Source organism: Nicotiana sylvestris, chromosome 1 (genome assembly GCF_000393655.2).
Source record: "Nicotiana sylvestris chromosome 1, ASM39365v2, whole genome shotgun sequence".
In the NCBI taxonomy this organism is placed as follows: Eukaryota; Viridiplantae; Streptophyta; class Magnoliopsida; order Solanales; family Solanaceae; genus Nicotiana; species Nicotiana sylvestris.
The window spans coordinates 32165529-32226476 of record NC_091057.1 but is presented as its reverse complement, the minus strand read 5'-3'; the positions used below and the strand labels follow the sequence as shown (position 1 = coordinate 32226476).

At 38.4% G+C, this 60948-nt stretch overlaps 1 long non-coding RNA gene and 1 pseudogene across 9 annotated transcripts; one reads left to right on the top strand and one right to left on the bottom strand.

Moving 5' to 3' along the window:
- The first annotated feature begins 3574 nt into the window (after positions 1-3574).
- Positions 3575-13395, top strand: LOC104232842 (3-isopropylmalate dehydratase large subunit, chloroplastic-like; annotated as a pseudogene).
- Positions 13396-25021: 11626 nt separating this feature from the next.
- On the bottom strand, positions 25022-37181 carry LOC104232843 (uncharacterized). Of its 9 annotated transcripts, XR_011407060.1 has the most exons (12): positions 36705-37176; positions 36090-36153; positions 35255-35315; positions 34540-34654; positions 34413-34467; positions 28851-29885; positions 26970-28126; positions 26711-26884; positions 26195-26629; positions 25545-26121; positions 25373-25462; positions 25022-25294 (listed from the first exon to the last, which is right to left on the bottom strand). It is a non-coding gene; the product is annotated as an uncharacterized lncRNA (long non-coding RNA). The 9 variants fall into 9 exon arrangements; XR_011407023.1 differs by having other exon boundaries at positions 28851-34467; positions 36705-37181; XR_011407024.1 differs by having other exon boundaries at positions 34413-34654.
- Between the last annotated feature and the right edge of the window lie 23767 nt (positions 37182-60948).

The window sequence follows — 60948 nt, the reverse complement described above, 5'->3', positions numbered from 1 at the left end:
TAAAACGACCATGAAAATAGCGACCAAGCGTATTTGGACGCGTTTTGGTCGGTAATTGGCCATAACCGACCAACGTTGGTCGGTCTTTCTGGTCGGTATTTACTGAATTTCTGATAGTATGAGGAGCTGGTTCTTCACATCAGTTAAGCAGTTACATTGAGGACCTGGTTCTTTGAGCAGTTAGTCACACTTTGTTAATCATCAAAACTTCAATACTCAACAAGGTCTCTACAAAAAGCTCGCGCCAAAAGCTTTAAACAGATGGGAGATGTGTGGACAGGTGAAGGTGGTGGTGGTGAAGATTGAAAGGGAAGAAGATATGTTGCTTTTGCAAGAAAGGGCAAAATCACTTATAGCCCGTTTGGCCAAGCTGCAAAAATCAGCTTATTTTGAGAAATGCTTTTTTTCAAAAGTCTTTTTCTCGAAAATAATTTTGGTGAGAAACAACTAATTTAGTTGACGACATAACTGGTGGATTGAAGCTTTTGTAGCGGCAGTCACTTAGCTTTTCTTTTTAACTGAAGAGTGTAAAATCTTTAAGGTCCTTTGCGTTATGGAACTAGAATGAGTAATCATCACCATTATTGGGGGAAGTTGGAAATTCAGCTACTGTGCGCCCTGGTGTTGCAAACCTTTTTTGACGAAAATATTTATTGCTCCTTTAAGCTGCATAACATTTCTAACGTGCAATGCAATTTTAATGAAGTAGAAAAAAAGAAAGTAAAGATCACTAAACTATTCAAATGTGACATCAAAGTAAAAACGGGGAAGAAGTAAGCAACATACAGTATGTGCTTCTAATTGCAAATTATATATCAAATCATTGCTTGTGATATATTTTTTGACCTTTTAGCTAAAATCAAGTATGAAATTGTTGCTTGTTCAATTCTTTGTTAGTTGTCACTAGGTTATTCCCCCTCCTTGCGGTATGTAATTTTGGGAGTTAAAACTAAAATACAAGGTTTATAATTAAATTATTTAATATATAAAAAAATATTTTTTAAAATAAGCTAAAAGAAAAGAGTGTCATAAAATTTGGGGTATAGGAGTAACCAAAAGTAATTCTTTATGGGGCAAAATACAAAATTGACTGTACGGTTGACACTAATTTCATTGACTATCCAACTATTTCATATGGACGAAGGAAAAAGTTTTGGCAAATATTTAGGGTATCCCATCTTTATAAAAAATCAATCAAAAAGGGATTATTAGTTCCTACTAGACAATTTCAAAAGCAAATTAGCAGGCTGGAAAATAAATTTTTTAATTAGGGTTGGTAGGGCGACTCTAATATGATCTACTTTAAATCAACTTTCTAATCATCTGATGTATTATATAAAATACCTGCTTATATAATTACCTACCTTAATCGATACCAACGAAATTTCCTCTGGGGTACAACACCACAAAAGAAAAAAATTCATTTGGTAAAATGATCCAAGGTTACACAACCTATCCAACAAGGGGGATTAGGTATACAAAACCCAACTATCAAAAATAAAGCACTACATGCAAGTCTTGCATGGAGACTGTTTAATAATCCACATCAACGATGGGCACAAGTGTTATTACATAGTAATTTGCGACCATCTCCTCTCTCCAAAGGCATAGGATCCAATACTTGGCGTAATATTATAAAAGGTTGGTCCTACTGTCGTCTAGGGTACAAGTGGAATCTTAACACTGAACAACATGTTAGGTTTTGGTATGATCCATGGATCCTCTCAAATACCACTCTTCGTAACTACATGGAAGGGCCACTACCACAATATGAGGAGAGGAAATTGGTCTCACATTATTACTACAATAATACCTGGTATTGGGAGAAGTTACCTATGGCTTTACCAGCAAGTTTAAAATCTTTAATTGCCAAAATTTACATGCCTACCATACATGTATCACCTGATCAAATTTATTGGGCTCTAACAGACAACGATAATTTTTCCACAAAATCTATCTACAACACCTTAATACAGAATACTCTTTCAACAAGCATACACACATCTCAATCCTATAAGTGAATTTGGAAACTTCATATTCCACCAAAAATAAGTTTCTTCTTATGGTTAATGTGTCATGACAGACTCCGAACAGCAGCATATCTTGCACGACTAGGTATCATTGATTTAGACACATGCCAACAATGTAACACATGCCCGGAAACAATCCTCCATATATTTTGGGAATGTCCTCAGGCTAGACAGCTCTGGACATCTCTAGGCATTCCAATTAATACCCTTACTACTCCTATGACACAATATACCATTCTCAACTGATTGCATCAATTTGTCTACACAGTGTCATCATCAACCCCTAAGAATATTCCATACACAACACTTATTCCATTTGCCATGTGGCAACTTTGGACAGTAAGAAATAAACGATTACTAGAAAAACAAAAATGCACTCTTACAGCTTCTCATATTGTTAAACCAGCTGCTGAATATTACTTTCTTACAAATTCTCCAAAAAAAAACCTCACCCCCTAACACCTGTGTATATAAAATGGCATCCACCAAATCAGGACGCTTATAAATTAAATATTGATGGATCCTGCTCATCGAGCAAGGGCAAATATGGCATTGGTGGTGTTTTTAGGAATGTACAAAGACATTGGATTATAGGGTTTGCAGGAAGTGCACCAGAAGGCACAACTGTACAAACAAAACTTCTTGCACTTCTCATGGGACTCCAACTTGCTGCACAAATGAAGCTAAAACCCCTTGTCATTGAAACAGATGCACAAGTACTTATAGGTATGTTTCAATCACCTACAATCCAATATACTAATATTATTAATGACTGCAGGTCGTTACTTCGACAGCTGGATAGTCCACCTCTACAACATATCTACAGAGAGCAAAATGGTGTTGCTGATACCTTAGATACATATAGAGCACTGCATACAAAGGAGCACTGCTTACTTTTTGGAAAACCACCACTTTTTGCTACGCCCTCCTACACACACGATCAACATGGCACGTAACAAAGAAGGCTAATTAGGAGTAGCACTACTGCTTCAGTTAAATCACCTTTTGCCTCAAATGTTTTGTGTAATACTAATAGTATATCTAGGAGTGTGCCATCTACTACTACTACTATGTTGCTAGTTTAACTACTACTTCTACTACTAGTCTGTCTAGTTTAACTACTAGTTCTACTACTAGTCTCCCTAGTTTAACTACTAGTTCTACTACTAGTCATGCTACTTTTGTACAAAGGATGCCTTTAATGCATCTACTCAACAAGTGTGTTATATCTTTTATATCTTTTTAAGGTTTATATAATATAACTTATCTTTCCGACCAAAAAAAAAACTATCCAAAAAACAAATATTTTTTTTATATGTATATATTTACCGGTTATTTTTTTTAAAATAAGCTAAAACTATATATTTCTCTACTTTATTTTTCTTTCCTGTGTAGGATTTTTTGTTTTATTATAAAAAGCATTAAATTAGAATCAAGAACGAGAAAGAGAAGAAATTCCCCCTTGAATTTTGTCACCTAATGAGTGGGACCCAATCCGGGAGCTGTGTAGACAACGGCCATAGCCGCCATTTCACAGCCTAAAAACTGCGCCCATTTTCTTTAATAAAGAGCTTTATCACTGCCCTCAAAAAGAAACTGAAGCTAATTCATACTATCAACAATGGCGTCTTCAGCTGTAGCTTCAAGCTCCACACTTCATGTCATCAACAAGGTTTGTGTATCCACAAGAAATATAGACTTATCAGCCCATAGTCTTAAAAATTTAAATTTCTTGAATTTTGAGTGACCCAATATTTTTATGATTTTTCTGTTATTTGTTGTGCAGAGATGTGGGTCTATCAGCTTTCTCATCACAACCTTCATTTTGCATTCAAACTACCAAGAAGAAAGTGGTTTCCAAGAAAATATTTTCTGTAATGTCATCACAGCAGACTGAGCGCAAACCAGCTACCACTGGCTCAGTTGGGTATTTTGATTTGTTTGAAATTTCATTTATTTTGGGAATTTTTTTAATTGTTGCATAATATTGGCATGAGATGAGTTTAAACGGATTAATGGAGTACATGATTAGTGATGATTCATATAACCGTCTCCAATTTGTTCGGAATTGGTGTGTAGTATTTGTTGTTGGAAAAAAGATTTGATTTTGTTACTATTGGAATGAGATGAGTTTAAATGGATTAATGAAGTACATGATTAGTGATGATTCATACATCCGACCCCAACTTGTTTGGGATTGGCGTGTAGTAGGTGTTGTTGGAAAAAGATTTGATTTTGCTAATACTGGAATAAGATGATTTTAAATGGATTAATGGAGTACATGATTAGTGATGATTCATATAGACGACCCCAACTTGTTTGGGATTGGCGTGTAGTAGTTGTTGGAAAAAGATTTGATTTTACATAATATTGGCATAAGATGAGTTTAGACAGATTAATGGAGAACATGATTAGTGATGATTCATATAGCCAACCCCAACTTGTTTGGGATTGGCGTGTAGTAGTTGTTGTTGGAAAAAGTTTTGGTTTTGCATAATATTGGCATGAGATGAGTTTAAACGGATTAATGGAGTAATATGGTCAGTGAAGATCTATATAGTCGACCCTGACTTATTTGTGATTGAAGTGTAGTAGTAGTAGTTGTTGTTGTTGGAAAAAAATTTCATTTTCCCGAGAAAAAAAGATCCAAGCTTGGGGCTTTTACACTGTATTGTTGGAATTCAATTGGGAAGGGCTTAATTTCTTCAAAAAGGACTCTTTTTGTGTTTATGAATTTCTGTTTTCGGTTTCTCAATCTCTAAGTAAGGGATCAAGAATAATCAGGAATAGTAAAGAAATGATGGAGTTATTTTTTTCTGTTTGAAGAACAGGACAGGTGATTTATACATGATTTATTCCATAGTCGAACTAAATATGCACCATTAGATTTTGTTGGGTTGGATTAAATCTGCACTATAGGCGGATCCAGGAATTGAGCTTTATGGGTTCGGGATGTAACTGAATCCACTGACCATTTTGAGTTACCGGGTTCGAAATTTAACGTTTATGTACAGATTTTTTATTGGGTTCAGCTGAACCCTTAGCTTTTATTGTACATTCACCCCTGATTTCCACCACTTCTAATCTTGCTTGACTATTAGTGCTCCACCTTAGTGACCATTTTGAGTCAAATCCCGAAATTAGGTAATTTTTGGGCTTTCTGTTGATTTTTCCCACATGTTTTTTTGATTTTAGTGAATCTTGATTGTGGATTTGTGATAACATTTGTTAGGTTAAGACTGGGATGACTGACTGAGAAGATATTAGCTAGGGCTTCTGACAAGCCTGAAGTTACTCCTGGTGATAATGTGTGGGTCAATGTTGATGTTCTGATGACACATGATATTGGTGGCCCGGCCTCTTTTGGAGTTTTCAAAGAACAGTTTGGACAGAAAGCTAAGGTATTTATTGCTTCTATTAGAGTAACTTATGCATGCTAATATGATCGAGTGTTGCGATTTATCTATTAGTACTTGGTAATTGATAAAACTACATTTCTTTGTATACTTAGAAATGTAAATCAATTATATGCACCAAAATGTCTCTACACATATGATTCCTGATTGTCTGACAATCATTCTTCATGCAATATAAAAATACGTGTATAGAGAGAAGTTTTTGAGCATTATAAACCATCTTTTGCAATGAAATCTTTTTTATAACTACCAACTTATTCGTGCTCGAATCAGTTTAGACTTTGGCTTCTCTCATTAGTTTGAAGCCTGATTAAAGAGTTGAATTGGAATTAGCTGTGAGGTTATAATGGCCTTCAATCGTGTACATGGTCAATTAATATATTTGGTGTTGGTTGATAATTTGATTCCTCTGCCTTATGTCATATTGCAATATGATTTTCTGGTATGGATACCTCACACTTTAGGCTTTGCTTTGAGTAGCTTAACTTTTTCGTTATTGCAAAAGTAGGTCTCTCCGCTCTTGGTTGAAGCAAATAATCACAGTTCATCTGGAAACTTCTCCTTTTCTTTTCCTTTTTGTTCATTGCTTTTAGCCTTTTAGGTATTGGAAGTAGAATTCTTTCCCAAATTTCATATACATGTTCTGGATGATAAAATCAAAGCAACGAGTAACTAGTGTCCGTTTATGTCATTCCTTGTGAAGTTCTCCAATGAACTGAAAACTGTTAAGGCCAGAGTTAACTATATTGAGTAGAGACATGTTTCTCCAAATAAACATGATGTGGCTGTTGCCAATACCATAGGTCTGGAATCCTGAGAAGATTGTAATCATACCTGATCACTACATATTCACGGCTGATGAGCGAGCAAACCGCAATGTGGATGTGTTGAGGTACTACTGCAATGAGCAAAATATTAAGTACTTCTATGACATTAAAGATCGTGGGAACTTCCGGGTACGGTTACGTTCTATATAAAGGTTTGAACTTATTATATGCTTTGCTGCTTCTGTTGTCTGGTGTTAGACCAATGGAAAACTAATATGTGATGTATTCTGTAGGCTAATCCAGATTACAAAGGCGTCTGCCATGTTGCTCTTGCCCAAGAAGGTCACTGCAGACCTGGAGAGGTGAAAATTGTTTGCCAATAATCGTAATATGAAAGTGTCTTACTATGTGCTGGCATATGCTTTTAACTCTGTAAAACTCTTATATTATCAGGTTTTGTTGGGAACAGACACTCATACATGTACCGCCGGAGCATTTGGGCAATTTGCTACAGGAATTGGCACTACAGATGCGGGCTTTGTGTTGGGTACTGGAAAGCTTTTGCTCAAGGTCTGTTGACGCACCCTACGCAGAAACTGTGGTTTAGAATCATTGCAGTGCTGTTTAATTTTTTCTGTAGAGTACTGAAACTTCTTAATTACTTTTAATTTAGAGGAGCACTATCCATGACTATCAATTCTGTTGCCAAAAGTTAAAAGTTCTGTTCTTTAATATGCATTTTTTTTCCTGATTCAAAATTTAAAGCTGTGACATGCAAAGTACGGTCGTTGACATTTTCCTCTATAAAATTTGGACCTTCATTATTTGTGATTAACAAATGGTGCTGAAACAGTCTTTATTCTCTTCAGAGTCTGTGCTTACTGCATTAATTTTGGATACTGAACTGAGCTCTTTCTCCTTCGCATGATGTTGGGAACCTTATTTGCTTTAAAGCTCAAACTTTCTATCTGTACTTGTTCCATACCTGTAGTTGACACTTTCATATGATATATACCCATTATTTCTCTTTATTTGTACTAAATAAAGGTTCTTCGTGCTAATGGAAATAATATATGAAATTTATATCTGTATGATGTAGGTGCCTCCAACTTTGAGATTTGTCATGGATGGCGAAATGCCAAGTTACTTGCTAGCCAAGGATTTGATTTTGCAAGTAAGTGCTGTTATATATACTCTGTGGCTCATTTCTGTTAGTTGGATGTCTTATATGTGCGCTGCTATCTGTCTGCATTTCTTCTTTCGCTGACTTTGCTAGACCGATAATATTCCAAAATTCACTTGTTGTGTGTTGGTACTTTTCATGTTGCAGATTATTGGTGAAATTTCTGTGTCTGGTGCTACATACAAAACAATGGAGTTCGTTGGCACCACAGTTGAAAGTTTGAGCGTAAGCTTTCTTGATATTTTTGATGAAAATAAGCAGGTATTGTTTTTAAATAGTAACAGCACTCATTGCTCTAATAGATGGAAGAAAGAATGACATTATACAACATGGTTGTTGAAGCTGGTGGAAAGAATGGTGTCATCCCAACCGATAAAACAACTTATGACTATCTCAAGGTAAATGGACCCAAGCCGCGGGTACAAGTTACTTCTTTAGATCCTTCCCGTCCCTCACAGGCTTAATATTATTCAGCACATGCTGTTCTCAATCAAAATATCTTAATTGCTTGGTCTAGAGCAGGAAAAAGTTTGCTACTCGAAAGCTAATATGTATTTATTTAATGCTGTCACAGGACAAGACTTCTGTGCCCTATGAACCTGTTTATAGCGATGAAGGAGCCAGGTAATTAAACGCTGTTTATCCTCTTTTCCCGAAGCCATAGTGGTTTCACATCATTCTAATGTGTATTTCCTGTATCTTAGTCTTAATAATATCTTAACTGTCAACTTATTCACGTGCGTGACTTTTGGTGCTTGAAATACCTGTACTTCCAAACTGTATTGCAAAAACAGAAGAAATGTTTATTCACCATGCTTCCTCACAATACATTAAGGTCAAGCTGTGGTACATTCTAGTGGTTCCCATTTGTCAAAATTGTATGTTCAGTGTTATCTTTCCTCATTTGGAATTTCAAATTGATTGTGTTTTTCTTTCTGATATCCTCCGTAATATGCATTCATGTCTCCATTTCTTTCTCTGGAATGTAGGACAACAAAGGTTGGCTCGCTTTCTATATATTACCTTAATGTTATGATCTTGGAAAAATTATGTGGAGCTACTTTACTGGTTTTTATGAATACATCCTTTCTAGTGAATTTTAATCCTCAAGCTTAATAGAAGCTTTTTGGTTGTTATTCTCCAATGTCGTCTATTGAGTCCCACATCGGTTTTGTTGGTCTCCCTATATGATCTTTGGCAATCCTCACCTCATGAGATAGCTTTTGAGGTTGAGTTAGGCACAAGACCCATTTCTTTATTATGGTATCAGAGCCAGACGCATCGCAATTCAGTGTTTACTCGATGTTGGGCCCCCATCTTATATTATCCACGCTCCAGATGTCCAGTCCTGGGCATGCCGGGTAGTATTGAGTCCCACATCAATGGAATATGAGTTGGTCTTCTTATATGGTCTTGGCAAATCTTCACCTCCAATTAACTTTTGAGGTTGAGTTAGGCCCAAAGTCCATTTCTTTATCATCGCCATTTTGGCATCTACAATGAATAGGTTTAGTAGGATCAAGTGTACTGATCTTTTTTTTTTTTTTGAGATGAAGTAAGGGAATTTCATTAAATGGCATCAAGAAGATGCATAGCAATAATTACAACATAAAGGTATTGTCTGCTCATATACAAAAACTTGGACAACTAAGGAGCTGACAAAATCCAGAAATAGTCCAACACTAGTTACAGGGGCCTGATTGAACCAAGTAAATAAATTAATTAAACAAGTGGCTTTAAGAGTGTGGTTGGGAGTTGAAATCCCATCAAAACATCTACGGTTCCTTTCATTCCAAATACTCCAAAAAATAGCACCAGGTACCATTGACCAAGTCTTTTTGATGGATTTCCCATCTCTCCAAGAACACCAACTCTCATAAGCTTCCTTGATACTGTTTGGCATAACCCAGGCAAGTCCAAAAACTGATAAAAACATACTCCAAATATCAGCTGCTACTGAACAGTGCAAAAAAAGATGCCTCACACTCTCAAATTCCATCTGGCACATATAACATCTATTCACAGTCGGTATACTCCTTCTGCTAAGATTGTCTTGAGTAAGACAAACTTCATACAATGTTGTCCACATAAAGCCAACTACTTTTGTAGGTAGTTTGGTTTTCCATATAAGCTTCCAAGGCCATTTGTCGATCACTTCCTTATTGGAGCATAGATTGTCATATCCTCTTTTGACAGTATAGGTTCTCTCTTTTGATTCACCCCATTCCAACCTATCCTGCACCTGGGAATTGATATTAGCACCTGATAATTTATTGAGAAAACCCAACAGATCATTCAACAGTTTACAGATCTTTTTTTTGCTAAACATAATCGATTACATTCTCTAGATGGACCTCCTGCACATTCTTTTGCTCTTATACAGCTTCTTAGTAGCAACACATGCAAGTATGGGGGTTCTACTGAACATTTAAGTTTATTTTACCAGTGTTGTATTGAAGAAAAGGTGTCCGATTTCCTCTAAATCATTTCCATGGAAATTAATGAAACTTGAGAACTGAATGAGAAGCAATAGGTATTAATTTCACATGCTTTAATCAAACTAGCAATGGGAAGAAAAAGGGTGAGTCTTAAAGTATCCTTGGTCACTTTTCAGATCCAACATAAATTCAAGAATCAGACTGTAAGCAAAGTAGAATAAGAATACATGAGGGCGTGTGCCAATGTGTTTGCTCAGGGGGATGCAACTTCTTTTTGTTTTTTCCCCTTCTTCTTCATTTTCTAGAATTTGGTTGAATGGTGTTTGATTCTCTTAGTGCGTTTATTTTTTGTAACTTGTTACATAGAATGTTGTATAGCACGGCTACCTTTCGAGATCAGACTATGGCACACAAATAATGGAATCAGGAAAAGAATTACACATCTAGTGTCCAATTTCAAGGACACGGGAATTGTATACACTTCTGTTTATGTTGCTTCATTGTTATAACAACTTCTCGTCTTATCCAAAATCAATATTTTTTAATCATTTATAGGTTCATCAGCATGACTTTTTATGATATATTCTCTTTTTTCATCTCAGATTTCTTAAGGAGTACAGAATTGACATCTCCAAGTTGGAACCTTTAGTGGCTAAGGTTGGTTTTATGGTCTATTCTTTTCCTACTTGTTGAATGCATAACTAGTACTTAAAAGTGTTACGTCATTAATATAATTTGGTATGTTTCTTCTAAGAGATAAGTTGGCAAAAGCTTGAATATGGTCAGTAACATTTTAACCTTTTTCTGTTGCGAAAAATCAACTATGTAGTGTTGCGTGTGGATCTTTAGGATTCTTTCTTCTTGTTTAGTGTTGATTTGTTTGCTCTGAAGCTGTGTTTTGTCTTATACTCTCATTCCAAGTATCATTTGCTTTAAATGTTCAAAATGTTTTCTGCATTTTGCAGCCTCATTCACCTGATAATCATGCTTTGGCAAGAGAATGCAAAGATGTGAAAATCGACAGAGTATATATTGGATCTTGTACTGGTGGGAAAACAGAGGACTTCATGGCTGCAGCAAAAGTTTTTCTAGCTTCGGTAAGATGTTTACTCCTCTTTTCTAAGTCTAACAATGTAATCTTTTATTTGGCCCTGTCTCAGCAGTCATCTATCTTCGAGAGTTAGTGGCTGTTTATTTTTCCGGTTCCATGACAAGTATTTGAAACAACCCCGTCAGTTACCTAGTAGGTTTGACATGAGAAAATGGTTTACCCTATTGCTGGCACCCGTTTAGTGAAAATGTTTCTGAAGTACTCAAATATTACGGGTTTCTACTGCTGACAGATGACTATAATGCTGTTGCCAACCACCAGTGTTGCCTGCCTGCAGCCATATAACAATCTTTTTCTTTTATTCAGAATGTGGAAAAGAATAATTTTGATCCAGAAGCAACTGGAAAGTATTCTTTGGTGTGTAGTAATTGGTCAAATGATGTTACCACTCACATTTAGATCCAACAATCTATTACTTGAATGGGGAGCCTTGGAGCAACGGTTAAGTTGTCTCCGTGTGACCTATAGGTCACGGGTTCGAGCAGTGGAATCAACCACTAATGTTTGTATCAGGTTGCCTACATTACAACCCCTTGGGTGCGGCCCTTCCCCAGAACCTGCCCTTTAATCTATTACTTGAACGCTAGATGTTTCAGCCGTACCTGTTTATGCTTGTGCAATTAATAGCCAAAACCCACGTTGGTATCTCCTTTAGTGTTGTACTCCTCTGGTAGAGAATTTGATGTGCATGCTGCAATGTTGCACTCCGTCTTAGTGCACATATCTTATGTGAAAGTCAAAGCTTCTTCTTTCTTTAGATTTGTGGTAAACTATACAAGCAGGTGAAAAAAACAAAATGATGTTTCACATTCTTGTGCAAAGATTCTACATGTTCCCGCTAATCTTTTCTATGCGGCATGTTTGCTTTTTTTTTTTTTTTTAGCAGATCATTGATTCTGCTAGGAGACTACTGTAGTTCTCACATTGCGCGATTAAGTTCTTGTCATGTTTTATGATGGAATAAGACTCAGAATCCATGGAATGAATCGTCCATTACTTTTTTTATGGTTTCCTTCTTCTTTTAAATGTGAACTGCAATAAAAATGAGCTTAATCAGGGCATCCAGTCAAGCAGTTTAAATTAGATCTTTTCCGGCTAAGCAAATGACTGTGGCTTGTGTAGGGAAAGAAAATAAAAGTGCCGACATTCTTGGTTCCTGCTACTCAAAAGGTTTGTAATATTTATCGATTAATACTAGCCTGCTACGACGATGTCAATGTAGACCGAACTGTATGATGCAAATATTTGAAAATGTTTTAGGTGTGGATGGACATATATACTCTTCCCGTTCCAGGATCTGCTGGTAAAACATGTTCCCAGATTTATCAGGAAGCAGGTTGTGAAACACCTGCTAGTCCTAGTTGTGCGGCTTGTCTGGGCGGCCCTCAAGACACTTACGCACGCTTGAATGAACCTAAGGTAAGCTTTTAATAATCTCATGTGAATTGTACTTTTCATTAACATGCTCCCACCGTACGCCAAGTTTGTTAATTGTTATATATGAATAGTTAATTAGTGATTAATATGCCAACCACCGTAAAGCTTTTTTGACTCTGATATTACAAGTAAACGTTGTTGGCTCGTCTTGAAGAAATGCGGATACTCATAGTGTATTCTTTATAGAGCAGGAATATATTAGTGAGCTGAAGCCGAACCTTACAAGCTGATTGCTGTATCTGGGATAACGTTTGTTTTTAAGCTAATTATAATGGTGTCATAGGAGGGGAGCCTTGGCGTAACTGGTAAAGTTGCTGCCATGTGACCGGGACACGGGTTCGAGCCGTGCAAACAGCCTCTTGCAGAAATGCAGAGTAAAGCTGCGTACAATAGACTCTTGTGGTCCGGCCCTTCGCTGGACCCCCCGACATAGCGGAAGCTTAATACAGCGGGCTGCCCTTTTTTATAATGGTGACATAACGTGGACTCTTTTTGCCACTTTATGCTAAATATTTTTTCAGTAACCTGATTAAAGTGAGAGCAATCATAGAATCGTAGGAATAAAAGATCAATTTTGCTACAATGTAGGTATTTACACTGACTATATGAGTTATTATTTTTCAGGTCTGTGTCTCGACCACAAACAGGAACTTCTCAGGTAGAATGGGGCACGTTGAAGGCCAGATATATCTTGCATCCCCATATACAGCTGCAGCATCAGCATTAACTGGCAAAGTCACTGATCCTAGAGAGTTTTTGATGTGAAGTTCTTGCGAGTAATTCGTTCTCAAATTTGGACAATATACTACTGTATGCTATTAGGAGAGAGCTTAAGCTCTTGCTTTTGATGTTATGGTATTCCATTAAAGGGGGGCTGTTTTTCTGTTTTTCAATTTTTTGGTTTTTACATTTCGGAACTTGAATAAGGATTCCCTTCTAATTTTTGTCGTCTTTTGTTGTACTACAGAATCTTGATAGTTAATGCAATGAGAATAATATAATTACTTGAGGTATATTCTGGTTCAAGCTCTTCTGTAAGCTCAAATGAACAATGTTTGGTGTGGTTTTTTGCTAGTTATGCAGAAACTAAGAGAATCAAGAAATGACAATGCGGTAACTTAGAACTTCAAAAAGTCCTGGCTGATTTTTATTTTTATTTTTTTAACTAGGGAACCACAATCGTTACCCTCGGGGTGCGCACAGAGTAAACCCCGCTTCTATGCCACAAGGTAAACCTCGCTCCAGTGCCACAGGGAAACCACGCTCCTGTGTCACAGGGTAAACCACACTCCTGTGTAATAGCTCGCAAAGCACACGTGAAGGTAAACTACACTAGGTCTGGCTGAAAAAGTTATTACTATGGATATACAAAGTCAACTTATTTCCATTTGATGGAATAACTGAATAAAGCCTTAGGGAAACAAAAGATTGATTTCGAGCACATCCATGAATAGACAAAGTGAATTCGAAACAGGGATAGAAAGGATAACCCACAACTTCAAAATTAAAAATTTATTTTGGGATAGGATGTTTCTTATTTCTTTCTGGATTTCCCTTTAAAGAGAATTATGGTCAATCCTTAACTTGTTTGAAAAATTAAAGACAAAAAGAGGATTTTGCAAATTTGCACGGGAATTTTTTTGCGAACAGGAAATTTATGCGGTGCCTGGTGGATGGTAGAAAGTACCCGGTTGGAGGTTCTAGGTATCCCGGTTGAACAGTTGAGGTGAGCTCAAAAGAGAGATGGAGCCACGATTTAAAACATATGAGTTCAGGATTCTAGTATATTTAAGTTATTGGTTCTAAATTAATAATTTGTAGATGAATTTCTTAAGACAAATACAGAATTTGAACCAAAATTACTAGGTTCGGCCATACCCGTATCTCGGTCTCTAGCTCCGCCATTGTGCGCAAAGTGGCCAAATACCACCATCATAAAAAAAAATCGTGCATGGTGTAAAGCTCTATTAGAGGATTTTGGATTTCTTGTGTATATGTTATTCTTTGTTTAACCATTCAATCTTAAACTATGTTAGTTTGTTATAACTAATGGTTGATCATAGGATAATCAGTTTGAGGTTTAAGGTGGAAGGAAGATTGCAAGAAAATGTCAGCGTAACTCACATACAGTGACAACTTGGCTTCTGGCAATTGTTTAAGATTGAAAATGTCAGAGGATAATCAATTGTTTAGTGTCGCCTCTTTAGGATTACGCTCATTGGCAAGGAAAAGTATGCCTTAGAGCCTTGATGACAATACTGAAGCACATACTAAGCGAGGGGAAGCGTTCAATATGTTTTGAGTCTCGTTTCAGGGCTTGAGCGTGCTTTAAGCGCGCCTTTGATACCATTGGACTTAAATCTACTGTCATTGCGGTCGCCTTAGTGCTGGACCTTTCTATGCTGCAAGAAGTAGGAACCATTTTTATTTTATTTCCTCTGCCTAATTTCTAATAGCCTCCTACAAATCAACCCATTTGGCAAAGCTGCCCACCATATAAGATTTTAAGAAATTCTTCCTCTTGTAAGTGTGTTCGACTAAAGGTGTGAAAATCGGTTCTTTTACATCTTCAAGTCTCCGGCAAGGCTCTCCCAGCTCCAACACTGACCATCCAAGCCGTGTTTTTTTTGGTAGATTATCTTTTGTTTTTTCCTTTCTAGTTGTTTCACTAACTTAGCCTTTTCAGATCTTGATTTGATGGCGCGACGCAATATGTATGTAAGTTGGTAATAAGAAACTTGGAGTTGTACTTGATCAAGAAAAAAAAACCCTGAAGTTTGTTTACCCTAAAAATGGATAATAATTGAATTTATATGTGATTTTAAGGCTATGCGGATTTATTCAATACAAATGATAAATGACGTTAGATTAAACAGATAAAAGACGTGATAAATTGTTAAACCAATAAGGAGAGTGATCTCGGACTTAGTATCGGCTTAGCGAAGTGCCTGCCTTTGATTCTGGGCTCACACTAATGAAGGACTGATGAACAAAAGCAAGAACTTTGAATAATAGAGAGAATAATAGTATATTGCTTTGATATGCGTGTTACAACGTGTTTAATGAACAGTTAGTTTCCCCTTTATATAGTAGGGGAATTTCACCCTATGTACAATTTTAAAAAAGGATAAAAAAATTTCTTTATGCTAATCACTGATTCACTGCTGATACGGGTCGAGATTTATGCCGTGACATCCGGTTGGGCACGGATGTCACGACTCTTTGTTAGTCGTGTTCGGCCATTTAGTAATGCTCTCCGAAGTTGAGGGATTCGAATCGAACCCGGGAAATGTGGCCCGGATGCTTCCGAGGGCGAATGTTTTGCTTGATCCCCGATGCGAGAGCTTTTTCGCCCAGACTCCAATTCCTTATGATCACGTTCTAGTACCGTTTGTCTTACCAGAAAACCGAGATGTTCAACGGGCTCGATTTCACCCGTATACAGATAGTCCCCTCGTTTCTTAGAAAGGAGGTTTACCAAAACGACGACAAACGACAAATGTTTTCACCTCCTTCTTTAATACGACGCAGTTGAAACGACAAAGAAGCCGAAACTTCCCGTCGTCGCGTTGTTCTGACTCCGAACACGTGTCAGCCATCGGCAGGTCACCTCTGAATGCGAAGTGTCACGAAACCTTTATAAAAGTTCATTTTTCACCGTTTGACCAAGATTCTACCCTCGTTTCTTAGAGTTGTTACTTACCTTCTTCATACTTCCATATTTTTACCTCCGTTCTTCAAAATCTCTCAGCAATTTTCGGGTTTTTACCTAGTCTTTACTCAAATCAGCACACTTGACACTTCATTTTTCAGAACGTTTTCTTAGACCTTTCGAGCTTTTTCAGATAACAATGGCTAAAACATCCAAATATGTTCCTCAACAAGTCGTTTCTTCTTCTTTTTCCCAATCGACTGCTGAAATCTAGGCGGTCACTCCTGATATAGTCATCCTCGAGACGTCTGCTCCTAGCGCGGATACCGATGAACCGGTTCTCAAGCGTCCCTTGAAAATGTTCATCCCCGAGGGCTGCTCAGTCGCAGATGACTTTAAGGTCGAAAAGCCCTCATCGGTGTAGGGCCGGGGTTAACGAGTATCAAGGTATATATGCTCCATTATCGTAGACGTTCTTCCCATAGTCCGAGATGACTGCAACTGGGCGGGTAAGGACGTAGTAGTCCCCTGGCCTGAGGACACCATCACTACCCATGTGGAGGGGTATCTAAGTGTTTACACTTATCCCTTCACATTGAGCCTGGTGGACCCAGTTATCTTTGACTTCTGCAAGAGGTACGAAGTATACCTCGGTCAGATCCACCCGTTGCTATGAAAGATCGTGATCCTCCTTCGTTACTTCGTGAACAAGACCGAATCCCATCAGTTCACCATCGATTACCTACTCCGCCTATACAGTCCCCGAATCTTCCGAGGGGGACTAATAAAGCTCACACGCGGGCCAGCAAAGCCCCATTCTCGAGTATTTATGAGGACAGGGACCGGGGCTGGCAGGGATGCTTCATTCGAGTGAAGATCGAAGACTTGATTCCCTCCGAGTTCATGCTATTCCCCGATAGCTGGAATGCATCTTGTAAGTACAATTTCCCTTTTGAACGCAATTTTACATTCATCTCCTTTTTTCTCACTAGTGCTTGTGGTGGTGCAACCGTCGCTCAAGTCCCAAATGCTATCCCTTGGCTCAAAGAGTGGGTCGAGGGCATTTGTTCATAGATGCCTTATTCCGAACGCACATGGAACTCTCGAGAGGCCAGTGGGAGGTCCGTTGCCATGGTAAGACCCTTCCCCGAATAAGTAACATCGAGCTTTCCCTTTCGCATTGTACTTACTCTCTTTTCTTCACTTTTCTTTTTGTAGGGTTGCCTAAGACCATTGAACTTAAGCCTTCAGGAGGGGACGGGGATGTGTCCTTGTCTGTTGACCCTTCCGCTTTGGGGCAGCTCGGGGCTTCAACGTGGGAAAAGAAGAAAAGGAAGGCTTCGGGCTCTCCGAGCTCAGAGAAGAAGAAGCCAAAGAGAAGGTTGACCCGTAAACCAAAGGAAAGTTCTATCTCTCGAGCACCCGACTCGGACTCGCTTCTTCGGCTCAGGGATGAGCCCGAGGAAGATGATTTTTTCGTGGCCCACGGGCCGACTTCTCCCTAGGAGCAGGAAGATGTTGATGAGGAGATCCATGAGGCCAATCTCCCTCAGACCTGGGAGGTTGATGAGGAGATCGGGGTTGAGACTTCCCAGGATACTGGCTACGCTCCGAATGAGGCGCCCGATGTAATAGAGATTTCAGGGTCGCCTTCCTATACCGAGTCCATGCTCGAGGAGGCCCCAACAGAGAAGGAGAGGTCTAACGAAGGGGATTGTCCACGCCATGAGCCCCTTCGTTCCTTTTTCGACGTCGTGGACTCGTTTGTCTTGGAAAACTTTTACGGGCTGGGAGACATGGAAGTGCCGAGAAAGGATCTGTCTTTAGAAGTCAGCGGGCTGAACTCGAGCCCAAAGTTAATCAACCAGTTCCCCGCCACAAGTGTGGATCCCGGCTATAAGAGGTCGATAATCATCACTGTCCAGGAGGATGCCCGAGTTTTTTCTGCTCCTGTGGGAGTAGCGAGCTACCTTCGATGCCTGGTGATCGAAGAAGACCAGACAATAATGAATGAGGTGGACGTTCCGTGTCTGTTCAACGAAGCGCAACAGGCGCTAAATCTGGTAATGTATCATTATGCTCTTTTGAACTTTGACTTAGTTTTTGATATTTCTCATGTTTTTGGTATTCACCTAGGAGTCTACTGCCATTTAAATGCAAATATGCTAATAACGTAAGAATGGATTTTGTGGATATTTTTCCTTGCAAGTTGTTATTTGATAGCTTGAGGAAGATCAATAAAGAGTTGGCAAGTTCCATCGGTAGCTGTCCTGAAAACTGATTAAGAGCTCGTTTGGATTAGCTGATTTGAAGTAGCTGATAAGCATTATGTGCTGAAAAGCACTTTTAAGTGCTGAAATTGATTTAATAAATAAGCAGTTATATATTTGGGTACAAGTATTGAAATTGATAATAAGTTGTTGCAGTATTTGATAAAAAAGTACCGATAAACTATTTTTATGTTAAAATGACTTAAATAAACTTAGAACTGTTTACACTTATAAGGGCGTAATTTCTTCAAAATTTTAGATTACAGATCGATTCAAATATAAAATATTCTATTTGTCATTTTATTTTAAACACAATTGTGCTTAGATAAGATAATTTTTATAATAGATATAATTTATTTTATGATAAGCATATAATCATAAGTTATAATAATTAATAAATTGACAAAAGTTTTTCACTAAAAAATAAACCTAAATAGGACAAATTATTTAAAGAGAAACAAACATTGTCTTCATCACCACACCACTTAAAAAGCAATACACCACAAATTTGATATGTCCTCATTTATTACATACAGTTCAAAGATAAATACATAATCACATAGATATAAATATGCAAAGGAATAGAGTTTGCTTATCGTAAATAGTTAATGAGAATTGCAGACTTGGGGGGGGAGGGGGAGGTTAAATATTTTAAAGAATATTTTGTTCTAAAAGAATATTTTAAAGATAAAATAATAAAAATTTTGGTCAAACTTAAAGTGCTTATAAGCTAGAAATTCATAAGCTGAGGGTGACCAGCTTATGTCTTTTGGCTTATTTTTGACTTATAAGCACTTTTAGTTTTACCAAACACGTGGATAAACCGAAAAGTGCTTATAAGCTGATCAAACCAGCTTATAAGCTTAACCAAACCTCCTCTAATTGACAAATCTAATAATTGTAGACGTTTCATCCCCCAAATTCTAGAAGGTATACAGCCGCCGAGAGAATTTCCCCCCATTTTCAGAGCTACAAGATTCGAAAACACTAAGTTGTATTTGTGTGAAGTTGCCCACTTAGTCGATTCCTTGATACGTCGATAAACTTGATATTGGGCTGGGCGTGGGGAGGGAGGTTGAAGGATCCAATGTAAGCATTATCATTTAAGTGTGTTCTTCTCCAATAGCCAATTGGGGAAACTTCCAGTAAAATGGTTTTTTGAAAAATCAAGGTATCGCAACTTATTTTGGTGGTAAAGAAACCTAGGCAGTTGAAAGTGAGTACAGTTTGACATGGAAAAGACTTCCACTTGGAACATTGGAACCCTAGTACGACTTGCAGTTTCTGGAACTCCAAGGTTGTCGTCAGCATATACTGTTGTGAAGCTTGAATGATTAGCAAAGGCCTCAAATGAAACGAGTCCAGAACCTAACTATGGTTCTTTTTTACTCAAAACACGTTTTTACGTGTTAAAAAAAGTTATCTTTCTATACAAAATGCGGTTTAGTACTGTGTTTTACCTTAGCGGCCGTTTTCTCCGTTAAGGTAAACTGTGGTATGTAACCGCGCTTTATGTATATCGCGGTAACAAACCGCGTTTTATATAAAGCTGATATGACTTTTATATAAAACGCGGTATGTTACCGCGATATACATAAAGCGCGGTTAATACCGCATTTTATATAGAAAAGGGGACCCACCAATAATTCTTCTGCGCTTAACTGACATAACAATAATTCAAATATGTAAAACGCTTTTTTAAACCGCATTTTACTTCCAAAAATTTGACCCCCCCCCCCCCCGATTGGGCATTGCCTTATATAAAGGCTTTAAGGGTTTTGAGAATTTCATTCAGAAATACTCCAACTTCGTGATAAATTTTTCTTGTTGTTAAATTCTCAAGCTTTGTTCATAATGTCTGAAGAGCAAAAAGTAAGAGTTTCATTATATTGAGGGGGGGGGAGTGAGGTTGTGGTGGTGAATAACTCAGTGAGCTATAGTTCATCTCCACTGTACTATGTTAAGCTGCCACTTTCAATGCAGTACGATAGACTTGTATTGTTGTTATTCAATAAAATGAGATTGACCTATAGTTCGGTAAATCTTAAAATACCCGGAAGATATTCGTATTCTATGACTTCGCAAGCGTTTGCTTGTTATTCTGAGTTTAACATCGAAGACGATGAAACTCTGAGAGATTTTTTGGGGATCCCGGATGAATATAGGAAATTTATTGTAATAAAATTATTGGAAATGTACGTCAAGGCTGAAGACGTTAGCAATAATGAGATTGCGCAAAGGAGGGATAACCATCAATCATCGGGTGGTTATTCTGGAGCAGTTTTAGCCCAACAGGTTCCGGTTGAAAGTGTTTGGCCAAATCTTAACTTATCTCCGCGGGCGAATGAGGAGCGAGGAAATAATTTCTCTCCTACTTTACATAATCCACAAGACGACTGGTAAACTTCAATTTTCTTTTCTGTTACAATTTTTTGTTCAATTGAATTTGTATTAACACTCATATATTCTACAGAGAGTACCTTCTGGATATGAATTTTACAAGTTATGACCCCACGCCCAGTTGGAATATGCGTAGTTCTGGCATGTTGGATCACGGTGGTCCATCCGGGAGTCATCCCCAATAGGAAAATGTCCATCATGGAATGTCAACACAGTACGACTTGTAAGTGAAGTGATATAGCTATATGTAAATTATTTTTTAATTTGAGTAGCTTATCATTTTGTTCTTTTTGTGCAGTGAAAACGAGCAACTTGATAGTCCTGACCTCATTCAGTTGCCCGTAGACGACGTATTTACTCGTGATTTGGCAGATGCACAAAGTCAGAAAGATAATAGTGATTATGACAACAATGCCGATGAATCAGGAGATGATACACCCTTCCCTGACGAGGGTGATGATGAGGAGGAAGTGAATGTCGAACCTGAGCTGACGAGGGAACATGCTCCTCCTTCTCCCATTAGACCAAGAGTGTACGAGTCTCACGTGTCGTTTCATCAGCGCAATATTCCCTACCTTGATAATTTACCAGGTATGCTGGATGTGGATGCCCTCACAAGGGATCTTGACGAAATTCGGTCAGCAATGTGGGATGAGTCTAGACCAACGGTGTTGGCAAAGGGCATGTATTTTCTCGATACAGCTCGCCTATCCAGGGCTTATAAAATGTACAGTGTAAGAGAGTGTCGTGAGATGACAGTAAGGGAGTCAACTCCGGAGGTATACAAGGTCATATGTCGTAGATACTTTATGGGTTATAACTGGATGTTGCATGCGAGCAAGAAGGAACTAGGATTGTGAAAAGTGGGTAAATATATTCCCGTACACGTTTGTGAAATTGACACGTTCAATGAGAATCACTTCAACTTTGATGTTGACTTGATTTCTCTTGTCTTGATTCCACTCTTGGAAGTGTCCATTAGGTACAAGATCAAAGAGTGTATTACATCCGTCCACCAGAAATATGGGTGTACTATTACAAAAGAAAGGCATATCTCGGGCGCAAACGTGCATTTGAAATTATTTATGGTGATTGGGATAAGTTATTTTCATCTCTACCCAGGTACATGGCCGCACTGAAACATTTTAACCCAGGGACTATTGTTGAATGGAGGTATGAGCGGAGTCCAGGAATACCGGAATATATTTTCAACTATGTGTTCTGGTCATTTAAACCAGCAATTGATGGTTTTGTGCATTGCCGTTCGGTAATTTCCATAAACGGTACTCATGTCTATGGAAAGTATGATATTAAGCTTTTGATTGCAGTTGCAGTAGATGCCAATGGACAAATATTTCCACTAGCTTTTGCTTTTGTGCCAATGAAAGCGAAGAGACGTGGACCCTTTTTTGGAACCACTTGAAGTAGCACGTTGTCAAACATCGTTCATGTATTTGTCTAATATCTGATCGACATAGTGGTATTTTAAGTTTTGTACGGTATTTGCCTCAATGACAGGAACTCTATGCATACCATCGTTACTGTGTGAGGCACATGAAGGCCAATTTCCAAAAGAAATATCCCGACAAGGCCTTGCATGATTTAATGTGGATGGCTGCAACTGAGCACCAGCAGTGCAAATTCACGAGGCGCATAGAATTGATCCGGCTGTTAAACAAAAGAGCCTATAATTGGTTGATGAGACATGAGCTTCACAAGTAGACATTGCATGTTGATGGTGGCAGACGATGGGGAGCCCTGACTACAAATGTGTCGGAGTCATTCAATGAGTTATTGAAGTCTGCACATGGGTTTCCTGTCACTGCCATAGTCCGGATGATATTCAAACAGATTGCGGAGAGGTTTGTTAAAAGACATAGAGTTGCATCGGAATTGATGGACATGGTGTTGAATTTATGCTAATACCGATGAGAAGATTTGAGAAATATAGGAGGCGAGCACATTAGCATTCATATTTACAGCATGATCACGACCGGGGTATTTTTGAAGTTCACACCGCTATTCGCGGACATCGGGGGAATAATCTACAGACCGTAAATGAAGCCAGCAGGTTGTGTTCATGTGGGCATCTACCACATGTCGTGCGCATGACATGAAGTGCTTTCAACAAGTTGGTTTTGGGGCAACCAACTATGTTGATAGACAATACAGTGATGTTGCATACGTAAACACATATAGTGGGCAGTTGTAGTCATTGGGTGTTGAGCATTATTGCCTGCTGGAACCATTTAAAATGTTGTATAACAAGGACTATTTGCGCAAGCTACAAGTGCAGAAGAGAAACGCGTATACAGAACCAAATGGATGTTGGTGATATCGTTTATGCGCGTAAATGTGGCATATGCTTGCAAACAGGACACGACCGTCATAAATGTCCTTCAGCTGGTCTGGGTAGCGGTGGTAATACAGCTCCTGGTACAAGTTTGTCGAATGTACCCAACTATCAAGGATACACCTAGTGTTTTGTTTTCGTAATATTTTTTGTAATAAGTGTCTGTACTTGTTTATGTTGCAATATCTATCAAATAAAATTATGTTCCACAGTCTTATTACCTCTTTTCATATTTAACTTTTTTCAGTTGGTGTTAGTAAAGAAGACCAATATGAATATTGAAATTGCATAACATAATACTTCAAGAGGAAAAACACAACAACCATAACTAAAGAAACATACATGAAAATAAAAGATAATAAAAGGATAAATCAAGACAAACACATCCTAGTACCAAGTAAAAAACGGATTAGTACAAATAGGATATTCGTCTCCCTTCACGTCCACAATGAAGATAACACGTAGTGGTGTAACATCAACCAACGTAAATTTGATGACGAAACCTCGAATGATAAAATTCACCAACACAAACAGACTCCAACCTACCTTGAACCTTCTTTGATCACCAACGCTCATAATTACATACCACACTTTGCCACGATGGTGAAGATACACGTGTTCTAATGTTGGAGGAAGATGCTTGCTGATTTTTCTCAGAATATACTTAAAAAAAAAAGCATTACTATTAAATTTCGAAAAATATGAAACTAAATAAAGATATACAATACTGATATATACATATTTTCTGGAGTTTAATGCACATAATAATTTACCAGATCGTGGTTGTCGACGCATGAATCAGTCATAACCACTTCAAATGTTGGAGGATTCTCTTCTTCACTATCACTGCTAGTAAAAGAGTAAGCATCATTTCTAGTAGAAGAGTAAGATAGGGCTCCTTTGGTAGAGGAAGAGTCATCCATAGTTTAGGGCTTGAGATGTGAGTGTGTTTTATATTTTGAGTGTGAGTATGTGAGTGTGTTTTATGTTTTGAGTATGTGACTATATATATAGGGACACGTCAATATGCATATCCTGGTTAAATACTATGTTTTGTGTCAACATGTATATCGCAATTGAATACTATATTTTGTGTGTTGTCTTGTCGGTCTGAAAAGCTGACCGACTACGAAAAAGCTGTTTTGTTTCAGAAAAAGTCAATATGCATATCGCGGTTAAATACTAAGATTTGTGTCAACATGTATATCGCGGTTGAATACTAGGTTTTGTGTGTTGTCTTGTCAGTCTGAAAAGCTGACTTACTGCAAAAAAGCTGTTTTGTTTCAGAAAAAGTCAATATGCATATCGCGGTTAAATACTACGTTTTGTGTCAACATGTATATTGCGGTTGAATACTACGTTTTGTGTGTTGTCTTGCCTATAAATAACGAGCGCATTCTATTTATTTTCTACGCTTAACAATAACCAATACAATAGCAAATATTTGCATAAAAGCAAGGTTTTTTTTACGCTTTACCAAATGTCTGAACCCCTTTATGTACCAAGGTGCAAGTGCGAAAAAAATACATGATGCAAGACTGTTGGGATGATGGTGAAGCTGGACGCCACTACTGGACGTGTATGAACAAGTTTTATAAGGTTCCCGACGAACCTGTTTGCAATTTTGAGGTATGAATTGATGAACCCTGTCACCAGGAATACTACAAAGACAAGTTGCAGCATCTTCATTATTTGTGTTTGAAACAGTGGGAATGAGAGCGACAATATAAACGAGAAGCTGTGGAGTTGAAGGAGAAACTCAAAGAGGTGGAAGAAAAAAGAATAAGTTGGAAGAAAAATTTAAGTGGTTGGAGCAGAGAATACTAGGCGGTGGTGACTAAACAATGATGAGTTGAGCATAGTAGTGTATCTTTATATTTCCTGTGTCATGTGTTTTCATTAGTTGTACTAAATTTAAGTTATGTTAAGTTTGTTATGTTTGTGTTTGTGTTGTAGTGTTAAAATAAAGAAGAAACGGGGTACACTATGTAAGCATAATAAAGTTATTGTTATTATTTACAAAATATATTATTTACATAAAATACAAAAAAAAATCAATGTGTCCTACAGCCTGTGTGCTTCAATGCAGCCTCTAGCCTGAGGCGCATCCCCTAGCGCTCGGGTACACTATCAGGATCATCCTCATCACGTCGCCTCTTTATATGAGGATGCGCTGCAATATGATCGTCAGTAGGGCTGGTAGGAACGGTAGAAGGGGTCGTCGGTCCATCAGCAACCTACAAAACAATTAGTAAGCTTAGTATATGAAAATATATATTAGTAATGTACGTGTTAAGTCAAAAATATTTTCTTACCATGGTCTCGTCGGACTCCTGAATATAAGCATCTATTTTCTCCTGCTCAGCATCACACATAGTGGTCTCCGTGACGGGCTGGGATGAAGCCTTAATAAATAAATTATAAATTTATTTATGGCGAATCAATGAGATCACAACAAATTAAAATATAATAGTAATACAAACATACCTGCGCATGTGATAAATCCACAGCACCCGTCGACGATGAGCGAAAACTCAGCCGGCCAATCCTCAGATGTGGTCGATGGACCTAAAAAGAACTGCTCTATATCTGCGGTGAAGCTCATGCCCGTGATCAACAACGGATCTAATGGGGTCACCTGCGATGCTGGCAGCTCCAGCTGAAGGCTGTATGACGGCATGCTGCTGGGAGGCTCATCTTGCTGAGGGATGCAACCCAGCAGATCAGCCCCAAGATCCTCATCAGGTGCCTCAACATGTGCCAGAACGCCCCCTTGCTGGGGACCTCCTCCTCGCCGGCCCCTACGTCCCCGTGGGGCACCCCTGCCTCGTAGGGCACCCCTGCCTCGTCCCCTCTATCGTGCTACAGGCCTACCCTTATAGTAGTTCTCTAGCACCATATAAGCAGGGACGTGATCTAAGCTCTGTCCCTGTCTGGCTCAAAGCAGTGTCCAGGCAGCCAGCTCCGTAAACTGCCGGCTATACTCTTGCAAAGCGGCCGCAGGACCACCGACATGCTACTGCATCTGCAGTCCCAACTGGTGTACTAAATGTAGACCAATATCCTGCACAACATGTAAAAATATAAATTACAGAACACTATATCACAATTATAAGTAAGAATACCAAATAATATACCAGTGCCTCGTGCCTCGTGCCTCCCGACATATGGAATGTACCAACTGCCAGCTCGATGGTTGGGATTCCTGACGAAAAGTTAGGTAACGCCGCGGTACCAGGGCAGATACTCATGCTCAGCATCCTCCAGAGTCGGTGGAGAGGGCGGAATCAACTCTAATCGCTGATCCCAAGTAAAAATCTGATCTTGCAGCCATGCCAAATATGCGTCGTCCACTCTGTGACGATTATCCCGCTGGTAATGTGTGGCTTCCCAGGTGGGCGTTGTCGGTACGAGCTGCTGCCTGCCAAACTGGCGAAGTACTCGCTCGGTGGCATGATACTCCACAATATCAAGGAAGGACAACGGGACAGAAGAGGCCCAAATATCACGGTTGGCTGAGCAACAATCGGCAAGCCAGCAATCAAAGCGTCGTTGTATGGCATCCAGATGAACTATTAAGGAAGAACACAAAATGTCAGTATACGCAACTTCTATTTGAAGCAATGACAAGTAAAACTTAGATATACATTTACCTGTGCGCCATCCAACAAATCCAAAATATCCCTGCACAATGACAGATTATGCCGAGCTTCGTACTCGCACATATGTCCGGCCCGGCATACCCACCTCCTAGCTAGAGGGAGCAACTCTGGATCTAATGGTGGTAGAGGTGGCTACAAAGGCAGGAACCGCTCCCAGGACAAAACCTAACATAAAAAAGTTATCGTAAAAGTTAAGATATATTTTTACTAGCTATGTTAAAATGAATAGAGTATTCGACTATGTTATCACCTGTAGTAGCGGCAAGAATCCAGCAATCTCACGCTGGGTGCCCATGCTCACCCGGCACATACATCTGTACAAGTAGGCGAGAATAGCAGAGCCCCAACTATACTAGGGTAAATCAGCTAGCCGCTCAAGATGATGGAGAAATCTCAAGCTGACTAGGTTTCCCGAAGTGTTCGGGAATAAGACCCCTCCAAATAACAGTAGTAGCAGCAACCTCGTATACCGGTCAACGCGATCATCTGGTGTAGCGCCATCGATTTGAGGATGCAATGCCTCCAACCACAGTCGAATAATCGTCAACAAAAAACAACTGGTCCCATGTAGTACATCTCATCCTCTGGCCGGAAACCGGCGAGCTGCTGCAGCAAGTGCAAGAACTGCACACGTGTCATGTCTCTCATGCCTACCGACAGAGAAACATACAGCCCATATAACACCTCCATATCCTCCAGTGTGATGGTGGCCTCGCCAATGGACAGGTGGAATGTGTGCGTCTCCGGTCGCCACTACTCTATAAGGGCCATGATCAAAGACCAATCGAGTTGCAGCCGCCCGATCTCAATCAATCTGTAAAAACATGTGTCTCACATGTGCGCGATACACGGTCATGGAGATCTCTGTCAGGCAGAAAGTCCCACATATCGTCCAGTCTCCTGGCGCGGAGAGTATCAATCTTCTATATAAAACGCGATTTGTAACCGCGCTTTATGTATATCGCGGTAACAGACCGCGTTTTATATAAAAGTCATATCAGCTTTATATAAAACTGGTCTGTTACTGCGATACATAAAGCGCAGTTACACACCACATTTTACCCTAACGGAGAAAACGACCGTTAAGATAAAACGCGATACTAAACCGCGTTTTGTATAGAAAGGTAACTTTTTTAAACACATAAAAATGTGTTTTGGGTCAAAAATAACCATAGTTAGGTTCTGGACTCCAAATGAAACTGGGATTTCAAAGTTGTTCCCAGAAATAGAAAGAAATTCACGAGATGTGAGTTTGGAAAGTGGAGATAGTGCAATATTTCCGGTGAACCAATTATTAGAGATATCAATAAGTGTTAGAGATGTCAAGTTTCCCAGACAAGAGGAAGAATCCATGAAATTTATTATCATTGAGTGTGAGCTCCTGGAGGTTTTCAAGACCACACTAATCTGCAAAATAGCAATCAACAAAAAACATTACTTTATCAACAAAAAAAATATCTGCAGAAGAGTAATCAACAAATACTTAAAGAAATGAAGCCGGAATGGGGAGAATCATAAAATCAATTTTATACACACATGTTCTGCACAGGATTTTCTTTGCAAAATTACCTATATGTAATAGAGTTCCAGTGAAATCACAATTGGACATGGACAATTTCTTCAGACAAGTCACAATTCCTACTTGGTTTAATCTCAAGATTAATGCCCCTCATTATGTTTACAAGCCTACATCAAAGCTCATTCCAGCTTCTATTCCATCAAAGTTGAATCTATCATATACATAACATTTTGAATGTCCAAACTCTCTAATTCCTCCAGCAGACCAGGTTTGCTTAACCTTTTCCTTAAACATTCACATTATTTACATCTGTATAACAACTTAGGGACTGCTGGCGGTTCAACTCGAAAGGAGTTTTCTGTGAAACTTTCTTTAGGCAAATCTCACATTAAACTGGGAGGGAAAGGTTAGGAGCCATTAAAGGCGGGTTCAGGAATTAAACTGTCGAGTGACTATTGTCTCTGTATGATTATTGTCCTTAAAGTATAGGCTCTTGACATATGGAAATGTTGGTGAAAATACAATTACAGTTGAAAAATAAAATGAAGAAAATAAAATATCTTAAGGCTGAGGCGCGGATATCTCGCTCTGTTTAAGGAGATTCAAGCTTACTTCAACAAAGTCTTCACTGGTCCAGCGGTAATCTTCTTGACTTGTCTCCCCCAGGATATAACAGCCCGATCACGTCGTATGACTCGAACAAACTCTGAACAAGTTGTCGAGTCCAAAACTCCACCAAAATGAATATCTTCCTTCAACAAAAGTAAAAACTATCTTCTTCTTTTTTCACAACTTTAATCTCACTTCATTGAAATACTCTCAATTATTTTTCACATACCACAATATGGAAGAAAGACTCCTATTTATAGGTGTAGAAATTCTTCCTTGAATTAAATTGGAAGAAAGTGGGGTAGTAAGTTATAAAATCATGGAGAACATAGGAGAAGAGTTACAAAAGAGTTAAGGTCATTTTCTACATCATGGAGTAGTGGGAGTAATGAGAGTTATGACGTATTTTATTTTACTATTAAAATGCTAAAATACTAACATTTCTCCACTCATTTTAATATTAAAATATATAAGAGAGTTTACCAGTTAAAGGAAGACTATTATGCATAATGAAGGTGTGCTCTGCATTGAACCTCCACTTAGCAAAACAACGATCTTTAGGAAAATAAATTATCACTGCTTACACATAATAATCAAGGTATTGACATGGGCTTTATTAGCCAACACATTACGACCTTGTGCTATCCCGGTTTTCATGAGTGTTTTTGAGAACAAGCCCAATTCTTATAGGAAGCGACCTACTTTCACACTCACATAGGTGAAATCTGTCAAGGGTGCTCCTGTAACTTTAACACCCCACTCATACGAGCTACAGATTTTCATTAAGAGTTAATAAAACTCAACCTTGCAAATCATTACAGGATAAATGCACTCACACCATAGGGATAGAACAATAAAAAATAGTGCATTTTAAACCAAGTCATCATATGATTCGTTCTTCCCATTGAACCTGGTTATAGGATCTTTAGTCCCCAGGTTGGGTTTCCTCATATATGACTTATAAGTTTGTGGGTTTCAATCCTATCTCCCTCGATGTGCTCCAGACCCTTTCTCTTGCTAAGGCCTTAGTCAATGGATCTGCAAGATTATCATAAGATTTAACATAATCAATATTAATGGTACCATTTGTCAAATATGATCTCATAGTACTATGTTTTCTCCTTATAGGTCTGGATTTACCGTTGTAATAACGGTTTTGTACTCTACCAATTGCAGCAGTGCTATCACAATGAGTCAAAATAGGAGGAATTGGTTTTTCAAAATAAGGAATTTGAAATAATAAATCTCTCAACCAATTCGCTTCCTCACTAGCTGAAGCTAAAGCAATTAGCTCAGCCTCTATGGTAGAGTTAGCAATTATTGTTTGCTTTTTCGATTTCCAACAAATAGCACCACCTTCCAAAGTAAAAATATAACCTGTAGTAGAATAGGAATCACTAGATAAAGTATTCCAATCTGCATCAGAAAAGCCTTCGAGTACAGTAGGATATTTTTATAAAATAAGCCATAGGTTTTTGTACCAAGTAAATACCTCATAACTCTTGTTATGGCATGCCAATGTTCACTACCTGGCTTACTTATAAACCTGCTAAGTACTCCTACTGCGTATGCAATATCAGGCCGAGTACAATCAGTCACATATCTCAAGCTTCCGATTAAGCTAGCATATTCCTTTTGATTTATCACATCATTGTCACTTTGTACAAGAAATAAGTGAACACTTGAATCAAAAGGGGTTACAACATGCTTGTAATCAATAAATTATATTTCGTCAAAAAATTTTCAACATAATGTGACTGGTCAAGGAAAATTCCATCACATGTTCTAGTAATTTTCATTCCAAGAATGAAATTTGCCTCACCCAAATCTTTCATGTCAAAATTGCTACTAAGCATGCTTTTAGATTCTCCAATAACATTCATGTTAGAGCCAAATATTAACAAATCATCAACATAGAGGCAAACAATTACATGTGAATTATTCCAAGACTTATGATAGATGCACTTATCACACTCATTTGATTTAAAATCATTTTCAATCATGCAGAAATCAAACTTTTCATGACATTGCTTAGGTGTATGTTTCAAGCCATATAGGGATTTGGTAAGTTTACACACTTTACTTTCTTGGTCTGCTTCTATAAAACCCTCAGGTTGATCCATATAAATTTCTTCATTTAGGTCCCCATTAAAATAGTTTTTACATCTATTTGATGAATATGGAAATCAAAAATTACAGCAACAACAATTAAAAGTCTAATGGATGTAATTCTAGTTACCGGAAAAAAAGTATCAAAAAATTCTAGGCCTTCTAGTTGCTTAAAACCTTTGGCAACTAACCTAGCTTTATACTTATCAACAGATCCATCCGGTTTTAATCTTTTTCTTAGGACCCATTTGCACCCAATTGTTTTACAACCTGATGGTAAATCAACCAACTTCCAAGTTTTATTAGAAGTTAGAGACTCCATTTCATCATTTACAACCTCTTTCCAAAAAATAGCATCAGATGATAATAAAACTTCTTGTAAAGTAAGAGGGTCATTTTCAATATTAAAAACATAAAAATCAAAATCAAAATCTTTTTCTATTCTAGGTCTTTTACTCCGTCTTAACTCAAAAGCATCATTTTCTTTATTTTGCAAAATAGAAGTAGAAGAATTAGGCATAGACAAAAAATTATCTTTATCTCTTTGACCCCCACTATTTTTAGACTCAAATAGAAATTTATTTTCATGAAAAATAACATCACCTGATTCTATTATTATATTCTCTTCAAGATTTAAAAATCTATAGGCTGTACTATTAGAAGCATAACCAAGAAAAACACAAGTGGTAACTTTTTTACCCAATTTTATAATTTTAGGATCCGTTAGCCTAACATAGACTAAACAACCCCAAGCTCTCACATAACCCAAATTTGGCTTGTGATTTTATGGTGTCAATTTTGTTTTCTTATGAGGCACTCTATTCAACACATAACATGCAGTCAAAATAGCTTCACCCCACAAATTTAAAGGTGCATTTGACTCAATAAGCATGGCATTAGTTAACTCTACCAAAGTTCTACTTTTTCTTTCAGCCACACTGTTTGATGCAGTGGAGTAGTTTCATGAATTATTTCCAATGATCTAACAAAAGAATTAAATTCATTAGACTCATATTCACGGCCTCTATCACTTCTAATTTTTTTTTTATTTTTCTACCGAATTAATTTTTAACCTCATGGAGATAATTTTTAAAAGTTTCAAACGCGTCACTTTTATTTTTCATCAAGTAAACATATGTGTACTTAGAGAAATCATCAATAAAAGTAATAAAATATCTATTTGCTCCACGAGTTAAAATTCCTCTATGTTCACAAATATCAGTATGAACTAATTCCAACAATTCCGTTTTTCTTTCAACTTGGAAATAAGGTATTTTAGTTATTTTAGCTTTACTACAAGCCTCACATTTTTCAAAATTCTTTTTAATCATTGGAATTAATCCTAAACTACTCATGATTCCCACATAATGATTATTAATATGACACAAACGAGCATGCCAAAAATTAGTAGAAGAAAGCATATAAACAGAACTAGAAGAAGTTTTATTCATCTTAACATTCAACTTGAACATCCCATCAAATGCATACCCATTACCCATAAAAATACCTTTTTTCACTATTACATATTGATCACTCTCAATATTTTGTTTGAAGCCTACCTTGTTAAGAAGAAAACTAAACATCAAATTTTTTCTCATTGAAGGAGTATAAAGTACGTCTTTCAACGTTAATACTCTTCTTGAAGTAAACTTCAACTCGACCTCTCCCTTTCCAAGCATCTAGGTTGTGTGAGAATCACCAAGCATGATGATTTTGAGCTCCTCAAATGGAGTATACACTTTAAACCAATCTCTATCATAATAAACATGACGGTTTGCTCCAGAATCAGCCCACCATCCATCAACATTTTCTACCATGTTAATGTCTGTTATAACCGCCATAAGTGGCTCTTCGGTAACATTTGCTTGTGGTGTAGGACCACGTTTCCGAAATTTGCAAAATCGAGCAATATGTCCACTCTTGCCACAGACAAAGCATGGTTTCGCAATTTGAACTTGTTGATTCTGTGCTTGGTTGTTTGCACCATTATTCTTTTTGGGAGGTCTACCATAATTTTTCTTAAAAGTCTTCTTCTTCGGCTTCAAAGAAGTATTTTTGTGAGTTTCAGGAGTAATATTATTTGAAGTAGTCACACTTCTTTTTTACACACCCGAGGGTATATGGGGAGTTTTTCCAATTAAAATGACATTATTCGAAATGAGATTATTTTATTTATCAGAGTCGCCACTTGTAATAGTTTATTTGGTGTCCCAAGTCACCGGTTTATTTTAAAATCCCAAATAGAGGAAAATTTTATTTTTTAAAGTATGCGAACCAAAAATTCTAGATAAGGAATTTTGTTAACCCGGGAGAAGGTGTTAGGCATTCCCGGGTTCCGTGGTTCTAGCACGGTCGCTTAGTGATTATTACTTGGCTTAAGTTGTCTAATTACTTATTTTTAGGACCTATGTGCATTTATCTTTTGACCGCTTTTAATCACTTGATTTGTTCGTAATTAAAGAATTGCGCGTCAAAAATCATGTCACGCGAACTTGTCCACAATTAATAACGCTTTATTTATTTTATTAAGAAAAGTTTGGTTGAAGTTGTGTGAACGCATCCCTCGGGTTACTTTTAGAATTAAATTCGCAATTATGTTACGCGAATGTATATATAATCACAATGCTAGATTAAGTCGCGCCTAAAGCAAGCTACGAATGTTCGAAGTATTTTTCTATACTAGTTATGAATGCTCCAAGTCTTTTCCATACTAGTTTCGCATTAATATGAGGGCCATAGATTATGGGGTTCAATTGTGGATGACACACCTCAAATTATTTCAAAAGATTTTACTCAACTAAAGCAAACTACAATATTTCTAAGTTAATATTTCTAAGTATTTGAGATTATGTCCGAGAGTTTACGAGATTTATTTGTGGAAATGGAGCAGATTCTGGCCATTCATAAAGGGGAAGCTACTAATCATTAAACACATCCAAATGAAGATCAAATATAATTATGACAGTTCCAGTTTCCAAAAAAAACCAATTCATACCTTAAATTAGTTGGGGCATAGTCTTTATTTTGTTAAAAAAAATATAGAAAAGCTTGTTATAGATAACAACCTATTTAGCATAACGTACCCCTTAAATTATACAATGTCATCTAAAGATGCTTTAAACAACAAGCGATTCATTCAGATTTTCGTTTATGCAATGATTGCTTTTCAAAGTTCCAAATACCAATTCAATTATTTTTGACCAACCATATGGGTGAAGAAGCTAAATTCCTTGTAATCTGCCATCACTACGGCCATTTCTCATCAACCCTTTTCCTTTATTTATATGTATATGTGTATCTTCTATATTCCATATTGCATCTCTAACAAAGCTATGACCAGAAAATTCAGCCCTTTTCTTATATTAATGATAAATCAAGTAAATTCTTGATCAATCTCATAAACAAGCACCATATTCATCAATTTAACAACAACTGAAAATTTTCAAGAAAACTTACCACAATCAGCTGAAACGGCAAACATAATTAACAAACTTCAAACAACAAATTAAACCTGGGAGATGAGATTTGAAAACGAGGATGTTATTTACATAAAGACTGCCACCAAATATATTTTGCAACATACCTTGTAGCTTTGACAACAATCGTGAAATCTCAAAACTATATCACTTGCACAACTTTCAAGATGAAACTCAGCAGAGCAGTTTCGGCAGAAGCAGCAACAAAATCGAACAGCGGAGCTGAAAATCAAACGAGGACAACTCCAACCTCAAGCAAATACCATGATTTTGATACCAAAAATCGAAATAAAAAAAAACATGAAGAAACAGAAGTTTTCTCCTTTTTCGGAGCTCTTTTTTTTTTTTTTTTTTCTCAGATCTGATTTTGAAGCTTTCTCTTGTTTTTTTTTTCGATTTTTCAAGAAAATTAATGTCACGACCCAATTTAAGATTGTGACCGGCGCTTAGGAGCAAGTGCTCCCAAGTAAGCCTCATCGGTAATTTTACAGAAAATCGGACAGAGTTTCCCCTATTTTTGGACCATCCCAAATATTTTTCCTGTCTCAAATCAGCAACCAAACACCCTAATAGCAATTCAAACAATCGACAACTTACTAATTAACCAAAATAGCCTTCACCATTACTAGTCAACCCACTAATAACCAGAAATACTAATTTATCTCCGACTTTGATAATAAAGAATGATACTCGACATAAGACTAATAGCAAAATAATACTCATGACACTAAAAGGATGACTAGGGGGGACTCTATGAATTCAAAGAAAAGACTATAACAATTGATAAAAATCTCCGCCCACGCGAACAAGTGCGAGGCTCACCAAGAATTCTCAAACTGTGCGCTCTACTTAACGAAATCCTCGCCTCCGTCAACTGCTGTCTCTGTAAAAAAAATTAGCGGGGAATGAGGCGCTAGCTCAGTGAGTAATAACACTTAACCACAACCGTTTTTATTTGGGGACAAGTCAGAAAACATGCTAGTATCTCAAACAGATAACATCAAAATGCCCTTTCAGAAACAATAAAAATTTTCAGTCTCATCATGCTTTTCTTGTAGTATAATACCATTAACAGTTCAGTAATAAGTTGGGTAACCACTGTATAATATCGATATTCACATTTGGAAGGTTTCAATGAACGGATCATGTAATCGGTATAATTGTGGACTTCTTCGCAAGAAGTAAAATATAACGGTAGTCCCTACTCGAGGAAAATCGGTAACGGTATGCTAGTTCTACCTTCCCACTAGCGAGGGCTATAACTGTACTCTATAATCGGTAAATACAAGGTGCGCCAGGTCTAACGAACCCACCGTTAGCTACGGGATCCTTCAATGTCTACTCCCATTTATACTTGTCTCTGTAATCCGTATATACTCATAGAAAATATTTTAAAACAATATAGGTCATTTCAGTTCTTATCAAATCATATAAATTCCGTTCGATAACAGTAAATTCAAGTAACGGTAACAGATCTAGTGACAACGAAAATATTTAAAACAACGATAATCTTCTCAAATAGCTATTTCAGTATCATATCGAGTAAAAGACTTGTCCCACATGCAACTCAAAATAATCGGTAACATATTCATATTAAAAATCATGTGTAAATCATGCAAGTTATGAAAACACAAATTGCGGCAAGATTACTACTCACAGTACTCGTGCCGAAATGCCAAATGCTTCACCTCGAGCAATTCGTACAACTTTCTCCAATCAATCTATAATTACATAATATAGATCTCATGTTAATTTCCATGTTTGGGTTAATTCATAGCTACTTTAGAATGCCCAACCCTCAGAGTTTCGTATTTGGTTCTTAATTCGTCGAATTATAATAACCCAACAAATCCCTCTTATTCTACTTGGAATATCAAGACCCATTTCAGTATTCCAAGTCTATAGCCAACTATTGAATATTATTACTCCTAACCATGAAAACCATGATTAAATTACCATATGCCATACGTTTGGGACCAAAAATAAGAATTTGGTACTGCCAGAATCGGTTTCGATATGCAATGCAGCACCTATTCTCATTTTAAATTCATGAATTCATTCCTTTGCATAATCATTGTGATCTATTCATGATATAATCATTATAAAGGTAGAGAAATAATCTACTTTCTATAGATTTAGTGTAATACACCCGGTTAGGAACAATCTTACAAATACCCGATTTGCATAACTATCTCATCCCCAAAAGATTCCCCTCATTATTGTCTATTCATTAGCTAACCATTACAAAGATACAAGTATGAATTTCATGTACCTGGTTATGATTTTTCCTCCCCAAAATCCTTCCAATTGTGATAGCCGCAGTAAATCTTTCTAGGGCTCCTTCACGTTAGTTCAGTTTTTCTGATCTATTCTTTTTTTTGTTCTTTCTCTATTATTGAAGACCTAATTTACCCCTTTTTAAAATCTTTGGGGCAGATGTATTGTTATGGGCTTCAGCCCTTTTTGGTCTTAAATTCTTCTTATTTTTTTTTAATTCAAATATAAGTTGTTTACTAAATCCCCCATATGTCCTCATTTAAAATATTGGGGGTATAACAATTAAAGATTCCTTCTCAGCTTTCCTGTGCTTGCGTCAGTGAATGAGAGAGTGAGGTTCCGTTGTTTTTGGTTTGGAGAAGAGAGGCCTGTTTGGTGATGATGAAGAACGGCGCTTGAGGTTTTTTGGTCTAAGGATCTCTGGTTTGGAGAAAACAAATGAAGAAGAAGAGGAAGTCTCGAGTGTGTTGCGCCGTTTTATGAAGGGAATTCGGAATCTGGTCTAAGTCTAGGTTTTAATTGAAAGAGGATGGGTTTTGGGTTGATGGGTTCAAGTGTATTTGGGCTGGAGTTAAGTTCGAATTTGGGCTTGGATCTGAGTTAGATTTGGGAAAGAATTGGGCCAATTTGATATAAAGAATTAACCCAAATTCATATTAAAACCCCTTTTTTCAATTACCTCTTTTATTTCTTTTTCCTTCGTTTTTTCTTTTTCTTCTTCTTTAATTAAAAATCCTAAATTAATCTAAATTGTGAAACTAACTAATTATCTAATTATAATAATTACTTGATCCTAAATCAAAAGAGAAAAATCAAAAATCTAAAAATTAAAAGGTAAAAATATAAAATGAGCTATTTTTGTGATTTTCATTTTTAGTAAAGCAAATAATTAACTAATTAATCTAAAGATGTAAAAACAAATCTAAATGCAATGCATGATATTTTTTTTGGCATTTTTCATGATTTTAATAAGAATTAAACGTGCATAAAAATGCAAACAATTAATAACAATCCTACAAAATCCTATAAAATGGTAAATAATTGGAAAAATCTATTTTCCTGGGATTTTATAGGAGTAGTTCGTATAGGAAAAAAATCATATGCTCACAGAAGTAATTAAATTTACCTTTATAGTGATGGGTTGTAGAGTGCTCTCTTCCGATTGCATAAGTGCATCTTGGCCTCTTGCCTCTTCTTCCATGCGAATCCGCATTATCAACGTCTCAAGTGAAGTTTCCTTTTGTTTGTGATGCATAGTTTTTTGAAATTGCTTCCGTGAAGGTGGAAGTTTATCTATTATGCCACAAACAATAAGATTGTCTCAAATTTTAATATCCTCGGACCTGAGCTCTCTAACGATCATTATGAAGTCTTGAGCTTGGTCTACTACAAATTTATTGTCCACCATTTGAAAACGAAAAAATCTGCTAGCAGCATATTTTTTTGCACCTGCCTTCTCGGTATCATACTTACTCTGCAATGCTTTCCAAATTTTCTTTGCAGTAGAGTAAGTTCTATCATAATAATCATAAAAATTATCAGATAGACAATTAAGAAGATAATATCGACACTTGTATAAATCATCGTTATATTTTTCAATTTTTTCTTGAAGGGCAATTAGCTCATCATCATTCATGGAGGAGTTGTCTACTTTGCTTGGATTCTTCTCAGTTAAAACGGATTCTTCTCAGTTAAAATGTAAGAGACATTGAGAAGACTCAAATAAAAAAGTATTTTACCCTTCCATCTCTTGAAATGAGTACCATGAATAGCTTGTTGAGATCTCCCACCTTGATATCCGCGGATTTTTCAACTGTAGCCATTTGAATCTCCTTAAAATTGTTGGTGAAAATACAATTACAGTTGAAAAATAAAATGAAGAAAATAAAATATCTTAAGGCTGAAGCGCGGATATCTCGCTCTCTTTAAGGAGATTCAAGCCCATTGCAACAAAGTCTTCACTGGTCCAACAATAATCTTCTTGACTTGTCTCCCCCAAGATACAATAGCCCTATCACGTCGTATGACTCGAACAAACTCTGGACAAGTTGTCGAGTCCAAAGCTCCACCAAGATGAACACCTTCCTTCAACAAAAGTAAAAACTCTCTTCTTCTTTTTTCACAACTTTAACCTCACTTTATTGAAATACTCTCAATTATTTTCACATACCACAATATAAAAGAAAGACTCATTTTATAAGTGTAGAAATTCTTCCTTGAATTAAATTGGAGAGTCCGTTACTCAAATGGTCACTCAACTATCCCAAATTATCTCCTAAAGTCACTTTTCTTTTGTTTGTAATAACAAAGTCACTGAACTATGCCTATTGCACTCAGAAAGTCACTCAACTAGATTTTCCAAATTTTGGATTGTTAAATACCTATTTTACCCTCTAAATTATAAACATATATCTTCTTTTTACCTTTTTAAAGCTTTTTAATATTATAATTTTTTCCTTTTTAATTTACATTATGGACTTACCTATAGAATAAATAAATAAAATTTATAAATTAAAAAAATAAGAAGTATAGTATTTAAGCATATATAATGTTGGAATAACAGGATAATGAGCATAGTAAACAAAAATAATTAGAATAATTTATTCGTAATAATAATTTTAGTATTAACAACAAAAATTCAAAAAATTATTTGCACAATTCAGAATGAAAGAAAATAAAGGTTGTAAAATATATATTCCATACACGTAATATAAAAATAATTATTTAAATAAAAATATTTTTTATAATATATATTATATATTCTTGAAAATTACGCTCAATTATATTATATATATTCCATGCACGACTTAACATAACATATTTTACCCTATACAGATAGTCCCCTGCTTTCCGGTATTATAACTTTGTGTCGTCGAAAAGTTGGTAGAAACATAATAATATAATTGAACATACTTTTCAAGAATATATAATGTATATAATAAAAATACCTTTATTTAATTAATTATTTTTATATTACGTGCATGAAATATATATTTTACAACCTTTATTTCTTTCATTCTGAATTGTGTAAATAAATTTTTGAATTTTTGTTGTTAATACTAAAATATTTAAAGAAAATAAAAAGAAGATAAATGTTTATAATTTAGAGGGTAAAATAGGTATTTGACAATCCAAAATTTGGAAAATCTAGTTGAGTGACCTTCTAAGTGAAATAGGCATAGTTCAGTGGAATTGTTATTACAAACGAAAGAAAAGTGACTTTAGGAGATAATTTGGGATAGTTGAGTGACCATTTGAGTAATTGAGAAAGTGGGGTAATACGTTATAAAATCATGGAGAACATGATAGAAGAGTTACAAAAGAGTTATGGTCATTTTCTACATCATGGAGTAGTGAGAATTATGATCATTTTCTACATTATGAAATAATGAGAGTTATGACATATTTTATTTTAATATTAAAATGCTAAAATAATAACAGGAAATACTTGCAATGAAGGCAACAACTTGCTTAAGTTGGAGTTCATAGTATCTATAGCTTAAAGGAAACTTATACATAACCTCTCCTCCCTCTGACGAAAAAAAAAAAGAAGCTTAAAGGAGACAATACTTATATTTTCTATTATCTTTTGCAGTAGTAACAGAAGATTAGGGGTACGGAAAAAAAAAAGATACTGATAGGCACCAAGTGGTGTATCAAAGCTACTGGCACAAACAAGGATAACACTCGACCACCTAACTCTTTATCTTTATTAAAGGGACACACTCCCTGTCATAAATTTTTTCTATTCATAAAACTCAATTTGTTGATTAAGCGTGAAGGAATCCTAATCTTCCCACTAGATGAAAAATACATGATGCTACTTGCCATTTTCTCACTGGATTTCTGCACCATATAATTACACTACTGGTGCTTAATACTATCTTGTCTACTTTGATCAAGAAACCGTACAATTTTATTTTTTTTAAAAAAAAAAGAAAGACAAAGACTTATCTTTTTACTGTCAAATTCTAATTGGTAAGATCATACTTTATTAATTAATTTAACTTCTCCATTTCAACATTCAACAGCTATCCTAGATTCCTACTCGCCCTTGTATAAAAACTTGCATTGTAAAAAATAATAAACATGCATTTGTACCCAGTGGTAGACGTAGGATTTTCGCTAAGGGGTTAAAAAAACTAAAAAATTAAAAAAAATTGTGCCTGGTGGGAATTAAATCAGTGACCTCACAAAGATTTTGAACTTCCTTGATTACTAATCTATGTCTTTAAATTGTATCAAGAGGATTCAAAACATAATATACAGAGGTAAAAATAAATTTTGACTTATATAGAGGTTATGAACCACCTTCCGCCCCCTAAATCCGCCCTTATTTGTACCCAATGACAAATGTCATGCCAACCAGTAACTAAGATAGAGTTGAAGCTAAGTGAGTTCTCTGCTACTGGCAATGACTTCCTTTTTGGTAAAAAATTACTCGTACCAGATATTTACACCAAACCAATAGATATATGGCATATGTATTGCGGACTTCAATCATTTAACCATGGTAAATTATATGCATTCTCATCTAATTAAATTAATTAATCATAATGAGTTAATATAGTTTGGTGTAAACATTAACTACTTACCCTTCCTTTTCCATTAGTTCTACTTCTTTTATTAACAAGGTATGAGCTTTCTAGCAAAAATTAGTTCTTTTTTTCAAAAATTTATCAAAACCATGATCCAACTTTATTTCTTCTCTTTTATGTGCAGAATGTAGTGCCATTATTTGCTTTCTCTCCTCCGTATCAATTTCCCATTCAAAATTTCAGGAGAAGAAAGTGCACCCTGGTACACTAGGGTTCCGCTATGCATGAGGTCAGGGAAAAGGCTAAACACAAGCACGCATCTTATCTGTAAGGGACCGTTGCCACGGCTCCAACCCGTTACCTACGCCAAAGATCCTCTCCTTTCCTCAAAATTCCAGGAGAAGATTTTCCCAAAAAATATTTCTGTGATCACACAGCCAAGTGCACGAAAGCCTGCCACCACCGGCTCAGTTGGGTAGTTTCTATAAAAGATCTAAAATAACTTATACCTTTTTTATTTTTGGGGGCTAAAGTTGCAAAATTTTCCCATTATAGTTCATATTGTTTGATTTTTTAGGTCAAGAATTGGATGACTATGACTGAGAAGTTGCTGGCTAAAGCCTTTGAGAAGTGAAGCATAATACAGTCCCGGGTGAGAATTTGTGGGTCAAAGTTGATGTTTTGATGACCAATGATATTACTGGGCCTGGTGTTTGATACGAGAGAGAATAGCTGTGCTTGCGGAGCTTGTACGTGAGGCTTTAGGAAAAGAACCTTACCGTTATATTGGTTAAGAAGTCAAGCTGCTCAAAGTATTTAGTTAGTATACTTTAGTCCCTTATAAGTTTTAGTCTATAGTTTACGTATTTGTAATTAGGCCCATGAATTATTCTATAGGAATACCTTTTAGTCCACCACAGTAGTTATGGTATTTTGTCCTATAGCAGCTGAGTGGGTGATATATACCTGTAATTATCCTTTACCATTATCAATGAAAATCAAGCTTTCTTTTATCTTGCCCTAGTTTTAGCTTAGCCGGAATAGTTTTCTTCTTCTTCTTCTTCTTCTTCTTCTTCTTCTTCTTCTTCTTCTTCTTCTTCAATCACACATCAGTGGTATCAGAGCACGATCTTGCTCGAAGGATTCATGGCGACAGAAATGTCGGAGGTGATGTCCATCCTTCACAAAATGTCTGTTGACATGGTAAATCTGAATTAGAGACAAGACCAATCTGAAGTTCGACATGAACAAGCCATTCAGAGTTAAGTTTCTGCCATGCGTGAGCTTAAGGAAGCTGTAGCGGCGGGGAAGCGACCTGAGAGAGAAAAAGGTATCAATTCCGGTGAAGGAAATCTGTATTTTCCATCAGATACTCCATTAAGATTTGGGGATCTGATTTCCCCTTTTCCAGCAAGCTCAAGCAACACTCAGCTGAACTCACCTGGTAACCTTCAACCTCAAGGTACTGTTCCATTGCAAACCTCTTCTTCTACAGTAGCAACTATTCTAAATTCTTAAACGAGCAACCCCCTATTAGACCCCCAGTAAAAATCAGTTCCTCTCCCATTCCTGCAACCCAAAACCTGCTAAACGATGGTAATTTGCCCTCACCAGTAACAGCTATGGTGAGCAACTCAACACCTGTGACTTTGGCTCCTAACACCTCCACACAACCCTACCCTCATAACCCAAACTCAGCAAACCTACCCTTAGCTTTTCCTAACTATAATATACCTATGGTAGGCATGAGCCATCAAAACCCACAGACCAACTACATGAGGTATCCTATGCCACAGTTTTTTCACCTCTCACCACTGCCTGAACAAGGCAGGAACTACCAAACATACCCACCCTTTAGCCAAGGAACCCCTCTTGGTATGCCATTACCGTATAACTCCTATGCTCAATTCCCACTGTCACACCTCCTTCTTACCTACACCCCACAAATGGGCATACAAGGGAGTTTTTCCAATTAAAGGACAATCGAAATGGAATTTTATTTAAAGATTCAGAGTCGCCACTTGGGAGATTTGTGGTGTCCCAAGTCACCGGTTGAATCCCGAATCGAGGAAAAAAATGACTCTGTTTAACAGTTTGCGCACCAGAAATCCGGATAAGGAATTCTGTTAACTCGGGAGAAAGTGTTAGGCATTCCCGAGTTCCGTGGTTCTAGCATGGTCGCTCAACTGTCATATTCGGCTTGATTATCTGATTTTATACAATTATGAACCTACGTGCAAATTTTAACTATTTACCATTTTTGTTATTATTTATTCAAATAATTGCAACGTCGTGAGAATGCATCTCGAATTGCGCCACACAAATGTACCCGCAATTTTCGATATGTACCGACCTCATTGAGATTTGGATTTGGGTCATATAAATGTGCACCCGAATTTAGGAAGATAACATTATTAAATACGTGCCTAAAGATACTAACGCGTTTGTTATTTTTGAGAAAAAGCCGTAAAGTTCGTTATGCGGCCTGTCTCGAAATCTAAGCATTTAAAATAACTTTCCGTTGAGGCCCCCGTAGTTTGTGTATTCTTGTTTGTCGAGGCTCATCTCATTCATTATTTTTAAAGGAATTTGCAACGTCATGGAAATGCATCTCGAACCACGTCACAATCAATGTACCCGTGATTAACGACACATTTTGACTTCGTTGAGATTTGGATTTGGGTCACATAAATGTGCACCCGAGTTAAGAAAGTAAATTATTAAAAGTACGCTCCTAATAGTGACTAACGCGTTATTACTTTGGGAAAAGGCCGTGAAATTCACTAAGCGGTCGATCCCGAGTTCTAAGTAATTAATATATATACAATCGTGAGGGCCCCGCAATCGGTGAGTTTTGCGAGACTCATCTCATTTTATTATTTACAGGACAAACCTAAAGCAACTACGATTTTCTATATTTTGTTCCTAAGAATAAAGAAAAGGAGGCCCTAAATAATTGGAGTTACTTAAACAAAACATATTAATAAAGACCCTTTAGCAATTCTGGGCTCAAGTAATTGGCCCAATCCCTGCTGAATTGAAACCAACAAGCGAGTTGGGCCTTGAGAACATGCTACTCAGTCTGAGTTCCCATTGCAGAGCGTGAGCCTCACCTTGTGCTCAGCTTGGCCCATTAGCAAAAATCAGGCGAGATCAACAGCAACATTAACGTATTCGTGTTATAATTCAGGGTCTAATTTTGTGTTAACACACACGTGATGCACTTAACATGCTGAGTTTGAAATTCGACACTAATTCTATGCTAATAACGTTCAGCCCAGTTTTGCTTCAGCTCCTAGTTAATAATACTTCCTAATTCATGTTGCAATTAACCTTAACTAATTATCCACAATCATTCAAATATCCAATTTTCACCTAAAAATGCAAGTCCAGAATCAATTTTCAAACTTATGTCTTTTAACAGAGTTAATCAACAAACTATTCTAGGCTAATTAGTGATAAGCAAATCCAACAGTCAAATTACACGTCCAACTCTAAACTAACTCACAATTACCATTACTAAATACAAAACAATGTGACTCCAGGATTACACTGCCATTTATTAGGACGAGTGAGTACTGTGAATCACAAGATCGCTTTATGTTTTGAATAACTTCTGATTTTCAAAACTTAACTACACTAAATGAAATTAAACTACCACATGTCTAACAAACGATCAAATGTCCCGAACAGTCCATGAGTTTAATAGTCCAAACCAATCTATATCATTGTAAAACAATTTTAATTACAGTCCAAACTACTACAATCAACTATGATAAAACACGGCAAGAACTAAAGCTTCCAATGAAGTTATACTTCCATTTTCATTTCATTCCAACTGGACAACTACATGATTTGAGATTCAGGACATGTACTTGGTATAGACAATACAAGAAGAGGAAGAAGAGGGTCAGCAGCAGCAGTAGTAACCAACAGAAGTTGCAACAGCAGTGCAACAACGAAATCAGCAGCTATCAACCTCCCCAATTATAGAGCAGAAGTATAAAGAAGAAATGTTCTAGCTTTTTCAGATCCTAAGTGAGGCGATGAAAAACAGTAGCTATTCTTTTCAACTCTCAAAAATTAATCCCCTTTCTACAGACCTCCTTCTGCCCTCTTATACAGACTTGCCCTCCTTTCAAACTTACTGCCCAACCCCCTTCTCCCACTAAAAATCCCAGTAAGGAAAACTTTTCCTTATTTTCAGCCCCCTCATTCCTTTTTGTTCCCCATTACCACATTAATTTAAAGATATTAATATCTCACTAACAAAATACTAACATTAAAATATTATCCTAACTGTTTCATTCCCAAATCACCCCTAAAACCCCTTAATATTACTGCCCATAATTCAATTATTCAACTGTATTAAAACTTTTAATTCTGAAATCTGTTCAAGCTAACAAAGATTTTAAAACTAAATCTGACTAACAGCTATAACCAAACTTATTGACAGCTAAATGACTAAGGTCGAGTTCCCCTTGAATCCTATGGACGGAATTTAAATCACAACACAGAACTCAGCAGAATCTTTTAAACTGAAATTGAAAATTGAATAAAAATGCACATGAATGCAGGTTCATTGTCAGCCTACTGAATTGATTATGTAGCCTATAATTATACACAACAAAGAACAGAAACAAATTCGACCAAATAAAAAGGTCTGATGGAGAAGGAAAGAATAATCGACAAAACTGAAAAATTAATATAACAATACTAAACACATAAACAGACACTTAAAACATCAAAAAATAGAATAAAATAAAAAAAGGAAAAATACCTTAGATAGAACAAAGAACAGACGGACTTGAATCAACTCGAATTTGAACTTCTTTTGAGGTCAAATGAACCTTAATCGTGTGTTCTCAACACCTAGAACACTTCGACTAAGGTCAGTTAAACACCCAAAACCTCTTAAAATTCGGACATAAACCAGTTTTGGTTTTTCTAGGGTTCTGTTTGTTTCGATTTGGGGTTCGAGTGTTTCTAACCAGATTCGAACCAAACCAATGGTGGTTTGGTCACGAGGGAGGTCAAGGGGTGCCAGGGTGTGAGTTCAAGGTAGATTGGGGTAGGTCCAGGTTTTGCTCGAATCTTCGATTGAAGATTCGAGAAGCTGGAGTCTGATTCGAGAAAAACGGTTAAGTGATTTGTGGAGAGGGTGGTTAGGAGGTTCAGGGGTGTTAGGGGTGTTATTTTGGTGGTCACCGGCGTTGTTGCCGCCGGCTTTCAAACGAAGGGGTTTCAGGGCTGCTAGGGTTTAGGAGGGTTGCTTGGGGTCCGTCTCTGAAAGAGACGATGAACAGGGTATGGCTTAGGAGGGGGTGTGAGGAGAGGGGTTAGGTTTATATACGGAAGGGATGGTCTAATCCTGGCCGTTGGATCAGGCATGATCAATGGCCTGGATTAGTTCATTTAAGAGAGACGGTGTCGTTTTGGGGTAGTGCTAGGGCGGGTGTGGTTCGGGGTAAACGGGTTGGGGGTCGAGTTTGGTCAAAGCTTTGGGACTGTTTGATTGGCTGAGATTAACGGTCCAGATTGAAACGTGTCCAAACGACGTCGTTTGGTTCTGGTAGGGGTGGACTAGGTATGGTAGACGGGTCTGGGCTGGTTTGGCATGGGTTTGGACGGATTTTGTTTGGGCTTGAGTACCTTCTGGCCCAAATTTTGATTTCCTCTTTTTTTATTAACTCTTTTTCTTTTCTTTTCTTTTTCTTTTCAAAATTAAACTTAAAGATCCTAAATTAAATTATAGAAGACTTAACTTAACTTAAAAATATTAATTAACTTTAAATAACACCTATCACAAACAATTAAACACATAAATTAAAAGAAAATCACACAATTTGACCAAAATACAAATAATATGTTATTTTTGTGAATTTTCATTTTTGTAAAACAAACTTGCTTAATTAAATCCTAAATTGTAAAATTAAATCCTAATTTGCAAAATTAAATCCTAAATGCACATGCAACACATATTTTTTGTATTTTTTCTCATTTAAAATAGAAAATAGACAAAATACACCTAAATTACAAACAATGCAAAAACCATTTTATTTTGAATTTTTTGGGAGTAGTTCTCATAGAGCAAAAATCACATGCTCACAGCTGCCCCTCTTTATCCAAAAACACAAAGGGTTTTCGTGCAAAGATGAAGTGAGCAGACACGAGTGATTTTTGCCCGTTGGAATACTCCGTGTGAAGCATTTTTTGAAAGTATTTAACTGAACCTTCGCTTCAAAGGTTTCCTACATATCCCTGGCTAGAAGGGAATCATGTTAATGTAGTTCGGGAAATTTTGGTAGTTGGGGCTACCATGGGACTGCAATTTTGCTGTTACTGCTGTTGCTGCTGATGTTACCGCTTACTGACCTCCTTATTACACCTTGACGAAAGATAAAGAAGTTATACTAAGGTATGATCTATGAATTACAAAGATTTATTCTCGAGCTTGGTCATGTGAGTGTTGCTGCCTTGTTGCCTTGTGTTTCCTCTGGTATTTCTTTACTTCTAATTTGACTTGTATTCTCCCTTGATCGCCGATCTCGAACTGTTTATTTCCTTCTGGCGAGCTTCGCATTATTTTCCCTTCGAATCTTGAACTGCCTTCCTCTGCTGGGGATTTTTGTTGTTTCCCGTTGGGGATTTTTTGTTGTATTCCTCCGCTTTACTGACTTCAACACCAATTACTTCTTAAAATATAACACCTCCATTCTCCAGGTGGGCTCCTGACTTCAACAACTTTCTTAAAATGTAACACCTTCATTCTCCAGGCGGGCTCCTGAGTTCAACAACTTCTTAAAATTTTAACACCTCCATTCTCCAGGCGGGCTCCTGACTTCAACAACTTCTTAAATGTAACACCTCCATTCCCCAGGCGAGCTCCTGACTTCAACAACTTTCTTAAACGTAACACCTCCATTCTGCAGGCGGGCTCCTGACTTCAACAACTTCTTAAATTTTAATACCTCCATTCTCCAGGCGGGCTCCTGACTTTAATAACTTCTTAAACGTAACACCTCCATTCTCCAGGCGGGTTCCTGACATCAACAACTTCTTAAATGTAACACCTCCATTCTCCAGGCGGGCTCCTGACTTCAACAACTTCTTAAAAGTTTAACACCTCCATTCTCCAGGTGGGCTCCTGACTTCAACAACTTCTTAAATGTAACACCTTCATTCTCCAGGCGGGCTCCTGACTTTAACAACTTTCTTAAAATGTAACACCTCTATTCTCCAGGCGGGCTCCTGACTTCAATAACTTTCTTAAAATGTAACACCTCCATTCTCCAGGCGGGCTCCTGACTTCAACAACTTTCTAAATTTGAACACCTCCATTCTCCAGGCGGGCACCTGACTTCAATAACTTCTTAAACGTAACACCTCCATTCTCCAAGCAGGCTCCTGACTTCAATAACTTTTTAAACGTAACACCTCCATTCTCCAGGTGGGCTCCTAACTTCTCAACTTGAATCATCTTCTTTCAACTGTTTCCCTCAAAACTGGTGTCTTATTCCTCCGAAAACTGATGGGGACAACGCTGGTGTTTTATTCACAACTATGTTATTTTCCTTCTTCACAGACTACTTCCTTTAAAGCTGGTGCCTTCCTTCCACTTGGAACTACTTTCCTCAAGCTGGTGTGTTCACTTCTCTGAAACCTGCCGGGGATAACACTGCTAGGGAATTATCTTCCTTCTTTAAGACTAGTTACTTTCCTCCCTTTAACAATGGTGAGGATGATACTGATTCAAAGACCACTACCCTTAAAACTTGGGTTATCTTGCTTCTTCCAAGATTGCTTTAAAACTTGTATCGCTTTCTCTCGTATACTGCTGGGGATTTCACTTCCTTCAAAACTCGTGTTATCTTCCATCTTCCCCAAGTGAGTATCTGATTTCAAGAAAATTTTCTATCCTAGTTTGATAATCTTCTTTGTGGACATGTCTTCCCGCTGTCAATAACATTTCATTTCCCTGCTTCAAATCAAAGAAAAATTTGTTAGTTTAAAATGTGGTGAGTGGTCGTGCCACTCCTGTCGGGGATGGTTTTCCCTTCTCCCTTTCCCTGCTTTGCGTTTTATTACAAAAACTTGTTGGGGATGATATTATTCGCTAGGGATGATATTCTTGCTGGGGATGGTTTTTCTTTTTCCTTCCCTCCCCGCTCTGTGTTGTCCGACCATCGCGGAACTTGGTCGATAATCTGTCGGAGTTGTTCTTGCATCTCGCAAATCTGCTGGGGATCCTCTTGGATTTTGATCCATAACTTTTCCACTGTTGTTTTTTTCTGTTTTTCTCCAACTTCCCCTAGAATCCTAGACCAATCCATCATTTGGTCTTGCAACGAACATCTTTCTCGTTCCATTGCATTATCTTTGGCCCGTCCTATCCACATTGTGCTTTTGCACCATCTTGGAAACTGGTAATAAGCTCTAAAAATCCTTTTCAAAAACAAACTGCTAGGGAGGTAAAGTCTTTAAACCAAGAAATGAAAAAGTGATGATTTCAAAAAATAGAAAAAGAAGAAGTCTTTCTGAACAAATGCTGGGGAAAAAGAAAGAAAAGAACTTATCTAAATGATATAACTGATCCCAACGATCATGTCATGCATTCCGGACTAATCAACCCAGTCTATTTGTATCAATCAATCTTTCGGACGGCCTCATCTTGCTGGGGATAAACAAGCACTCAACTCTTTGCCAAATGTGGACCCTTTCAGCCAATCTTGCCTTGTCGCCTTATAGTGCCCTTCGAGGGGTTTTCACTAATAAGACTCTCTCATTTCTCTCAACTCTCATCGCCTTATGGTGCCTGTGAAGGTTTTCACCGATAACACTCTCTCATTTTATTTTATTTTTCAGCTGGGGATTGGAGTGCTGTCGATATGACTCTCTGTTGGGGATTCTTTCCGGCTATCAATTCATTTCCAGTCCATGATCCTCTTCTCTACCAGGAATCGGGGTGCTATCCCCGACTTTCGTTTGCATGACGTGTATGGCTAAAGAAAAGGGGTATCAAGAGTTCAAAATAATTTTGATGGGTAAAACAGTACAACTCTTGGAATCAAACTTTCTTTCCAAAATTACAAACACAAACTTCTGCCCCAGTTTTTCTTGCTTGGGGATTTTTATTTTTTGTTACACTATGACACATTATGCACACTATGTTACACTATGACCGAGCCATGAGGCGCCTACGTATCCTTCTTTGAGGAATCAGGTCAAACGTAGTTAACATTCCTTTGTTTTTCTTATGACTTTTCTTTATTATCATTATTTACTCTTCTCTTTTTCTTTCATTTTAATTACTGATTCCAAAAGAGGGGTATGAAAGAATAGATAAGGCTCAAAGGGAGAAGCAAAGGTTAAAGTGTTTGGATAGAAGAAAGAATTGCGTCTGTCATTTCATTCTCCGATAATTGCCAAGTACAAACAAACAACAATTACAATTAAAATAAATCATACATATTATCTCTTAACTGCGTTAGAATTGATAGCCATGTCGACGCATTTCCCTTCGATGTCTGTTAAACATAAAGCGCCATTGGACAACACTCTGGTTACAATGAATGGCCCTTGCCAATTCGGGGCGAACTTTCCTTTTGCCTCAACCTGATGTGGGAGGACGCGTTTCAGCACTTGCTGGCCCACTTCAAACTTCCTGGGACGCACCTTCTTGTTGTATGCTCTTGCCATTCTCTTTTGATACAACTGGCCATGACACACAACTGCTAACCTCTTTTCATCAATCAAGTTCAACTGTTCCAACCGGGCTTTTACCCATTCATCATCACCAATTTCAGCTTCAACGACAATCCGAAGGGATGGAATTTCAACCTCAGCCGGTATTACTGCTTCAGTTCCGTATACCAATAAATAAGGAGTTGCACCTACTGAAGTACGAACAGTAGTGCGATAACCCAACAATGCAAATGGTAATTTCTCATGCCATTGCCTCGAACCTTCTACCATTTTCCGAAGTATCTTCTTTATGTTTTTGTTGGCTGCTTCAACTGCTCCATTCACCTTGGGACGATATGGGGTGGAATTTCTGTGTGTAATCTTGAACTGCTGACATACTTCATTCATCAAACCGCTGTTAAAATTAGCACCATTATCCGTGATGATCACTTTCGGGACCCCAAATCTACAGATGATATGGGAATGAACAAAATATACCACTGCCTTCTTGGTTACCGACTTGAAAGTTTTAGCTTCAACCCACTTAGTGAAATAGTCGATGGTCACCAGAATGAACCTATGACCGTTGGTAGCTGCCGGCTTAATAGGTCCAATGACATCCATGCCCCATGCAACAAATGGCCATGGTGCTGACATTGTATGCAATTCTGTCGGCGGAGAATGAATCAAATCTCCGTGTATCTGACACTGATGGCATTTTCACACGAACTTGATACAATCATGCTCCATAGTGAGCCAATAGTACCCTGCTCGAAGAATCTTCTTCGCCAACACATATCCGCGCATATGTGGCCCATAAACTCCAGCATGTACCTCTGTCATAACTGTCGTGGCTTGACTAGCATCTATACATCTCAGCAATCCCAAGTCTGGTGTTCTTTTGTATAACACTCCCCCACTGAGGAAAAATTCATTTGCCAATCGCCGAATGACTCTCTTTTGATCTCCGGTGGCCTGCTCCAGGTATATCCCCATCCATAGGTACTCCTTGACATCATAAAACCATGGCTCACCATCCATTTCTTCCTCTATCATGTTGCAATAAGCATGCTGATCACGAACCTGGATATGCAACGGGTCAACATGAATTTTGTCTGGGTGGTGCAACATCGATGCTAAAGTAGACAAAGCATCGGCAACCTCATTGTGAATTCTTGGGATGTGTCTGAACTCCACTGATCGAAATCGCTTGCTCAGATCATGCAAACATTGCCGATATGGTATGATCTTCAAATCCCTTGTTTCCCATTCACCCTGAATCTGATGCACCAGGAGGTCCGAGTCTCCCAAGACTAAGACGTCCTGGACATCCATGTCTGCAGCTAGTCGTAGACCCAAAATGCATGCCTCATACTCAGCCATGTTGTTGGTACAATAGAAACACAGCTGAGCCGTAGCAGGATAATGACGTCCTTTTTCAGAAATAAGTACCGCTCCTATTCCAAATCCCTTCGCATTTGCGGCTCCATCAAAGAAGAGCTTCCAACCTAGTTCCTTGGTCATTTCCAACTCATCTATATACATCACTTCTTCATTAGGAAAATACGTCCTCAATGGCTCGTATTCTTCATCAACAGGATTCTCAGCCAAGTGATCGGCCAGTGCTTGGGCTTTCATGGCCGTCCTCGTCACATAGACGATGTCGAACTTCGTGAGTAATATTTGCCATTTCGCTAACCTCCCTGTGGTCATAGGCTTCTAGAAAATATACTTTAGTGGATCCAAGCGTGAAATGAGATAAGTAGTATATGATGACAGATAATGCTTCAATTTCTGGGTCACCCAAGTTAGGGCGCAACATGTCTTCTCGAGTTGAGTGTACTTAACCTCATATACTGTAAACTTCTTGCTGAGATAATAGATGGCTTGCTCCTTCCTTCCTGTAATGTCGTGTTGTCCTAATACGCAGCCAAACGAATTCTCCAGGACCGTTAGATAAAGAATTAACGGTCTCCCCGGCTCAGGGGAACCAACACAGGTGGATTTGATAAATATCCTTTGATTTGGTCAAATGCCTCCTGACATTCTGCCGTCCATTCTATCGCAACATCTTTCTTTAGTAGCCGAAAAATGGGTTCACAAGTTGCTGTGAGTTGAGCAATAAACCTGCTGATGTAATTCAACCTTCCCAACAGACTCATTACTTCTGTCTTGTTTTTCGGCGGTGGCAAATCTTGGATGGATTTGATCTTTGACGGGTCCAACTCAATACCTCGCCGACTGACGATAAATCCCAAAAGCTTTCCATATGGGACACCAAATGCACATTTGGCCGGGTTGAGCTTAATATCGTACCCTCGAAGTCTTTGGAAAAACTTCCTTAGGTCTGCTACGTGGTCTTCCTGATGCTTGGATTTTATGATCACATCGTCCACGTATACCTCAATCTCTTTGTGTATCATGTCATGAAATACAGTAGTCGTTGCTCTCATGTACGTTGCCCCAGCATTCTTTAAACCAAATGGCATTACCCGGTAGCAATAAGTCCCCCAAGGCGTAATGAATGCCGTCTTTTCCGTATCTTCTTCATCCATCAAAATCTGATGATACCCAACATAGCAATCTACAAAAGACCCGATCTCACGTCCGGCACAATTATCGATCGAGATATGGATGTTGGGTAATGGAAAGTTGTCTTTGGGGCTAGCCCTATTCAAATTGCGGTAATCGACACACACCCTGATCTTCCCATCTTTCTTCGGCACTGGCACCACATTAGCCAACCAATCAGGATATCGAGTGACTCGAATAACCTTTGCTTGTAGCTGCTTGATTACTTCCTCTTTAATCTTCACACTCATATCTGTCTTGAACTTCCTCAATTTCTGCTTGACTGGAGGGCACGCCGGGTCAGTGAAAAATTTGTGAACCACTAAATCCGTGCTTAATCCCGGCATGTCATCATACGACCATGCAAAGACATCTTTGAACTCAATAAGTGCTTTGATTAGTTCTTCCCTGATATTTGGTGCAATGTGAATGCTTATTTTAGTTTCCTGAATATCATCTGCATCCCCTAAATTGATGGCTTCTGTGTCATTTAAGTTGGGCTTGGATTTCTCTTCAAACTGGCTTAACTCTCTGTTCATCTCTTCGAAGGCTTCATCCTCATCGGATTCCAATTCATCATCATAATCGACCTCTTGTTCAATTAGTTCGGAATTAGATTGATATTTTAGACTGAGTTGAAGATCCATTGGGCATGCCATGTCATTAGAACCAATATAAGGAGAACTGTTCAGAAAAAGAAAAGAAGAAAACAAAATTAAAAATAAAAAATAAAATAAGGAATGAAGAAGAAACTTTTTATTTTATTGAATTATGGGATAACAAGGTTTCACACTTTGATGAACACAATAAAAATAAAAAGGAATCTGGATTACAACCCTGGAATAATCCAGAAAACAGGAAGGAAAATCAGAGCCAACTACCAGGACTCCCTCCGAGTAGGAAGAGGAGTAGCTGTCCAATTGTGGACATTGGCCCTAGGCCCCACAAACTGTATGTCTGCCTTACTGGAACCTTCTCCAGCTTCTATCATGTTGACATCGGCGAACAACCTTTCAAAGCCTTCATTCAAATCTCCATCTGGCCCGATCAGTGGTCCGAGAACCTTCGGGACCGACAACTCTCTGATACCTTCTCCAACAAATAATCTGGATAGGCGCGGGATTGACTTAGAGAGGACCCAGACTCTTTCCTTCAATTTATGGGCCTGCTTTACATCTGCTGCCGTAGGCTTGAATCCCAACCCAAAAGTATCCAGGTTCTTGGGCAAAGAAACTGGCTGGACAATTCCCTGCAGGTCAATCCCCAAACCTTTTCCTGGTACAAACCCGTTGTTTAACATCTCCGAGGCTATCATGAATGTCACAACTGCGATTCTGGGAAGTGTAAGGCCCCCACCCTCAGGAATTTTGTCCACTAAGACTGCGTCAAAAACCTAATAAACCCATGGGCCCTTGTCATCGTCGGTTTCTATGAAGGGCACAATGGCATCACTAACGGCGTGTGTACCATCATCCCCGTGTACCACAATCTCTTGTCTATCCCATTCAAATTTGACCATATGATGTAGTGTATAGGGCACTGCTTTGGCTGCGTGGATCCAGGGTCGTCCCAACAGAAGATTATACGACACCTCCACGTCTACCACTTGAAATTCCATGGTGAACTCGACCGGACCAATTGTCAATTCCAGTATGATATCACCCACTGTGTCAGTACTGCCCCCATCAAAACCTCGGACACAGACGCTGTTCTTGTGAATCCTATGATCATCAACCTTCAGTTTGTTCAGAGTGGCCAAAGGACAGATATTGGCACTGGACCCATTATCAAGCAGTACTCGAGTGACCACCGAGTCTTCGCATTTCATAGTCAGGTAGAGTGCTCTGTTGTGTTCTGTACCCTCTACTGGCAACTCATCGTCAGAAAATGTCACTTGGTTTACCTCGAAGATTTTGTGCACTATTTTCTCCAAATGGTTCACTGAGAGCTTGTCCGGGACATGGGCTTCGTTCAGAATCTTCATTAACGCCCGACAATTATTGCTTGAATGGATCAACAAGGATAGCAACGAAATCTGGGCTGGGGTCTTCCTCAACTGCTCTACAATGGAGTAGTCCTCTGCCTTTATCTTCTTCAAAAACTACTCTGCTTCTTCCTCCGTCACTAGCTTTTTTATTGTTATAGGATTGGCCTTCTCAATTCTGCGGGAACAAAACACCTTCCCGAACGAGTTAACCCCTGGGCCTCGCATACTTCTTCCACAACCTTCTTCCCCTTATGCATCACCGTCACTTGACTGTAGCTCCATGGCACAACTTTCTCACTTGTTATCGGCAACTGCATTACTGGCCTGATAACAACTGGTCCTCTGCATGCCGCCTTCACAACTAATACTGGTGTACTTGGTACTTCCTGCAGCACTACCTTGACCGGCTCTGGCTTCTTCGCAACAACAGATGAACCTTTCCCCATTACCACAATTGGCTTGTCATCTACCCTTCCCAACTGTACCACTGCCTTTCCACTGGTTGGCTTTTCGTTTGGACTGGCACGAATCATCATTACCGTTTGTGAGGTTTTCTTGGGCTCCCCTCCTTCGTGCACTAGTTCGATCATGTGGCCTCATGGTGCACCGGCAGTGGGTTCTCATTGATGTTGGGTGCCTCTGGTGCCTGAACCTCGATCCTATTTGTGTCAATAAGATCTTGTACGGAAATCTTCAACTTCCAACACTTCTCTGTATCATGCCCGAGAGCCCCCGAACAATATTCACAACTTACCGAGTGGTCCAGATTTTTGGGAAGGGGATTTGGCAATTTGGGCTCACCAGGACTCAATAGGCCTAATTGCCTCAATTTGTGGAACATAATAGTATAAGTTTCTCCCAGCGGAGTGAATGTTCTCTGCCTGTGCACCCTTTCATTCCTAAAAGCCTGATTGTCGCGGAAGCCTAGCCCTGAAGGATTCTTGTAGGCCCTTGGTGGTGGATATGTGCTTTGCGGAGGTGGGTATGTGTTTTGTGAAGGTGGATATGTATTCTGGGGAAACGATGCATGCCATTGTGGGTGAGCCGGAGGCTGGGTGTAAGTTTGGGCATGATGGACGGAGAAATGTGACTCTTGTGGTGGATAATAGGGTTGTGGAGGGTTGTATGGAGTGTGTGGGTAATTTGGGTGATGGGGTCTGGGTTGGTAGTGAGGGGAAGGACCTCTGGATCTGGACCAAGTACCTATTTCGACTGTTGCGACCTCCTCTCTCTTCTTTTTCCCGAGCGCACCTCCCGTGCCGCTTTGGATAGCTTGAGTTGTGGCCTTGATTGCCGAATAGCTCATTATCTTGTTGGACCTGAGTCCCTCTTCAACCATACCACCCATTTTTACTACTTCGTTAAAAGATTTACTAACTAACGTCACCAGGTGACCAAAGTAAGTTGGCTCCAAAGTTTGTAAGAAGTAGTCCACCATTTCACCTTCCCTCATTGGTGGATCGACTCCTGCTGCTTGTTCTCTCCAATGGAATCCGAATTCCCTGAAGCTCTCTCCAGGCTTTTTCTCAAGTTTCAATAGTGTGAGATGGCCAGGGACGATCTCAAGGTTATACTAGAAGTGACCTGCAAATGCTTGTGCTAGATCGTCCCAGGTATACCACCTACTAGGATCCTGCCTCGTGTACCTTTCCAGTGCGGACCCGCTTAAACTTTGACCGAAATAAGCTATCAGCAGCTCATCCTTTCCACCTGCCCCTCTCATCTTAATACAGAAACCTCGTAGATGCGCAATGGGATCACCATGTCTCTCATATAGATCAAACTTTGGCATCTTAAAACCTGCCGGCAATTGAACATCGGGGAAGGGACACAGATCTTTATAGGCCACACTAACTTGGCTGTCCAATCCATGCATATTCCTGAAGGACTGCTCCAGGCTTTTTATTTACGAAGCACTTCGTCCTGCTCTGGATTCTCAGCCGGCCTCTCAGTTTCCGCCGGGAGCTGAAGGTGAGGGGTGTAGATGTATGGCTAGGGTGCTTTGAAGGTGAGTTCGTGAGGATAGTATTGGTTGTTGTGAACCTAAAACACTGGTTCATCGGATGATTTTTGCAATGTGGCGGGTGAAGGTGCCACGAAAACAAGAACAGTTGGTGGAGGAGGGTTTTGTTTAGGTGGTGGAGCTTGGGGATTATAGGAAGTTTCCCCTGATAGTATTGGGCAATGGGGAAGCTCGTTGATGGACCAGTGGAAGGGTGTTCCGGAGTCCGAGCCGGTGAGAGGGTAGGAATAGGGGGAAGTATTGGTGATGTTTGTCCCCTAGCCCAAGCTAAGTGCATCCCAGCTATCTCTTGTCTCAACCTGTCTACTTCCTCCTTCATCATTTGCATCTCCGTCTTTTCCTCCTCAACACTTTTGTCCGAACCAGACATACTTTTCGGAATGAGCCCTTTAGATCTTGTATGGTAATGGTAATCTGCCAGAACGTTCTAACGAAATAATTGTTTCGAAATCTCTTTCTAGTATAAACAACAAACTTGTTAGCATTAGAGTTTAACAAATATTGCAATTTCACGTTGGGGATGCAATGTTCCTAAGCAGTATAACCATTTCTATCATGTCTTTGCTTTGACCGCATGCGTCATTCCGACTTCTTTTAAGTGCCTCCAAACTTTCCTTTTTAGTGGTGGTCGAATCTTATGTGGATTGCCTACGTATCATGTCCCCGCATGAATCAGACCGGGCGTAGTTCTGCCACAAGTGCGGAAAATAAAGACACCATTTTTGGATTTTTCAACCTTTACTAGCAAAACGTTTTATTATAAGACAAAATATTTTTGAAAGGAAATTAACAGACTTGATACAAACTATAGAATTTTATGCCAAAACGGGAAATACAAACTTCGACAGACAACAGACTCTGAAGACAAGGAAGATACAGACTCAAACTATGAATATTTCAGAGTTTTGAATTTTGGCGCCCGCGGGGCGTCGTTCGGCTTTGCCGCGGGTTTTGGTGCAAGGCCCCTTTGCAGATCTTTCAAATCTTCCATGATCTGGTGGACATAAATTATTATTGAAGCAATGAAGGTGGTGCGGGACATATCCTCACAAGCTAGACACTTTATGGTGATGTAGTGCCCGATATCGTCGATTCTTCCCTTGATTCTGTCCCTTTCCATAAGCAATCGCTCTATTTGTTGATTCTGCGTTCCCAGCATTTGAGCATTGTAAAGGAGTTGATCCTGAAACTCATTCATCTATTTCTCTATTCGGGCCATTAGATCATAGTAGCGCTTCCTATCTGCTCTGGCATCTCGGGCTTGTCTGAAGATCCTCTCTTCGAGAGTGGATATTGTTTCTCTCAATAAAGCGATGCTCCTTTCGTAGTCCCTCTTCATTTGTTGCATAGACCGTGCTCGATGTTCTGCCTTCTTTATCCATTTCACCTAGATTCTTGCTAGACCAGCTTTAGATTTTTCCAGGTCTTCTTGATACTCGAGGACTTTCTTCTTCAGACCGTTTATGAGCTTTTCATCAGCCCGACTTCTCTTCAGGTTTTTGGCAGCTATTTTCAGTTCCCGGATTTGAGCTTTGAGGATCTCGATTTCTCGAGCTAATTTGTTCTTCTCTCCTTCATCGGCAGCAACTTGCACCTTGTTCTCAAATTTCAAATCCTTAATTCGTTGTTTCAGCTTGCCTATTTCGGCCCGGTATTCGCGCTCTTTGGCCAACCAGTCCCACGGTTCTTGTGATGCCTCAATGAACTCTTGAATGTGAGGTTTTTTGGTCGGCCGTTCTGGCTCATCTCTTACAACATCTCTCTTTCTGTACCAGGCGATATAAGCCGGTGAGACTTTACCTCTGGTTAGGTCGCGCACTCGAGTGTTTACCGTTAAATACTGGCATTCATTCCATATAGAACGAATGGCTTCTTCATGAAATTGGTCGTTGGTATCAATCTCGATTGCATAAACACTGAGATATTCATCTGGGTATACCACCTGACACCTCCCTAACTGCCTCATCACCCGGTAAGGTGTATAAGGCTGAATGCCTCAGAGTCCCATTAAGAGGAAGTAAGGACCCGTGGCGGGCATGTACACAATTTCTTCAACAGGAAGCCAACCCAATGTCCACCCTATTTGTGCTGCAGTGATGGCGCGAAGGCAAGATACCCAGTCTTCAAACCCTTCTGGCAATTTGAGCCCTGAAACCCTTGTGTTATATTCTTTAATGCAACCTTCATTTGTAGATCTATAGCTCGTATACTGAGGATGATGACACAAGTGCTCGATCATCCACATCTGCAATAACAAATTGCATCCTTCGAAAAAATCTGCCCCGGCTTTACAGGCTGTGAGAGCTCGGTATATCTCGGACCCTATCATAGGGGCAAGCATGCTTTTGTTGTTGGTAATCAGGACCTTGACAACTCCAACCACCTTCAAATCAATATTTCTGTCTTTCCGAGGAAACACCACAATGCCCAAGAACGCTACCATGAAGGCGAACCGCCTATGTTCATCCCATTTTGTCCGATTCCCTCTGCTGCAAACCCCGCTTTCCAGATCTTCGAACCCTCCTATATGCCCATACCTCTGGTATATGAACTGCAGAGTAGAAAACCCCTATCCAATTCAGAGTACAAGACTCCCTTGCTTATCTTCAGCAGATCCATGAACTTGTGCGAATTGACGGCTCTTGGAGCAAGTAATGTACATATAACCTGCTACCTCTTCTAAGGTTGGGGTGAGTTCAAAATTCGAGAAGTGGAATACGTTGTGGGCCGGGTCCCAAAATGTAACCAAAGCTTTTATGATGTCACATCTGGGTCTGACGTTCAACAAACTGGTGAGACCTCCCAGATGTAGTTTGATCTTATCTCGCTCTGACTTTTACAAATCCTCCCACTACAAGCGCAACTCCAAAGGGATCTTGCTCCTAACTGTTACTGGCAAACTTGGACCCGAGCTCATTCTGTATGTTTGTTTGGGGTGATTAACACTCGTTGGACTCAAATAAAGAATATACTAAAATTGACACACATTTAAATAAAACTCCGGTCTTGCCAATATGGCCTTTCAGCACTTCGAAGAAGATTTAAAGGCTGTGTTTTACCAACCGGACAAAAACCTTGAAAATGACCGTTTATGGTTATTTTTGCAAAAACAACCTTCCAGCGTCTTTTCAGGGACATTTGGCTATTTTTACAAGAATGGAATCACCCGACTTATTTGTGACGAAAAATTAAAAATTTTGACATTTTTTTGGCTATTTTTGCAAAAGGGGAGGTTGGACCCGATGAGGGTTGCCTACGTATCTCACATCCGGTGAGAATCAAACCGGCATAGTTTGGGCCACGACAATAAACTGATTCTAACAACAAGACTTGTTTAAACAATTTACACTAAAAAAAACATTTTTTCATTTTTCATTTTTTTTTCGATATTTCAATATTGTCAGAAGCCGGTCAGCATACAAGTCTGTGGCAAATA